Raw genomic sequence first — 72089 nt, 5'->3', positions numbered from 1 at the left:
GGTCCTCTACTCGCTGAATGAGACACAGCAGTCCCCATCGGATTCCGGTGAAATTTGTATTTTTGGTGAATATTTTAAAGAAAAAAGTGGCCCATTTTTTCAATAGCTTCCAGGTCTTTGGACCGATTGACTCGAAATCGCTCCCAAATGTGCTCCTATACTGGCTGAACGAGACACAGCAGTCCCCATCGGATTCCGGTGAAATTTGTATTTTTGGTGAATATTTTAGTGAAAAGAGACAATGTTTCATGAGACTGCCTTAAGGCTGGCATTAGGGTTAGGGTTAGGGTTAGGGTTATGGAGCTAGGGTTAGGGTTACGGTCGTCTTTTGACCGATTGACTCGAAATTCGTCACGAATGTGGTCCTCTACTCGCTGAATGAGACACAGCAGTCCCCATCGGATTCCGGTGAAATTTGTATTTTTGGTGAATATTTTAAAGAAAAAAGTGGCCCATTTTTTCAATAGCTTCCAGGTCTTTGGACCGATTGACTCGAAATCGCTCCCAAATGTGCTCCTATAGTGGCTGAACGAGACACAGCAGTCCCCATCGGATTCCGGTGAAATTTGTATTTTTGGTGAATATTTTAAAGAAAAAAGTGGCCCATTTTTTCAATAGCTTCCAGGTCTTTGGACCGATTGACTCGAGATCGCTCCCAAATGTGCTCCTATACTGGCTGAACGAGACACAGCAGTCCCCATCGGATTCCGGTGAAATTTGTATTTTTGGTGAATATTTTAGTGAAAAGAGACAATGTTTCATGAGACTGCCTTAAGGCTGGCATTAGGGTTAGGGTTAGGGTTAGGGTTATGGAGCTAGGGTTAGGGTTACGGTCGTCTTTTGACCGATTGACTCGAAATTCGTCACGAATGTGGTCCTCTACTCGCTGAATGAGACACAGCAGTCCCCATCGGATTCCGGTGAAATTTGTATTTTTGGTGAATATTTTAAAGAAAAAAGTGGCCCATTTTTTCAATAGCTTCCAGGTCTTTGGACCGATTGACTCGAAATCGCTCCCAAATGTGATCCTATACTGGCTGAACGAGACACAGCAGTCCCCATCGGATTCCGGTGAAATTTGTATTTTTGGTGAATATTTTAAAGAAAAAAGTGGCCCATTTTTTCAATAGCTTCCAGGTCTTTGGACCGATTGACTCGATATCGCTCCCAAATGTGCTCCTATACTGGCTGAACGAGACACAGCAGTCCCCATCGGATTCCGGTGAAATTTCTATTTTTGGTGAATATTTTAAAGAAAAAAGTGGCCCATTTTTTCAATAGCTTCCAGGTCTTTGGACCGATTGACTCGAAATCGCTCCCAAATGTGCTCCTATACTGGCTGAACGAGACACAGCAGTCCCCATCGGATTCCGGTGAAATTTGTATTTTTGGTGAATATTTTAAAGAAAAAAGTGGCCCATTTTTTCAATAGCTTCCAGGTCTTTGGACCGATTGACTCGAAATCGCTCCCAAATGTGTTCCTATACTGGCTGAACGAGACACAGCAGTCCCCATCGGATTCCGGTGAAATTTGTATTTTTGGTGAATATTTTAAAGAAAAAAGTGGCCCATTTTTTCAATAGCTTCCAGGTCTTTGGACCGATTGACTCGATATCGCTCCCAAATGTGCTCCTATACTGGCTGAACGAGACACAGCAGTCCCCATCGGATTCCGGTGAAATTTGTATTTTTGGTGAATTTTTTTGTGAAAAGAGACAATGTTTCATGAGACTGCCTTAAGGCTGGCATTAGGGTTAGGGTTAGGGTTAGGGTTAGGGTTATGGAGCTAGGGTTAGGGTTAGGGTTAGGGTTATGGAGCTAGGGTTAGGGTTACGGTCGTCTTTTGACCGATTGACTCGAAATTTGTCACGAATGTGGTCCTCTACTCGCTGAATGAGACACAGCAGTCCCCATCGGATTCCGGTGAAATTTGTATTTTTGGTGAATATTTTAAAGAAAAAAGTGGCCCATTTTTTCAATAGCTTCCAGGTCTTTGGACCGATTGACTCGAAATCGCTCCCAAATGTGCTCCTATACTGGCTGAACGAGACACAGCAGTCCCCATCGGATTCCGGTGAAATTTGTATTTTTGGTGAATATTTTAAAGAAAAAAGTGGCCCATTTTTTCAATAGCTTCCAGGTCTTTGGACCGATTGACTCGATATCGCTCCCAAATGTGCTCCTATACTGGCTGAACGAGACACAGCAGTCCCCATCGGATTCCGGTGAAATTTGTATTTTTGGTGAATTTTTTTGTGAAAAGAGACAATGTTTCATGAGACTGCCTTAAGGCTGGCATTAGGGTTAGGGTTAGGGTTAGGGTTAGGGTTATGGAGCTAGGGTTAGGGTTAGGGTTAGGGTTATGGAGCTAGGGTTAGGGTTACGGTCGTCTTTTGACCGATTGACTCGAAATTCGTCACGAATGTGGTCCTCTTCTCGCTGAATGAGACACAGCAGTCCCCATCGGATTCCGGTGAAATTTGTATTTTTGGTGAATATTTTAAAGAAAAAAGTGGCCCATTTTTTCAATAGCTTCCAGGTCTTTGGACCGATTGACTCGAAATCGCTCCCAAATGTGCTCCTATACTGGCTGAACGAGACACAGCAGTCCCCATCGGATTCCGGTGAAATTTGTATTTTTGGTGAATATTTTAAAGAAAAAAGTGGCCCATTTTTTCAATAGCTTCCAGGTCTTTGGACCGATTGACTCGATATCGCTCCCAAATGTGCTCCTATACTGGCTGAACGAGACACAGCAGTCCCCATCGGATTCCGGTGAAATTTGTATTTTTGGTGAATATTTTAGTGAAAAGAGACAATGTTTCATGAGACTGCCTTAAGGCTGGCATTAGGGTTAGGGTTAGGGTTAGGGTTATGGAGCTAGGGTTAGGGTTAGGGTTAGGGTTATGGAGCTAGGGTTAGGGTTACGGTCGTCTTTTGACCGATTGACTCGAAATTCGTCACGAATGTGGTCCTCTACTCGCTGAATGAGACACAGCAGTCCCCATCGGATTCCGGTGAAATTTGTATTTTTGGTGAATATTTTAGTGAAAAGAGACAATGTTTCATGAGACTGCCTTAAGGCTGGCATTAGGGTTAGGGTTAGGGTTAGGGTTATGGAGCTAGGGTTAGGGTTAGGGTTAGGGTTATGGAGCTAGGGTTAGGGTTACGGTCGTCTTTTGACCGATTGACTCGAAATTCGTCACGAATGTGGTCCTCTACTCGCTGAATGAGACACAGCAGTCCCCATCGGATTCCGGTGAAATTTGTATTTTTGGTGAATATTTTAAAGAAAAAAGTGGCCCATTTTTTCAATAGCTTCCAGGTCTTTGGACCGATTGACTCGAAATCGCTCCCAAATGTGCTCCTATACTGGCTGAACGAGACACAGCAGTCCCCATCGGATTCCGGTGAAATTTGTATTTTTGGTGAATATTTTAAAGAAAAAAGTGGCCCATTTTTTCAATAGCTTCCAGGTCTTTGGACCGATTGACTCGAAATCGCTCCCAAATGTGCTCCTATACTGGCTGAACGAGACACAGCAGTCCCCATCGGATTCCGGTGAAATTTGTATTTTTGGTGAATATTTTAGTGAAAAGAGACAATGTTTCATGAGACTGCCTTAAGGCTGGCATTAGGGTTAGGGTTAGGGTTAGGGTTATGGAGCTAGGGTTAGGGTTACGGTCGTCTTTTGACCGATTGACTCGAAATTCGTCACGAATGTGGTCCTCTACTCGCTGAATGAGACACAGCAGTCCCCATCGGATTCCGGTGAAATTTGTATTTTTGGTGAATATTTTAAAGAAAAAAGTGGCCCATTTTTTCAATAGCTTCCAGGTCTTTGGACCGATTGACTCGAAATCGCTCCCAAATGTGCTCCTATACTGGCTGAACGAGACACAGCAGTCCCCATCGGATTCCGGTGAAATTTGTATTTTTGGTGAATATTTTAAAGAAAAAAGTGGCCCATTTTTTCAATAGCTTCCAGGTCTTTGGACCGATTGACTCGATATCGCTCCCAAATGTGCTCCTATACTGGCTGAACGAGACACAGCAGTCCCCATCGGATTCCGGTGAAATTTGTATTTTTGGTGAATATTTTAGTGAAAAGAGACAATGTTTCATGAGACTGCCTTAAGGCTGGCATTAGGGTTAGGGTTAGGGTTAGGGTTATGGAGCTAGGGTTAGGGTTACGGTCGTCTTTTGACCGATTGACTCGAAATTCGTCACGAATGTGGTCCTCTACTCGCTGAATGAGACACAGCAGTCCCCATCGGATTCCGGTGAAATTTGTATTTTTGGTGAATATTTTAAAGAAAAAAGTGGCCCATTTTTTCAATAGCTTCCAGGTCTTTGGACCGATTGACTCGAAATCGCTCCCAAATGTGATCCTATACTGGCTGAACGAGACACAGCAGTCCCCATCGGATTCCGGTGAAATTTGTATTTTTGGTGAATATTTTAAAGAAAAAAGTGGCCCATTTTTTCAATAGCTTCCAGGTCTTTGGACCGATTGACTCGATATCGCTCCCAAATGTGCTCCTATACTGGCTGAACGAGACACAGCAGTCCCCATCGGATTCCGGTGAAATTTCTATTTTTGGTGAATATTTTAAAGAAAAAAGTGGCCCATTTTTTCAATAGCTTCCAGGTCTTTGGACCGATTGACTCGAAATCGCTCCCAAATGTGCTCCTATACTGGCTGAACGAGACACAGCAGTCCCCATCGGATTCCGGTGAAATTTGTATTTTTGGTGAATATTTTAAAGAAAAAAGTGGCCCATTTTTTCAATAGCTTCCAGGTCTTTGGACCGATTGACTCGAAATCGCTCCCAAATGTGTTCCTATACTGGCTGAACGAGACACAGCAGTCCCCATCGGATTCCGGTGAAATTTGTATTTTTGGTGAATATTTTAAAGAAAAAAGTGGCCCATTTTTTCAATAGCTTCCAGGTCTTTGGACCGATTGACTCGATATCGCTCCCAAATGTGCTCCTATACTGGCTGAACGAGACACAGCAGTCCCCATCGGATTCCGGTGAAATTTGTATTTTTGGTGAATTTTTTTGTGAAAAGAGACAATGTTTCATGAGACTGCCTTAAGGCTGGCATTAGGGTTAGGGTTAGGGTTAGGGTTAGGGTTATGGAGCTAGGGTTAGGGTTAGGGTTAGGGTTATGGAGCTAGGGTTAGGGTTACGGTCGTCTTTTGACCGATTGACTCGAAATTTGTCACGAATGTGGTCCTCTACTCGCTGAATGAGACACAGCAGTCCCCATCGGATTCCGGTGAAATTTGTATTTTTGGTGAATATTTTAAAGAAAAAAGTGGCCCATTTTTTCAATAGCTTCCAGGTCTTTGGACCGATTGACTCGAAATCGCTCCCAAATGTGCTCCTATACTGGCTGAACGAGACACAGCAGTCCCCATCGGATTCCGGTGAAATTTGTATTTTTGGTGAATATTTTAAAGAAAAAAGTGGCCCATTTTTTCAATAGCTTCCAGGTCTTTGGACCGATTGACTCGATATCGCTCCCAAATGTGCTCCTATACTGGCTGAACGAGACACAGCAGTCCCCATCGGATTCCGGTGAAATTTGTATTTTTGGTGAATTTTTTTGTGAAAAGAGACAATGTTTCATGAGACTGCCTTAAGGCTGGCATTAGGGTTAGGGTTAGGGTTAGGGTTAGGGTTATGGAGCTAGGGTTAGGGTTAGGGTTAGGGTTATGGAGCTAGGGTTAGGGTTACGGTCGTCTTTTGACCGATTGACTCGAAATTCGTCACGAATGTGGTCCTCTTCTCGCTGAATGAGACACAGCAGTCCCCATCGGATTCCGGTGAAATTTGTATTTTTGGTGAATATTTTAAAGAAAAAAGTGGCCCATTTTTTCAATAGCTTCCAGGTCTTTGGACCGATTGACTCGAAATCGCTCCCAAATGTGCTCCTATACTGGCTGAACGAGACACAGCAGTCCCCATCGGATTCCGGTGAAATTTGTATTTTTGGTGAATATTTTAAAGAAAAAAGTGGCCCATTTTTTCAATAGCTTCCAGGTCTTTGGACCGATTGACTCGATATCGCTCCCAAATGTGCTCCTATACTGGCTGAACGAGACACAGCAGTCCCCATCGGATTCCGGTGAAATTTGTATTTTTGGTGAATATTTTAGTGAAAAGAGACAATGTTTCATGAGACTGCCTTAAGGCTGGCATTAGGGTTAGGGTTAGGGTTAGGGTTATGGAGCTAGGGTTAGGGTTAGGGTTAGGGTTATGGAGCTAGGGTTAGGGTTACGGTCGTCTTTTGACCGATTGACTCGAAATTCGTCACGAATGTGGTCCTCTACTCGCTGAATGAGACACAGCAGTCCCCATCGGATTCCGGTGAAATTTGTATTTTTGGTGAATATTTTAGTGAAAAGAGACAATGTTTCATGAGACTGCCTTAAGGCTGGCATTAGGGTTAGGGTTAGGGTTAGGGTTATGGAGCTAGGGTTAGGGTTAGGGTTAGGGTTATGGAGCTAGGGTTAGGGTTACGGTCGTCTTTTGACCGATTGACTCGAAATTCGTCACGAATGTGGTCCTCTACTCGCTGAATGAGACACAGCAGTCCCCATCGGATTCCGGTGAAATTTGTATTTTTGGTGAATATTTTAAAGAAAAAAGTGGCCCATTTTTTCAATAGCTTCCAGGTCTTTGGACCGATTGACTCGAAATCGCTCCCAAATGTGCTCCTATACTGGCTGAACGAGACACAGCAGTCCCCATCGGATTCCGGTGAAATTTGTATTTTTGGTGAATATTTTAAAGAAAAAAGTGGCCCATTTTTTCAATAGCTTCCAGGTCTTTGGACCGATTGACTCGAAATCGCTCCCAAATGTGCTCCTATACTGGCTGAACGAGACACAGCAGTCCCCATCGGATTCCGGTGAAATTTGTATTTTTGGTGAATATTTTAGTGAAAAGAGACAATGTTTCATGAGACTGCCTTAAGGCTGGCATTAGGGTTAGGGTTAGGGTTAGGGTTATGGAGCTAGGGTTAGGGTTACGGTCGTCTTTTGACCGATTGACTCGAAATTCGTCACGAATGTGGTCCTCTACTCGCTGAATGAGACACAGCAGTCCCCATCGGATTCCGGTGAAATTTGTATTTTTGGTGAATATTTTAAAGAAAAAAGTGGCCCATTTTTTCAATAGCTTCCAGGTCTTTGGACCGATTGACTCGAAATCGCTCCCAAATGTGCTCCTATACTGGCTGAACGAGACACAGCAGTCCCCATCGGATTCCGGTGAAATTTGTATTTTTGGTGAATATTTTAAAGAAAAAAGTGGCCCATTTTTTCAATAGCTTCCAGGTCTTTGGACCGATTGACTCGATATCGCTCCCAAATGTGCTCCTATACTGGCTGAACGAGACACAGCAGTCCCCATCGGATTCCGGTGAAATTTGTATTTTTGGTGAATATTTTAGTGAAAAGAGACAATGTTTCATGAGACTGCCTTAAGGCTGGCATTAGGGTTAGGGTTAGGGTTAGGGTTATGGAGCTAGGGTTAGGGTTACGGTCGTCTTTTGACCGATTGACTCGAAATTCGTCACGAATGTGGTCCTCTATTCGCTGAATGAGACACAGCAGTCCCCATCGGATTCCGGTGAAATTTGTATTTTTGGTGAATATTTTAAAGAAAAAAGTGGCCCATTTTTTCAATAGCTTCCAGGTCTTTGGACCGATTGACTCGATATCGCTCCCAAATGTGCTCCTATACTGGCTGAACGAGACACAGCAGTCCCCATCGGATTCCGGTGAAATTTGTATTTTTGGTGAATATTTTAGTGAAAAGAGACAATGTTTCATGAGACTGCCTTAAGGCTGGCATTAGGGTTAGGGTTAGGGTTAGGGTTATGGAGCTAGGGTTAGGGTTACGGTCGTCTTTTGACCGATTGACTCGAAATTCGTCACGAATGTGGTCCTCTACTCGCTGAATGAGACACAGCAGTCCCCATCGGATTCCGGTGAAATTTGTATTTTTGGTGAATATTTTAAAGAAAAAAGTGGCCCATTTTTTCAATAGCTTCCAGGTCTTTGGACCGATTGACTCGAAATCGCTCCCAAATGTGCTCCTATACTGGCTGAACGAGACACAGCAGTCCCCATCGGATTTCGGTGAAATTTGTATTTTTGGTGAATATTTTAGTGAAAAGAGACAATGTTTCATGAGACTGCCTTAAGGCTGGCATTAGGGTTAGGGTTAGGGTTATGGAGCTAGGGTTAGGGTTACGGTCGTCTTTTGACCGATTGACTCGAAATTCGTCACGAATGTGGTCCTCTACTCGCTGAATGAGACACAGCAGTCCCCATCGGATTCCGGTGAAATTTGTATTTTTGGTGAATATTTTAAAGAAAAAAGTGGCCCATTTTTTCAATAGCTTCCAGGTCTTTGGACCGATTGACTCGAAATCGCTCCCAAATGTGCTCCTATAGTGGCTGAACGAGACACAGCAGTCCCCATCGGATTCCGGTGAAATTTGTATTTTTGGTGAATATTTTAAAGAAAAAAGTGGCCCATTTTTTCAATAGCTTCCAGGTCTTTGGACCGATTGACTCGAGATCGCTCCCAAATGTGCTCCTATACTGGCTGAACGAGACACAGCAGTCCCCATCGGATTCCGGTGAAATTTGTATTTTTGGTGAATATTTTAGTGAAAAGAGACAATGTTTCATGAGACTGCCTTAAGGCTGGCATTAGGGTTAGGGTTAGGGTTAGGGTTATGGAGCTAGGGTTAGGGTTACGGTCGTCTTTTGACCGATTGACTCGAAATTCGTCACGAATGTGGTCCTCTACTCGCTGAATGAGACACAGCAGTCCCCATCGGATTCCGGTGAAATTTGTATTTTTGGTGAATATTTTAAAGAAAAAAGTGGCCCATTTTTTCAATAGCTTCCAGGTCTTTGGACCGATTGACTCGAAATCGCTCCCAAATGTGATCCTATACTGGCTGAACGAGACACAGCAGTCCCCATCGGATTCCGGTGAAATTTGTATTTTTGGTGAATATTTTAAAGAAAAAAGTGGCCCATTTTTTCAATAGCTTCCAGGTCTTTGGACCGATTGACTCGATATCGCTCCCAAATGTGCTCCTATACTGGCTGAACGAGACACAGCAGTCCCCATCGGATTCCGGTGAAATTTCTATTTTTGGTGAATATTTTAAAGAAAAAAGTGGCCCATTTTTTCAATAGCTTCCAGGTCTTTGGACCGATTGACTCGAAATCGCTCCCAAATGTGCTCCTATACTGGCTGAACGAGACACAGCAGTCCCCATCGGATTCCGGTGAAATTTGTATTTTTGGTGAATATTTTAAAGAAAAAAGTGGCCCATTTTTTCAATAGCTTCCAGGTCTTTGGACCGATTGACTCGAAATCGCTCCCAAATGTGTTCCTATACTGGCTGAACGAGACACAGCAGTCCCCATCGGATTCCGGTGAAATTTGTATTTTTGGTGAATATTTTAAAGAAAAAAGTGGCCCATTTTTTCAATAGCTTCCAGGTCTTTGGACCGATTGACTCGATATCGCTCCCAAATGTGCTCCTATACTGGCTGAACGAGACACAGCAGTCCCCATCGGATTCCGGTGAAATTTGTATTTTTGGTGAATTTTTTTGTGAAAAGAGACAATGTTTCATGAGACTGCCTTAAGGCTGGCATTAGGGTTAGGGTTAGGGTTAGGGTTAGGGTTATGGAGCTAGGGTTAGGGTTAGGGTTAGGGTTATGGAGCTAGGGTTAGGGTTACGGTCGTCTTTTGACCGATTGACTCGAAATTTGTCACGAATGTGGTCCTCTACTCGCTGAATGAGACACAGCAGTCCCCATCGGATTCCGGTGAAATTTGTATTTTTGGTGAATATTTTAAAGAAAAAAGTGGCCCATTTTTTCAATAGCTTCCAGGTCTTTGGACCGATTGACTCGAAATCGCTCCCAAATGTGCTCCTATACTGGCTGAACGAGACACAGCAGTCCCCATCGGATTCCGGTGAAATTTGTATTTTTGGTGAATATTTTAAAGAAAAAAGTGGCCCATTTTTTCAATAGCTTCCAGGTCTTTGGACCGATTGACTCGATATCGCTCCCAAATGTGCTCCTATACTGGCTGAACGAGACACAGCAGTCCCCATCGGATTCCGGTGAAATTTGTATTTTTGGTGAATTTTTTTGTGAAAAGAGACAATGTTTCATGAGACTGCCTTAAGGCTGGCATTAGGGTTAGGGTTAGGGTTAGGGTTAGGGTTATGGAGCTAGGGTTAGGGTTAGGGTTAGGGTTATGGAGCTAGGGTTAGGGTTACGGTCGTCTTTTGACCGATTGACTCGAAATTCGTCACGAATGTGGTCCTCTACTCGCTGAATGAGACACAGCAGTCCCCATCGGATTCCGGTGAAATTTGTATTTTTGGTGAATATTTTAAAGAAAAAAGTGGCCCATTTTTTCAATAGCTTCCAGGTCTTTGGACCGATTGACTCGATATCGCTCCCAAATGTGCTCCTATACTGGCTGAACGAGACACAGCAGTCCCCATCGGATTCCGGTGAAATTTGTATTTTTGGTGAATATTTTAGTGAAAAGAGACAATGTTTCATGAGACTGCCTTAAGGCTGGCATTAGGGTTAGGGTTAGGGTTAGGGTTATGGAGCTAGGGTTAGGGTTACGGTCGTCTTTTGACCGATTGACTCGAAATTCGTCACGAATGTGGTCCTCTACTCGCTGAATGAGACACAGCAGTCCCCATCGGATTCCGGTGAAATTTGTATTTTTGGTGAATATTTTAAAGAAAAAAGTGGCCCATTTTTTCAATAGCTTCCAGGTCTTTGGACCGATTGACTCGAAATCGCTCCCAAATGTGCTCCTATACTGGCTGAACGAGACACAGCAGTCCCCATCGGATTCCGGTGAAATTTGTATTTTTGGTGAATATTTTAAAGAAAAAAGTGGCCCATTTTTTCAATAGCTTCCAGGTCTTTGGACCGATTGACTCGATATCGCTCCCAAATGTGCTCCTATACTGGCTGAACGAGACACAGCAGTCCCCATCGGATTCCGGTGAAATTTGTATTTTTGGTGAATATTTTAAAGAAAAAAGTGGCCCATTTTTTCAATAGCTTCCAGGTCTTTGGACCGATTGACTCGAAATCGCTCCCAAATGTGCTCCTATACTGGCTGAACGAGACACAGCAGTCCCCATCAGATTCCGGTGAAATTTGTATTTTTGGTGAATATTTTAAAGAAAAAAGTGGCCCATTTTTTCAATAGCTTCCAGGTCTTTGGACCGATTGACTCGAAATCGCTCCCAAATGTGCTCCTATACTGGCTGAACGAGACACAGCAGTCCCCATCGGATTCCGGTGAAATTTGTATTTTTGGTGAATATTTTAGTGAAAAGAGACAATGTTTCATGAGACTGCCTTAAGGCTGGCATTAGGGTTAGGGTTAGGGTTAGGGTTATGGAGCTAGGGTTAGGGTTACGGTCGTCTTTTGACCGATTGACTCGAAATTCGTCACGAATGTGGTCCTCTACTCGCTGAATGAGACACAGCAGTCCCCATCAGATTCCGGTGAAATTTGTATTTTTGGTGAATATTTTAAAGAAAAAAGTGGCCCATTTTTTCAATAGCTTCCAGGTCTTTGGACCGATTGACTCGAAATCGCTCCCAAATGTGCTCCTATACTGGCTGAACGAGACACAGCAGTCCCCATCGGATTCCGGTGAAATTTGTATTTTTGGTGAATATTTTAAAGAAAAAAGTGGCCCATTTTTTCAATAGCTTCCAGGTCTTTGGACCGATTGACTCGATATCGCTCCCAAATGTGCTCCTATACTGGCTGAACGAGACACAGCAGTCCCCATCGGATTCCGGTGAAATTTGTATTTTTGGTGAATATTTTAGTGAAAAGAGACAATGTTTCATGAGACTGCCTTAAGGCTGGCATTAGGGTTAGGGTTAGGGTTAGGGTTATGGAGCTAGGGTTAGGGTTACGGTCGTCTTTTGACCGATTGACTCGAAATTCGTCACGAATGTGGTCCTCTATTCGCTGAATGAGACACAGCAGTCCCCATCGGATTCCGGTGAAATTTGTATTTTTGGTGAATATTTTAAAGAAAAAAGTGGCCCATTTTTTCAATAGCTTCCAGGTCTTTGGACCGATTGACTCGATATCGCTCCCAAATGTGCTCCTATACTGGCTGAACGAGACACAGCAGTCCCCATCGGATTCCGGTGAAATTTGTATTTTTGGTGAATATTTTAGTGAAAAGAGACAATGTTTCATGAGACTGCCTTAAGGCTGGCATTAGGGTTAGGGTTAGGGTTAGGGTTATGGAGCTAGGGTTAGGGTTACGGTCGTCTTTTGACCGATTGACTCGAAATTCGTCACGAATGTGGTCCTCTACTCGCTGAATGAGACACAGCAGTCCCCATCGGATTCCGGTGAAATTTGTATTTTTGGTGAATATTTTAAAGAAAAAAGTGGCCCATTTTTTCAATAGCTTCCAGGTCTTTGGACCGATTGACTCGAAATCGCTCCCAAATGTGCTCCTATACTGGCTGAACGAGACACAGCAGTCCCCATCGGATTCCGGTGAAATTTGTATTTTTGGTGAATATTTTAAAGAAAAAAGTGGCCCATTTTTTCAATAGCTTCCAGGTCTTTGGACCGATTGACTCGATATCGCTCCCAAATGTGCTCCTATACTGGCTGAACGAGACACAGCAATCCCCATCGGATTCCGGTGAAATTTGTATTTTTGGTGAATATTTTAGTGAAAAGAGACAATGTTTCATGAGACTGCCTTAAGGCTGGCATTAGGGTTAGGGTTAGGGTTAGGGTTATGGAGCTAGGGTTAGGGTTACGGTCGTCTTTTGACCGATTGACTCGAAATTCGTCACGAATGTGGTCCTCTACTCGCTGAATGAGACACAGCAGTCCCCATCGGATTCCGGTGAAATTTGTATTTTTGGTGAATATTTTAAAGAAAAAAGTGGCCCATTTTTTCAATAGCTTCCAGGTCTTTGGACCGATTGACTCGAAATCGCTCCCAAATGTGCTCCTATACTGGCTGAACGAGACACAGCAGTCCCCATCGGATTCCGGTGAAATTTGTATTTTTGGTGAATATTTTAAAGAAAAAAGTGGCCCATTTTTTCAATAGCTTCCAGGTCTTTGGACCGATTGACTCGAAATCGCTCCCAAATGTGCTCCTATACTGGCTGAACGAGACACAGCAGTCCCCATCGGATTCCGGTGAAATTTGTATTTTTGGTGAATATTTTAGTGAAAAGAGACAATGTTTCATGAGACTGCCTTAAGGCTGGCATTAGGGTTAGGGTTAGGGTTAGGGTTATGGAGCTAGGGTTAGGGTTACGGTCGTCTTTTGACCGATTGACTCGAAATTCGTCACGAATGTGGTCCTCTACTCGCTGAATGAGACACAGCAGTCCCCATCGGATTCCGGTGAAATTTGTATTTTTGGTGAATATTTTAAAGAAAAAAGTGGTCCATTTTTTCAATAGCTTCCAGGTCTTTGGACCGATTGACTCGAAATCGCTCCCAAATGTGCTCCTATACTGGCTGAACGAGACACAGCAGTCCCCATCGGATTCCGGTGAAATTTTTATTTTTGGTGAATATTTTAAAGAAAAAAGTGGCCCATTTCTTCAATAGCTTCCAGGTCTTTGGACCGATTGACTCGAAATCGCTCCCAAATGTGCTCCTATACTGGCTGAACGAGACACAGCAGTCCCCATCGGATTCCGGTGAAATTTGTATTTTTGGTGAATATTTTAGTGAAAAGAGACAATGTTTCATGAGACTGCCTTAAGGCTGGCATTAGGGTTAGGGTTAGGGTTAGGGTTAGGGTTAGGGTTATGGAGCTAGGGTTAGGGTTAGGGTTAGGGTTATGGAGCTAGGGTTAGGGTTACGGTCGTCTTTTGACCGATTGACTCGAAATTCGTCACGAATGTGGTCCTCTACTCGCTGAATGAGACACAGCAGTCCCCATCGGATTCCGGTGAAATTTGTATTTTTGGTGAATATTTTAAAGAAAAAAGTGGTCCATTTTTTCAATAGCTTCCAGGTCTTTGGACCGATTGACTCGAAATCGCTCCCAAATGTGCTCCTATACTGGCTGAACGAGACACAGCAGTCCCCATCGGATTCCGGTGAAATTTTTATTTTTGGTGAATATTTTAAAGAAAAAAGTGGCCCATTTCTTCAATAGCTTCCAGGTCTTTGGACCGATTGACTCGAAATCGCTCCCAAATGTGCTCCTATACTGGCTGAACGAGACACAGCAGTCCCCATCGGATTCCGGTGAAATTTGTATTTTTGGTGAATATTTTAGTGAAAAGAGACAATGTTTCATGAGACTGCCTTAAGGCTGGCATTAGGGTTAGGGTTAGGGTTAGGGTTAGGGTTAGGGTTATGGAGCTAGGGTTAGGGTTAGGGTTAGGGTTATGGAGCTAGGGTTAGGGTTACGGTCGTCTTTTGACCGATTGACTCGAAATTCGTCACGAATGTGGTCCTCTACTCGCTGAATGAGACACAGCAGTCCCCATCGGATTCCGGTGAAATTTGTATTTTTGGTGAATATTTTAAAGAAAAAAGTGGCCCATTTTTTCAATAGCTTCCAGGTCTTTGGACCGATTGACTCGATATCGCTCCCAAATGTGCTCCTATACTGGCTGAACGAGACACAGCAGTCCCCATCGGATTCCGGTGAAATTTGTATTTTTGGTGAATATTTTAGTGAAAAGAGACAATGTTTCATGAGACTGCCTTAAGGCTGGCATTAGGGTTAGGGTTAGGGTTAGGGTTATGGAGCTAGGGTTAGGGTTACGGTCGTCTTTTGACCGATTGACTCGAAATTCGTCACGAATGTGGTCCTCTACTCGCTGAATGAGACACAGCAGTCCCCATCGGATTCCGGTGAAATTTGTATTTTTGGTGAATATTTTAAAGAAAAAAGTGGCCCATTTTTTCAATAGCTTCCAGGTCTTTGGACCGATTGACTCGAAATCGCTCCCAAATGTGCTCCTATACTGGCTGAACGAGACACAGCAGTCCCCATCGGATTCCGGTGAAATTTGTATTTTTGGTGAATATTTTAGTGAAAAGAGACAATGTTTCATGAGACTGCCTTAAGGCTGGCATTAGGGTTAGGGTTAGGGTTAGGGTTATGGAGCTAGGGTTAGGGTTACGGTCGTCTTTTGACCGATTGACTCGAAATTCGTCACGAATGTGGTCCTCTACTCGCTGAATGAGACACAGCAGTCCCCATCGGATTCCGGTGAAATTTGTATTTTTGGTGAATATTTTAAAGAAAAAAGTGGCCCATTTTTTCAATAGCTTCCAGGTCTTTGGACCGATTGACTCGAAATCGCTCCCAAATGTGCTCCTATACTGGCTGAACGAGACACAGCAGTCCCCATCGGATTCCGGTGAAATTTGTATTTTTGGTGAATATTTTAGTGAAAAGAGACAATGTTTCATGAGACTGCCTTAAGGCTGGCATTAGGGTTAGGGTTAGGGTTAGGGTTATGGAGCTAGGGTTAGGGTTACGGTCGTCTTTTGACCGATTGACTCGAAATTCGTCACGAATGTGGTCCTCTACTCGCTGAATGAGACACAGCAGTCCCCATCGGATTCCGGTGAAATTTGTATTTTTGGTGAATATTTTAAAGAAAAAAGTGGCCCATTTTTTCAATAGCTTCCAGGTCTTTGGACCGATTGACTCGAAATCGCTCCCAAATGTGCTCCTATACTGGCTGAACGAGACACAGCAGTCCCCATCGGATTCCGGTGAAATTTGTATTTTTGGTGAATATTTTAGTGAAAAGAGACAATGTTTCATGAGACTGCCTTAAGGCTGGCATTAGGGTTAGGGTTAGGGTTAGGGTTATGGAGCTAGGGTTAGGGTTACGGTCGTCTTTTGACCGATTGACTCGAAATTCGTCACGAATGTGGTCCTCTACTCGCTGAATGAGACACAGCAGTCCCCATCGGATTCCGGTGAAATTTGTATTTTTGGTGAATATTTTAAAGAAAAAAGTGGCCCATTTTTTCAATAGCTTCCAGGTCTTTGGACCGATTGACTCGAAATCGCTCCCAAATGTGCTCCTATACTGGCTGAACGAGACACAGCAGTCCCCATCGGATTCCGGTGAAATTTGTATTTTTGGTGAATATTTTAGTGAAAAGAGACAATGTTTCATGAGACTGCCTTAAGGCTGGCATTAGGGTTAGGGTTAGGGTTAGGGTTATGGAGCTAGGGTTAGGGTTACGGTCGTCTTTTGACCGATTGACTCGAAATTCGTCACGAATGTGGTCCTCTACTCGCTGAATGAGACACAGCAGTCCCCATCGGATTCCGGTGAAATTTGTATTTTTGGTGAATATTTTAAAGAAAAAAGTGGCCCATTTTTTCAATAGCTTCCAGGTCTTTGGACCGATTGACTCGAAATCGCTCCCAAATGTGCTCCTATACTGGCTGAACGAGACACAGCAGTCCCCATCGGATTCCGGTGAAATTTGTATTTTTGGTGAATATTTTAGTGAAAAGAGACAATGTTTCATGAGACTGCCTTAAGGCTGGCATTAGGGTTAGGGTTAGGGTTAGGGTTATGGAGCTAGGGTTAGGGTTACGGTCGTCTTTTGACCGATTGACTCGAAATTCGTCACGAATGTGGTCCTCTACTCGCTGAATGAGACACAGCAGTCCCCATCGGATTCCGGTGAAATTTGTATTTTTGGTGAATATTTTAAAGAAAAAAGTGGCCCATTTTTTCAATAGCTTCCAGGTCTTTGGACCGATTGACTCGAAATCGCTCCCAAATGTGCTCCTATACTGGCTGAACGAGACACAGCAGTCCCCATCGGATTCCGGTGAAATTTGTATTTTTGGTGAATATTTTAAAGAAAAAAGTGGCCCATTTTTTCAATAGCTTCCAGGTCTTTGGACCGATTGACTCGATATCGCTCCCAAATGTGCTCCTATACTGGCTGAACGAGACACAGCAGTCCCCATCGGATTCCGGTGAAATTTGTATTTTTGGTGAATATTTTAGTGAAAAGAGACAATGTTTCATGAGACTGCCTTAAGGCTGGCATTAGGGTTAGGGTTAGGGTTAGGGTTATGGAGCTAGGGTTAGGGTTACGGTCGTCTTTTGACCGATTGACTCGAAATTCGTCACGAATGTGGTCCTCTACTCGCTGAATGAGACACAGCAGTCCCCATCGGATTCCGGTGAAATTTGTATTTTTGGTGAATATTTTAAAGAAAAAAGTGGCCCATTTTTTCAATAGCTTCCAGGTCTTTGGACCGATTGACTCGAAATCGCTCCCAAATGTGCTCCTATACTGGCTGAACGAGACACAGCAGTCCCCATCGGATTCCGATGAAATTTGTATTTTTGGTGAATATTTTAAAGAAAAAAGTGGCCCATTTTTTCAATAGCTTCCAGGTCTTTGGACCGATTGACTCGAAATCGCTCCCAAATGTGCTCCTATACTGGCTGAACGAGACACAGCAGTCCCCATCGGATTCCGGTGAAATTTGTATTTTTGGTGAATATTTTAAAGAAAAAAGTGGCCCATTTTTTCAATAGCTTCCAGGTCTTTGGACCGATTGACTCGATATCGCTCCCAAATGTGCTCCTATACTGGCTGAACGAGACACAGCAGTCCCCATCGGATTCCGGTGAAATTTGTATTTTTGGTGAATATTTTAGTGAAAAGAGACAATGTTTCATGAGACTGCCTTAAGGCTGGCATTAGGGTTAGGGTTAGGGTTAGGGTTATGGAGCTAGGGTTAGGGTTACGGTCGTCTTTTGACCGATTGACTCGAAATTCGTCACGAATGTGGTCCTCTACTCGCTGAATGAGACACAGCAGTCCCCATCGGATTCCGGTGAAATTTGTATTTTTGGTGAATATTTTAAAGAAAAAAGTGGCCCATTTTTTCAATAGCTTCCAGGTCTTTGGACCGATTGACTCGAAATCGCTCCCAAATGTGCTCCTATACTGGCTGAACGAGACACAGCAGTCCCCATCGGATTCCGGTGAAATTTGTATTTTTGGTGAATATTTTAAAGAAAAAAGTGGCCCATTTTTTCAATAGCTTCCAGGTCTTTGGACCGATTGACTCGAAATCGCTCCCAAATGTGCTCCTATACTGGCTGAACGAGACACAGCAGTCCCCATCGGATTCCGGTGAAATTTGTATTTTTGGTGAATATTTTAGTGAAAAGAGACAATGTTTCATGAGACTGCCTTAAGGCTGGCATTAGGGTTAGGGTTAGGGTTAGGGTTATGGAGCTAGGGTTAGGGTTACGGTCGTCTTTTGACCGATTGACTCGAAATTCGTCACGAATGTGGTCCTCTACTCGCTGAATGAGACACAGCAGTCCCCATCGGATTCCGGTGAAATTTGTATTTTTGGTGAATATTTTAGTGAAAAGAGACAATGTTTCATGAGACTGCCTTAAGGCTGGCATTAGGGTTAGGGTTAGGGTTAGGGTTATGGAGCTAGGTTTAGGGTTAGGGTTAGGGTTATGGAGCTAGGGTTAGGGTTACGGTCGTCTTTTGACCGATTGACTCGAAATTCGTCACGAATGTGGTCCTCTACTCACTGAATGAGACACAGCAGTCCCCATCGGATTCCGGTGAAATTTGTATTTTTGGTGAATATTTAAAAAAAAAAAGTGGCCCATTTTTTCAATAGCTTCCAGGTCTTTGGACCGATTGACTCGAAATCGCTCCCAAATGTGCTCCTATACTGGCTGAACGAGACACAGCAGTCCCCATCGGATTCCGGTGAAATTTGTATTTTTGGTGAATATTTTAAAGAAAAAAGTGGCCCATTTTTTCAATAGCTTCCAGGTCTTTGGACCGATTGACTCGAAATCGCTCCCAAATGTGCTCCTATACTGGCTGAACGAGACACAGCAGTCCCCATCGGATTCCGGTGAAATTTGTATTTTTGGTGAATATTTTAGTGAAAAGAGACAATGTTTCATGAGACTGCCTTAAGGCTGGCATTAGGGTTAGGGTTAGGGTTAGGGTTATGGAGCTAGGGTTAGGGTTACGGTCATCTTTTGACCGATTGACTCGAAATTCGTCACGAATGTGGTCCTCTACTCGCTGAATGAGACACAGCAGTCCCCATCGGATTCCGGTGAAATTTGTATTTTTGGTGAATATTTTAAAGAAAAAAGTGGCCCATTTTTTCAATAGCTTCCAGGTCTTTGGACCGATTGACTCGAAATCGCTCCCAAATGTGCTCCTATACTGGCTGAACGAGACACAGCAGTCCCCATCGGATTCCGGTGAAATTTGTATTTTTGGTGAATATTTTAGTGAAAAGAGACAATGTTTCATGAGACTGCCTTAATGCTGGCATTAGGGTTAGGGTTAGGTTTAGGGTTATGGAGCTAGGGTTAGGGTTACGGTCGTCTTTTGACCGATTGACTCGAAATTCGTCACGAATGTGGTCCTCTACTCGCTGAATGAGACACAGCAGTCCCCATCGGATTCCGGTGAAATTTGTATTTTTGGTGAATATTTTAAAGAAAAAAGTGGCCCATTTTTTCAATAGCTTCCAGGTCTTTGGACCGATTGACTCGAAATCGCTCCCAAATGTGCTCCTATACTGGCTGAACGAGACACAGCAGTCCCCATCGGATTTCGGTGAAATTTGTATTTTTGGTGAATATTTTAGTGAAAAGAGACAATGTTTCATGAGACTGCCTTAAGGCTGGCATTAGGGTTAGGGTTAGGGTTATGGAGCTAGGGTTAGGGTTACGGTCGTCTTTTGACCGATTGACTCGAAATTCGTCACGAATGTGGTCCTCTACTCGCTGAATGAGACACAGCAGTCCCCATCGGATTCCGGTGAAATTTGTATTTTTGGTGAATATTTTAAAGAAAAAAGTGGCCCATTTTTTCAATAGCTTCCAGGTCTTTGGACCGATTGACTCGAAATCGCTCCCAAATGTGCTCCTATAGTGGCTGAACGAGACACAGCAGTCCCCATCGGATTCCGGTGAAATTTGTATTTTTGGTGAATATTTTAAAGAAAAAAGTGGCCCATTTTTTCAATAGCTTCCAGGTCTTTGGACCGATTGACTCGATATCGCTCCCAAATGTGCTCCTATACGGGCTGAACGAGACACAGCAGTCCCCATCGGATTCCGGTGAAATTTCTATTTTTGGTGAATATTTTAAAGAAAAAAGTGGCCCATTTTTTCAATAGCTTCCAGGTCTTTGGACCGATTGACTCGAAATCGCTCCCAAATGTGCTCCTATACTGGCTGAACGAGACACAGCAGTCCCCATCGGATTCCGGTGAAATTTGTATTTTTGGTGAATATTTTAAAGAAAAAAGTGGCCCATTTTTTCAATAGCTTCCAGGTCTTTGGACCGATTGACTCGAAATCGCTCCCAAATGTGCTCCTATACTGGCTGAACGAGACACAGCAGTCCCCATCGGATTCCGGTGAAATTTGTATTTTTGGTGAATATTTTAGTGAAAAGAGACAATGTTTCATGAGACTGCCTTAAGGCTGGCATTAGGGTTAGGGTTAGGGTTAGGGTTATGGAGCTAGGGTTAGGGTTACGGTCGTCTTTTGACCGATTGACTCGAAATTCGTCACGAATGTGGTCCTCTACTCGCTGAATGAGACACAGCAGTCCCCATCGGATTCCGGTGAAATTTGTATTTTTGGTGAATATTTTAGTGAAAAGAGACAATGTTTCATGAGACTGCCTTAAGGCTGGCATTAGGGTTAGGGTTAGGGTTAGGGTTATGGAGCTAGGTTTAGGGTTAGGGTTAGGGTTATGGAGCTAGGGTTAGGGTTACGGTCGTCTTTTGACCGATTGACTCGAAATTCGTCACGAATGTGGTCCTCTACTCACTGAATGAGACACAGCAGTCCCCATCGGATTCCGGTGAAATTTGTATTTTTGGTGAATATTTAAAAAAAAAAAGTGGCCCATTTTTTCAATAGCTTCCAGGTCTTTGGACCGATTGACTCGAAATCGCTCCCAAATGTGCTCCTATACTGGCTGAACGAGACACAGCAGTCCCCATCGGATTCCGGTGAAATTTGTATTTTTGGTGAATATTTTAAAGAAAAAAGTGGCCCATTTTTTCAATAGCTTCCAGGTCTTTGGACCGATTGACTCGAAATCGCTCCCAAATGTGCTCCTATACTGGCTGAACGAGACACAGCAGTCCCCATCGGATTCCGGTGAAATTTGTATTTTTGGTGAATATTTTAGTGAAAAGAGACAATGTTTCATGAGACTGCCTTAAGGCTGGCATTAGGGTTAGGGTTAGGGTTAGGGTTATGGAGCTAGGGTTAGGGTTACGGTCATCTTTTGACCGATTGACTCGAAATTCGTCACGAATGTGGTCCTCTACTCGCTGAATGAGACACAGCAGTCCCCATCGGATTCCGGTGAAATTTGTATTTTTGGTGAATATTTTAAAGAAAAAAGTGGCCCATTTTTTCAATAGCTTCCAGGTCTTTGGACCGATTGACTCGAAATCGCTCCCAAATGTGCTCCTATACTGGCTGAACGAGACACAGCAGTCCCCATCGGATTCCGGTGAAATTTGTATTTTTGGTGAATATTTTAGTGAAAAGAGACAATGTTTCATGAGACTGCCTTAATGCTGGCATTAGGGTTAGGGTTAGGTTTAGGGTTATGGAGCTAGGGTTAGGGTTACGGTCGTCTTTTGACCGATTGACTCGAAATTCGTCACGAATGTGGTCCTCTACTCGCTGAATGAGACACAGCAGTCCCCATCGGATTCCGGTGAAATTTGTATTTTTGGTGAATATTTTAAAGAAAAAAGTGGCCCATTTTTTCAATAGCTTCCAGGTCTTTGGACCGATTGACTCGAAATCGCTCCCAAATGTGCTCCTATACTGGCTGAACGAGACACAGCAGTCCCCATCGGATTTCGGTGAAATTTGTATTTTTGGTGAATATTTTAGTGAAAAGAGACAATGTTTCATGAGACTGCCTTAAGGCTGGCATTAGGGTTAGGGTTAGGGTTATGGAGCTAGGGTTAGGGTTACGGTCGTCTTTTGACCGATTGACTCGAAATTCGTCACGAATGTGGTCCTCTACTCGCTGAATGAGACACAGCAGTCCCCATCGGATTCCGGTGAAATTTGTATTTTTGGTGAATATTTTAAAGAAAAAAGTGGCCCATTTTTTCAATAGCTTCCAGGTCTTTGGACCGATTGACTCGAAATCGCTCCCAAATGTGCTCCTATAGTGGCTGAACGAGACACAGCAGTCCCCATCGGATTCCGGTGAAATTTGTATTTTTGGTGAATATTTTAAAGAAAAAAGTGGCCCATTTTTTCAATAGCTTCCAGGTCTTTGGACCGATTGACTCGATATCGCTCCCAAATGTGCTCCTATACGGGCTGAACGAGACACAGCAGTCCCCATCGGATTCCGGTGAAATTTCTATTTTTGGTGAATATTTTAAAGAAAAAAGTGGCCCATTTTTTCAATAGCTTCCAGGTCTTTGGACCGATTGACTCGAAATCGCTCCCAAATGTGCTCCTATACTGGCTGAACGAGACACAGCAGTCCCCATCGGATTCCGGTGAAATTTGTATTTTTGGTGAATATTTTAAAGAAAAAAGTGGCCCATTTTTTCAATAGCTTCCAGGTCTTTGGACCGATTGACTCGAAATCGCTCCCAAATGTGCTCCTATACTGGCTGAACGAGACACAGCAGTCCCCATCGGATTCCGGTGAAATTTGTATTTTTGGTGAATATTTTAAAGAAAAAAGTGGCCCATTTTTTCAATAGCTTCCAGGTCTTTGGACCGATTGACTCGATATCGCTCCCAAATGTGCTCCTATACTGGCTGAACGAGACACAGCAGTCCCCATCGGATTCCGGTGAAATTTGTATTTTTGGTGAATTTTTTTGTGAAAAGAGACAATGTTTCATGAGACTGCCTTAAGGCTGGCATTAGGGTTAGGGTTAGGGTTAGGGTTAGGGTTATGGAGCTAGGGTTAGGGTTAGGGTTAGGGTTATGGAGCTAGGGTTAGGGTTACGGTCGTCTTTTGACCGATTGACTCGAAATTCGTCACGAATGTGGTCCTCTACTCGCTGAATGAGACACAGCAGTCCCCATCGGATTCCGGTGAAATTTGTATTTTTGGTGAATATTTTAAAGAAAAAAGTGGTCCATTTTTTCAATAGCTTCCAGGTCTTTGGACCGATTGACTCGAAATCGCTCCCAAATGTGCTCCTATACTGGCTGAACGAGACACAGCAGTCCCCATCGGATTCCGGTGAAATTTTTATTTTTGGTGAATATTTTAAAGAAAAAAGTGGCCCATTTCTTCAATAGCTTCCAGGTCTTTGGACCGATTGACTCGAAATCGCTCCCAAATGTGCTCCTATACTGGCTGAACGAGACACAGCAGTCCCCATCGGATTCCGGTGAAATTTGTATTTTTGGTGAATATTTTAGTGAAAAGAGACAATGTTTCATGAGACTGCCTTAAGGCTGGCATTAGGGTTAGGGTTAGGGTTAGGGTTAGGGTTAGGGTTATGGAGCTAGGGTTAGGGTTAGGGTTAGGGTTATGGAGCTAGGGTTAGGGTTACGGTCGTCTTTTGACCGATTGACTCGAAATTCGTCACGAATGTGGTCCTCTACTCGCTGAATGAGACACAGCAGTCCCCATCGGATTCCGGTGAAATTTGTATTTTTGGTGAATATTTTAAAGAAAAAAGTGGTCCATTTTTTCAATAGCTTCCAGGTCTTTGGACCGATTGACTCGAAATCGCTCCCAAATGTGCTCCTATACTGGCTGAACGAGACACAGCAGTCCCCATCGGATTCCGGTGAAATTTTTATTTTTGGTGAATATTTTAAAGAAAAAAGTGGCCCATTTCTTCAATAGCTTCCAGGTCTTTGGACCGATTGACTCGAAATCGCTCCCAAATGTGCTCCTATACTGGCTGAACGAGACACAGCAGTCCCCATCGGATTCCGGTGAAATTTGTATTTTTGGTGAATATTTTAGTGAAAAGAGACAATGTTTCATGAGACTGCCTTAAGGCTGGCATTAGGGTTAGGGTTAGGGTTAGGGTTAGGGTTAGGGTTATGGAGCTAGGGTTAGGGTTAGGGTTAGGGTTATGGAGCTAGGGTTAGGGTTACGGTCGTCTTTTGACCGATTGACTCGAAATTCGTCACGAATGTGGTCCTCTACTCGCTGAATGAGACACAGCAGTCCCCATCGGATTCCGGTGAAATTTGTATTTTTGGTGAATATTTTAAAGAAAAAAGTGGCCCATTTTTTCAATAGCTTCCAGGTCTTTGGACCGATTGACTCGAAATCGCTCCCAAATGTGCTCCTATACTGGCTGAACGAGACACAGCAGTCCCCATCGGATTCCGGTGAAATTTGTATTTTTGGTGAATATTTTAGTGAAAAGAGACAATGTTTCATGAGACTGCCTTAAGGCTGGCATTAGGGTTAGGGTTAGGGTTAGGGTTATGGAGCTAGGGTTAGGGTTACGGTCGTCTTTTGACCGATTGACTCGAAATTCGTCACGAATGTGGTCCTCTACTCGCTGAATGAGACACAGCAGTCCCCATCGGATTCCGGTGAAATTTGTATTTTTGGTGAATATTTTAAAGAAAAAAGTGGCCCATTTTTTCAATAGCTTCCAGGTCTTTGGACCGATTGACTCGAAATCGCTCCCAAATGTGCTCCTATACTGGCTGAACGAGACACAGCAGTCCCCATCGGATTCCGGTGAAATTTGTATTTTTGGTGAATATTTTAGTGAAAAGAGACAATGTTTCATGAGACTGCCTTAAGGCTGGCATTAGGGTTAGGGTTAGGGTTAGGGTTATGGAGCTAGGGTTAGGGTTACGGTCGTCTTTTGACCGATTGACTCGAAATTCGTCACGAATGTGGTCCTCTACTCGCTGAATGAGACACAGCAGTCCCCATCGGATTCCGGTGAAATTTGTATTTTTGGTGAATATTTTAAAGAAAAAAGTGGCCCATTTTTTCAATAGCTTCCAGGTCTTTGGACCGATTGACTCGAAATCGCTCCCAAATGTGCTCCTATACTGGCTGAACGAGACACAGCAGTCCCCATCGGATTCCGGTGAAATTTGTATTTTTGGTGAATATTTTAGTGAAAAGAGACAATGTTTCATGAGACTGCCTTAAGGCTGGCATTAGGGTTAGGGTTAGGGTTAGGGTTATGGAGCTAGGGTTAGGGTTACGGTCGTCTTTTGACCGATTGACTCGAAATTCGTCACGAATGTGGTCCTCTACTCGCTGAATGAGACACAGCAGTCCCCATCGGATTCCGGTGAAATTTGTATTTTTGGTGAATATTTTAAAGAAAAAAGTGGCCCATTTTTTCAATAGCTTCCAGGTCTTTGGACCGATTGACTCGAAATCGCTCCCAAATGTGCTCCTATACTGGCTGAACGAGACACAGCAGTCCCCATCGGATTCCGGTGAAATTTGTATTTTTGGTGAATATTTTAGTGAAAAGAGACAATGTTTCATGAGACTGCCTTAAGGCTGGCATTAGGGTTAGGGTTAGGGTTAGGGTTATGGAGCTAGGGTTAGGGTTACGGTCGTCTTTTGACCGATTGACTCGAAATTCGTCACGAATGTGGTCCTCTACTCGCTGAATGAGACACAGCAGTCCCCATCGGATTCCGGTGAAATTTGTATTTTTGGTGAATATTTTAAAGAAAAAAGTGGCCCATTTTTTCAATAGCTTCCAGGTCTTTGGACCGATTGACTCGAAATCGCTCCCAAATGTGCTCCTATACTGGCTGAACGAGACACAGCAGTCCCCATCGGATTCCGGTGAAATTTGTATTTTTGGTGAATATTTTAGTGAAAAGAGACAATGTTTCATGAGACTGCCTTAAGGCTGGCATTAGGGTTAGGGTTAGGGTTAGGGTTATGGAGCTAGGGTTAGGGTTACGGTCGTCTTTTGACCGATTGACTCGAAATTCGTCACGAATGTGGTCCTCTACTCGCTGAATGAGACACAGCAGTCCCCATCGGATTCCGGTGAAATTTGTATTTTTGGTGAATATTTTAAAGAAAAAAGTGGCCCATTTTTTCAATAGCTTCCAGGTCTTTGGACCGATTGACTCGAAATCGCTCCCAAATGTGCTCCTATACTGGCTGAACGAGACACAGCAGTCCCCATCGGATTCCGGTGAAATTTGTATTTTTGGTGAATATTTTAAAGAAAAAAGTGGCCCATTTTTTCAATAGCTTCCAGGTCTTTGGACCGATTGACTCGATATCGCTCCCAAATGTGCTCCTATACTGGCTGAACGAGACACAGCAGTCCCCATCGGATTCCGGTGAAATTTGTATTTTTGGTGAATATTTTAGTGAAAAGAGACAATGTTTCATGAGACTGCCTTAAGGCTGGCATTAGGGTTAGGGTTAGGGTTAGGGTTATGGAGCTAGGGTTAGGGTTACGGTCGTCTTTTGACCGATTGACTCGAAATTCGTCACGAATGTGGTCCTCTACTCGCTGAATGAGACACAGCAGTCCCCATCGGATTCCGGTGAAATTTGTATTTTTGGTGAATATTTTAAAGAAAAAAGTGGCCCATTTTTTCAATAGCTTCCAGGTCTTTGGACCGATTGACTCGAAATCGCTCCCAAATGTGCTCCTATACTGGCTGAACGAGACACAGCAGTCCCCATCGGATTCCGATGAAATTTGTATTTTTGGTGAATATTTTAAAGAAAAAAGTGGCCCATTTTTTCAATAGCTTCCAGGTCTTTGGACCGATTGACTCGAAATCGCTCCCAAATGTGCTCCTATACTGGCTGAACGAGACACAGCAGTCCCCATCGGATTCCGGTGAAATTTGTATTTTTGGTGAATATTTTAAAGAAAAAAGTGGCCCATTTTTTCAATAGCTTCCAGGTCTTTGGACCGATTGACTCGATATCGCTCCCAAATGTGCTCCTATACTGGCTGAACGAGACACAGCAGTCCCCATCGGATTCCGGTGAAATTTGTATTTTTGGTGAATATTTTAGTGAAAAGAGACAATGTTTCATGAGACTGCCTTAAGGCTGGCATTAGGGTTAGGGTTAGGGTTAGGGTTATGGAGCTAGGGTTAGGGTTACGGTCGTCTTTTGACCGATTGACTCGAAATTCGTCACGAATGTGGTCCTCTACTCGCTGAATGAGACACAGCAGTCCCCATCGGATTCCGGTGAAATTTGTATTTTTGGTGAATATTTTAAAGAAAAAAGTGGCCCATTTTTTCAATAGCTTCCAGGTCTTTGGACCGATTGACTCGAAATCGCTCCCAAATGTGCTCCTATACTGGCTGAACGAGACACAGCAGTCCCCATCGGATTCCGGTGAAATTTGTATTTTTGGTGAATATTTTAAAGAAAAAAGTGGCCCATTTTTTCAATAGCTTCCAGGTCTTTGGACCGATTGACTCGAAATCGCTCCCAAATGTGCTCCTATACTGGCTGAACGAGACACAGCAGTCCCCATCGGATTCCGGTGAAATTTGTATTTTTGGTGAATATTTTAGTGAAAAGAGACAATGTTTCATGAGACTGCCTTAAGGCTGGCATTAGGGTTAGGGTTAGGGTTAGGGTTATGGAGCTAGGGTTAGGGTTACGGTCGTCTTTTGACCGATTGACTCGAAATTCGTCACGAATGTGGTCCTCTACTCGCTGAATGAGACACAGCAGTCCCCATCGGATTCCGGTGAAATTTGTATTTTTGGTGAATATTTTAGTGAAAAGAGACAATGTTTCATGAGACTGCCTTAAGGCTGGCATTAGGGTTAGGGTTAGGGTTAGGGTTATGGAGCTAGGTTTAGGGTTAGGGTTAGGGTTATGGAGCTAGGGTTAGGGTTACGGTCGTCTTTTGACCGATTGACTCGAAATTCGTCACGAATGTGGTCCTCTACTCGCTGAATGAGACACAGCAGTCCCCATCGGATTCCGGTGAAATTTGTATTTTTGGTGAATATTTAAAAAAAAAAAGTGGCCCATTTTTTCAATAGCTTCCAGGTCTTTGGACCGATTGACTCGAAATCGCTCCCAAATGTGCTCCTATACTGGCTGAACGAGACACAGCAGTCCCCATCGGATTCCGGTGAAATTTGTATTTTTGGTGAATATTTTAAAGAAAAAAGTGGCCCATTTTTTCAATAGCTTCCAGGTCTTTGGACCGATTGACTCGAAATCGCTCCCAAATGTGCTCCTATACTGGCTGAACGAGACACAGCAGTCCCCATCGGATTCCGGTGAAATTTGTATTTTTGGTGAATATTTTAGTGAAAAGAGACAATGTTTCATGAGACTGCCTTAAGGCTGGCATTAGGGTTAGGGTTAGGGTTAGGGTTATGGAGCTAGGGTTAGGGTTACGGTCGTCTTTTGACCGATTGACTCGAAATTCGTCACGAATGTGGTCCTCTACTCGCTGAATGAGACACAGCAGTCCCCATCGGATTCCGGTGAAATTTGTATTTTTGGTGAATATTTTAAAGAAAAAAGTGGCCCATTTTTTCAATAGCTTCCAGGTCTTTGGACCGATTGACTCGAAATCGCTCCCAAATGTGCTCCTATACTGGCTGAACGAGACACAGCAGTCCCCATCGGATTCCGGTGAAATTTGTATTTTTGGTGAATATTTTAGTGAAAAGAGACAATGTTTCATGAGACTGCCTTAATGCTGGCATTAGGGTTAGGGTTAGGTTTAGGGTTATGGAGCTAGGGTTAGGGTTACGGTCGTCTTTTGACCGATTGACTCGAAATTCGTCACGAATGTGGTCCTCTACTCGCTGAATGAGACACAGCAGTCCCCATCGGATTCCGGTGAAATTTGTATTTTTGGTGAATATTTTAAAGAAAAAAGTGGCCCATTTTTTCAATAGCTTCCAGGTCTTTGGACCGATTGACTCGAAATCGCTCCCAAATGTGCTCCTATACTGGCTGAACGAGACACAGCAGTCCCCATCGGATTTCGGTGAAATTTGTATTTTTGGTGAATATTTTAGTGAAAAGAGACAATGTTTCATGAGACTGCCTTAAGGCTGGCATTAGGGTTAGGGTTAGGGTTATGGAGCTAGGGTTAGGGTTACGGTCGTCTTTTGACCGATTGACTCGAAATTCGTCACGAATGTGGTCCTCTACTCGCTGAATGAGACACAGCAGTCCCCATCGGATTCCGGTGAAATTTGTATTTTTGGTGAATATTTTAAAGAAAAAAGTGGCCCATTTTTTCAATAGCTTCCAGGTCTTTGGACCGATTGACTCGAAATCGCTCCCAAATGTGCTCCTATAGTGGCTGAACGAGACACAGCAGTCCCCATCGGATTCCGGTGAAATTTGTATTTTTGGTGAATATTTTAAAGAAAAAAGTGGCCCATTTTTTCAATAGCTTCCAGGTCTTTGGACCGATTGACTCGATATCGCTCCCAAATGTGCTCCTATACGGGCTGAACGAGACACAGCAGTCCCCATCGGATTCCGGTGAAATTTCTATTTTTGGTGAATATTTTAAAGAAAAAAGTGGCCCATTTTTTCAATAGCTTCCAGGTCTTTGGACCGATTGACTCGAAATCGCTCCCAAATGTGCTCCTATACTGGCTGAACGAGACACAGCAGTCCCCATCGGATTCCGGTGAAATTTGTATTTTTGGTGAATATTTTAAAGAAAAAAGTGGCCCATTTTTTCAATAGCTTCCAGGTCTTTGGACCGATTGACTCGAAATCGCTCCCAAATGTGCTCCTATACTGGCTGAACGAGACACAGCAGTCCCCATCGGATTCCGGTGAAATTTGTATTTTTGGTGAATATTTTAAAGAAAAAAGTGGCCCATTTTTTCAATAGCTTCCAGGTCTTTGGACCGATTGACTCGATATCGCTCCCAAATGTGCTCCTATACTGGCTGAACGAGACACAGCAGTCCCCATCGGATTCCGGTGAAATTTGTATTTTTGGTGAATTTTTTTGTGAAAAGAGACAATGTTTCATGAGACTGCCTTAAGGCTGGCATTAGGGTTAGGGTTAGGGTTAGGGTTAGGGTTATGGAGCTAGGGTTAGGGTTAGGGTTAGGGTTATGGAGCTAGGGTTAGGGTTACGGTCGTCTTTTGACCGATTGACTCGAAATTCGTCACGAATGTGGTCCTCTACTCGCTGAATGAGACACAGCAGTCCCCATCGGATTCCGGTGAAATTTGTATTTTTGGTGAATATTTTAAAGAAAAAAGTGGCCCATTTTTTCAATAGCTTCCAGGTCTTTGGACCGATTGACTCGAAATCGCTCCCAAATGTGCTCCTATACTGGCTGAACGAGACACAGCAGTCCCCATCGGATTCCGGTGAAATTTGTATTTTTGGTGAATATTTTAAAGAAAAAAGTGGCCCATTTTTTCAATAGCTTCCAGGTCTTTGGACCGATTGACTCGATATCGCTCCCAAATGTGCTCCTATACTGGCTGAACGAGACACAGCAGTCCCCATCGGATTCCGGTGAAATTTGTATTTTTGGTGAATATTTTAGTGAAAAGAGACAATGTTTCATGAGACTGCCTTAAGGCTGGCATTAGGGTTAGGGTTAGGGTTAGGGTTATGGAGCTAGGGTTAGGGTTACGGTCGTCTTTTGACCGATTGACTCGAAATTCGTCACGAATGTGGTCCTCTACTCGCTGAATGAGACACAGGAGTCCCCATCGGATTCCGGTGAAATTTGTATTTTTGGTGAATATTTTAAAGAAAAAAGTGGCCCATTTTTTCAATAGCTTCCAGGTCTTTGGACCGATTGACTCGAAATCGCTCCCAAATGTGCTCCTATACTGGCTGAACGAGACACAGCAGTCCCCATCGGATTCCGGTGAAATTTGTATTTTTGGTGAATATTTTAAAGAAAAAAGTGGCCCATTTTTTCAATAGCTTCCAGGTCTTTGGACCGATTGACTCGAAATCGCTCCCAAATGTGCTCCTATACTGGCTGAACGAGACACAGCAGTCCCCATCGGATTCCGGTGAAATTTGTATTTTTGGTGAATATTTTAAAGAAAAAAGTGGCCCATTTTTTCAATAGCTTCCAGGTCTTTGGACCGATTGACTCGATATCGCTCCCAAATGTGCTCCTATACTGGCTGAACGAGACACAGCAGTCCCCATCGGATTCCGGTGAAATTTGTATTTTTGGTGAATTTTTTTGTGAAAAGAGACAATGTTTCATGAGACTGCCTTAAGGCTGGCATTAGGGTTAGGGTTAGGGTTAGGGTTAGGGTTATGGAGCTAGGGTTAGGGTTAGGGTTAGGGTTATGGAGCTAGGGTTAGGGTTACGGTCGTCTTTTGACCGATTGACTCGAAATTCGTCACGAATGTGGTCCTCTACTCGCTGAATGAGACACAGCAGTCCCCATCGGATTCCGGTGAAATTTGTATTTTTGGTGAATATTTTAAAGAAAAAAGTGGCCCATTTTTTCAATAGCTTCCAGGTCTTTGGACCGATTGACTCGAAATCGCTCCCAAATGTGCTCCTATACTGGCTGAACGAGACACAGCAGTCCCCATCGGATTCCGGTGAAATTTGTATTTTTGGTGAATATTTTAAAGAAAAAAGTGGCCCATTTTTTCAATAGCTTCCAGGTCTTTGGACCGATTGACTCGATATCGCTCCCAAATGTGCTCCTATACTGGCTGAACGAGACACAGCAGTCCCCATCGGATTCCGGTGAAATTTGTATTTTTGGTGAATATTTTAGTGAAAAGAGACAATGTTTCATGAGACTGCCTTAAGGCTGGCATTAGGGTTAGGGTTAGGGTTAGGGTTATGGAGCTAGGGTTAGGGTTACGGTCGTCTTTTGACCGATTGACTCGAAATTCGTCACGAATGTGGTCCTCTACTCGCTGAATGAGACACAGGAGTCCCCATCGGATTCCGGTGAAATTTGTATTTTTGGTGAATATTTTAAAGAAAAAAGTGGCCCATTTTTTCAATAGCTTCCAGGTCTTTGGACCGATTGACTCGAAATCGCTCCCAAATGTGCTCCTATACTGGCTGAACGAGACACAGCAGTCCCCATCGGATTCCGGTGAAATTTGTATTTTTGGTGAATATTTTAAAGAAAAAAGTGGCCCATTTTTTCAATAGCTTCCAGGTCTTTGGACCGATTGACTCGAAATCGCTCCCAAATGTGCTCCTATACTGGCTGAACGAGACACAGCAGTCCCCATCGGATTCCGGTGAAATTTGTATTTTTGGTGAATATTTTAGTGAAAAGAGACAATGTTTCATGAGACTGCCTTAAGGCTGGCATTAGGGTTAGGGTTAGGGTTAGGGTTATGGAGCTAGGGTTAGGGTTACGGTCGTCTTTTGACCGATTGACTCGAAATTCGTCACGAATGTGGTCCTCTACTCGCTGAATGAGACACAGCAGTCCCCATCGGATTCCGGTGAAATTTGTATTTTTGGTGAATATTTTAAAGAAAAAAGTGGCCCATTTTTTCAATAGCTTCCAGGTCTTTGGACCGATTGACTCGAAATCGCTCCCAAATGTGCTCCTATACTGGCTGAACGAGACACAGCAGTCCCCATCGGATTCCGGTGAAATTTGTATTTTTGGTGAATATTTTAAAGAAAAAAGTGGCCCATTTTTTCAATAGCTTCCAGGTCTTTGGACCGATTGACTCGATATCGCTCCCAAATGTGCTCCTATACTGGCTGAACGAGACACAGCAGTCCCCATCGGATTCCGGTGAAATTTGTATTTTTGGTGAATATTTTAGTGAAAAGAGACAATGTTTCATGAGACTGCCTTAAGGCTGGCATTAGGGTTAGGGTTAGGGTTAGGGTTATGGAGCTAGGGTTAGGGTTACGGTCGTCTTTTGACCGATTGACTCGAAATTCGTCACGAATGTGGTCCTCTACTCGCTGAATGAGACACAGCAGTCCCCATCGGATTCCGGTGAAATTTGTATTTTTGGTGAATATTTTAAAGAAAAAAGTGGCCCATTTTTTCAATAGCTTCCAGGTCTTTGGACCGATTGACTCGAAATCGCTCCCAAATGTGCTCCTATACTGGCTGAACGAGACACAGCAGTCCCCATCGGATTCCGGTGAAATTTGTATTTTTGGTGAATATTTTAAAGAAAAAAGTGGCCCATTTTTTCAATAGCTTCCAGGTCTTTGGACCGATTGACTCGAAATCGCTCCCAAATGTGCTCCTATACTGGCTGAACGAGACACAGCAGTCCCCATCGGATTCCGGTGAAATTTGTATTTTTGGTGAATATTTTAGTGAAAAGAGACAATGTTTCATGAGACTGCCTTAAGGCTGGCATTAGGGTTAGGGTTAGGGTTAGGGTTATGGAGCTAGGGTTAGGGTTACGGTCGTCTTTTGACCGATTGACTCGAAATTCGTCACGAATGTGGTCCTCTACTCGCTGAATGAGACACAGCAGTCCCCATCGGATTCCGGTGAAATTTGTATTTTTGGTGAATATTTTAAAGAAAAAAGTGGTCCATTTTTTCAATAGCTTCCAGGTCTTTGGACCGATTGACTCGAAATCGCTCCCAAATGTGCTCCTATACTGGCTGAACGAGACACAGCAGTCCCCATCGGATTCCGGTGAAATTTGTATTTTTGGTGAATATTTTAAAGAAAAAAGTGGCCCATTTTTTCAATAGCTTCCAGGTCTTTGGACCGATTGACTCGATATCGCTCCCAAATGTGCTCCTATACTGGCTGAACGAGACACAGCAGTCCCCATCGGATTCCGGTGAAATTTGTATTTTTGGTGAATATTTTAGTGAAAAGAGACAATGTTTCATGAGACTGCCTTAAGGCTGGCATTAGGGTTAGGGTTAGGGTTAGGATTATGAAGCTAGGGTTAGGGTTACGGTCGTCTTTTGACCGATTGACTCGAAATTCGTCACGAATGTGGTCCTCTACTCGCTGAATGAGACACAGCAGTCCCCATCGGATTCCGGGGAAATTTGTATTTTTGGTGAATATTTTAAAGAAAAAAGTGGCCCATTTTTTCAATAGCTTCCAGGTCTTTGGACCGATTGACTCGATATCGCTCCCAAATGTGCTCCTATACTGGCTGAACGAGACACAGCAGTCCCCATCGGATTCCGGTGAAATTTGTATTTTTGGTGAATATTTTAGTGAAAAGAGACAATGTTTCATGAGACTGCCTTAAGGCTGGCATTAGGGTTAGGGTTAGGGTTAGGGTTATGGAGCTAGGGTTAGGGTTACGGTCGTCTTTTGACCGATTGACTCGAAATTCGTCACGAATGTGGTCCTCTACTCGCTGAATGAGACACAGCAGTCCCCATCGGATTCCGGTGAAATTTGTATTTTTGGTGAATATTTTAAAGAAAAAAGTGGCCCATTTTTTCAATAGCTTCCAGGTCTTTGGACCGATTGACTCGAAATCGCTCCCAAATGTGCTCCTATACTGGCTGAACGAGACACAGCAGTCCCCATCGGATTCCGGTGAAATTTGTTCTTTTGGTGAATATTTTAAAGAAAAAAGTGGCCCATTTTTTCAATAGCTTCCAGGTCTTTGGACCGATTGACTCGATATCGCTCCCAAATGTGCTCCTATACTGGCTGAACGAGACACAGCAATCCCCATCGGATTCCGGTGAAATTTGTATTTTTGGTGAATATTTTAGTGAAAAGAGACAATGTTTCATGAGACTGCCTTAAGGCTGGCATTAGGGTTAGGGTTAGGGTTAGGGTTATGGAGCTAGGGTTAGGGTTACGGTCGTCTTTTGACCGATTGACTCGAAATTCGTCACGAATGTGGTCCTCTACTCGCTGAATGAGACACAGCAGTCCCCATCGGATTCCGGTGAAATTTGTATTTTTGGTGAATATTTTAAAGAAAAAAGTGGCCCATTTTTTCAATAGCTTCCAGGTCTTTGGACCGATTGACTCGAAATCGCTCCCAAATGTGCTCCTATACTGGCTGAACGAGACACAGCAGTCCCCATCGGATTCCGGTGAAATTTGTATTTTTGGTGAATATTTTAAAGAAAAAAGTGGCCCATTTTTTCAATAGCTTCCAGGTCTTTGGACCGATTGACTCGAAATCGCTCCCAAATGTGCTCCTATACTGGCTGAACGAGACACAGCAGTCCCCATCGGATTCCGGTGAAATTTGTATTTTTGGTGAATATTTTAGTGAAAAGAGACAATGTTTCATGAGACTGCCTTAAGGCTGGCATTAGGGTTAGGGTTAGGGTTAGGGTTATGGAGCTAGGGTTAGGGTTACGGTCGTCTTTTGACCGATTGACTCGAAATTCGTCACGAATGTGGTCCTCTACTCGCTGAATGAGACACAGCAGTCCCCATCGGATTCCGGTGAAATTTGTATTTTTGGTGAATATTTTAAAGAAAAAAGTGGTCCATTTTTTCAATAGCTTCCAGGTCTTTGGACCGATTGACTCGAAATCGCTCCCAAATGTGCTCCTATACTGGCTGAACGAGACACAGCAGTCCCCATCGGATTCCGGTGAATTTTTTATTTTTGGTGAATATTTTAAAGAAAAAAGTGGCCCATTTCTTCAATAGCTTCCAGGTCTTTGGACCGATTGACTCGAAATCGCTCCCAAATGTGCTCCTATACTGGCTGAACGAGACACAGCAGTCCCCATCGGATTCCGGTGAAATTTGTATTTTTGGTGAATATTTTAGTGAAAAGAGACAATGTTTCATGAGACAGCCTTAAGGCTGGCATTAGGGTTAGGGTTAGGGTTAGGGTTAGGGTTAGGGTTATGGAGCTAGGGTTAGGGTTAGGGTTAGGGTTATGGAGCTAGGGTTAGGGTTACGGTCGTCTTTTGACCGATTGACTCGAAATTCGTCACGAATGTGGTCCTCTACTCGCTGAATGAGACACAGCAGTCCCCATCGGATTCCGGTGAAATTTGTATTTTTGGTGAATATTTTAAAGAAAAAAGTTGCCCATTTTTTCAATAGCTTCCAGGTCTTTGGACCGATTGACTCGATATCGCTCCCAAATGTGCTCCTATACTGGCTGAACGAGACACAGCAGTCCCCATCGGATTCCGGTGAAATTTGTATTTTTGGTGAATATTTTAGTGAAAAGAGACAATGTTTCATGAGACTGCCTTAAGGCTGGCATTAGGGTTAGGGTTAGGGTTAGGGTTATGGAGCTAGGGTTAGGGTTACGGTCGTCTTTTGACCGATTGACTCGAAATTCGTCACGAATGTGGTCCTCTACTCGCTGAATGAGACACAGCAGTCCCCATCGGATTCCGGTGAAATTTGTATTTTTGGTGAATATTTTAAAGAAAAAAGTGGCCCATTTTTTCAATAGCTTCCAGGTCTTTGGACCGATTGACTCGAAATCGCTCCCAAATGTGCTCCTATACTGGCTGAACGAGACACAGCAGTCCCCATCGGATTCCGGTGAAATTTGTATTTTTGGTGAATATTTTAGTGAAAAGAGACAATGTTTCATGAGACTGCCTTAAGGCTGGCATTAGGGTTAGGGTTAGGGTTAGGGTTATGGAGCTAGGGTTAGGGTTACGGTCGTCTTTTGACCGATTGACTCGAAATTCGTCACGAATGTGGTCCTCTACTCGCTGAATGAGACACAGCAGTCCCCATCGGATTCCGGTGAAATTTGTATTTTTGGTGAATATTTTAAAGAAAAAAGTGGCCCATTTTTTCAATAGCTTCCAGGTCTTTGGACCGATTGACTCGAAATCGCTCCCAAATGTGCTCCTATACTGGCTGAACGAGACACAGCAGTCCCCATCGGATTCCGGTGAAATTTGTATTTTTGGTGAATATTTTAAAGAAAAAAGTGGCCCATTTTTTCAATAGCTTCCAGGTCTTTGGACCGATTGACTCGAAATCGCTCCCAAATGTGCTCCTATACTGGCTGAACGAGACACAGCAGTCCCCATCGGATTCCGGTGAAATTTGTATTTTTGGTGAATATTTTAGTGAAAAGAGACAATGTTTCATGAGACTGCCTTAAGGCTGGCATTAGGGTTAGGGTTAGGGTTAGGGTTATGGAGCTAGGGTTAGGGTTACGGTCGTCTTTTGACCGATTGACTCGAAATTCGTCACGAATGTGGTCCTCTACTCGCTGAATGAGACACAGCAGTCCCCATCGGATTCCGGTGAAATTTGTATTTTTGGTGAATATTTTAAAGAAAAAAGTGGTCCATTTTTTCAATAGCTTCCAGGTCTTTGGACCGATTGACTCGAAATCGCTCCCAAATGTGCTCCTATACTGGCTGAACGAGACACAGCAGTCCCCATCGGATTCCGGTGAAATTTTTATTTTTGGTGAATATTTTAAAGAAAAAAGTGGCCCATTTCTTCAATAGCTTCCAGGTCTTTGGACCGATTGACTCGAAATCGCTCCCAAATGTGCTCCTATACTGGCTGAACGAGACACAGCAGTCCCCATCGGATTCCGGTGAAATTTGTATTTTTGGTGAATATTTTAGTGAAAAGAGACAATGTTTCATGAGACAGCCTTAAGGCTGGCATTAGGGTTAGGGTTAGGGTTAGGGTTAGGGTTATGGAGCTAGGGTTAGGGTTAGGGTTAGGGTTATGGAGCTAGGGTTAGGGTTACGGTCGTCTTTTGACCGATTGACTCGAAATTCGTCACGAATGTGGTCCTCTACTCGCTGAATGAGACACAGCAGTCCCCATCGGATTCCGGTGAAATTTGTATTTTTGGTGAATATTTTAAAGAAAAAAGTTGCCCATTTTTTCAATAGCTTCCAGGTCTTTGGACCGATTGACTCGATATCGCTCCCAAATGTGCTCCTATACTGGCTGAACGAGACACAGCAGTCCCCATCGGATTCCGGTGAAATTTGTATTTTTGGTGAATATTTTAGTGAAAAGAGACAATGTTTCATGAGACTGCCTTAAGGCTGGCATTAGGGTTAGGGTTAGGGTTAGGGTTATGGAGCTAGGGTTAGGGTTACGGTCGTCTTTTGACCGATTGACTCGAAATTCGTCACGAATGTGGTCCTCTACTCGCTGAATGAGACACAGCAGTCCCCATCGGATTCCGGTGAAATTTGTATTTTTGGTGAATATTTTAAAGAAAAAAGTGGCCCATTTTTTCAATAGCTTCCAGGTCTTTGGACCGATTGACTCGAAATCGCTCCCAAATGTGCTCCTATACTGGCTGAACGAGACACAGCAGTCCCCATCGGATTCCGGTGAAATTTGTATTTTTGGTGAATATTTTAGTGAAAAGAGACAATGTTTCATGAGACTGCCTTAAGGCTGGCATTAGGGTTAGGGTTAGGGTTAGGGTTATGGAGCTAGGGTTAGGGTTACGGTCGTCTTTTGACCGATTGACTCGAAATTCGTCACGAATGTGGTCCTCTACTCGCTGAATGAGACACAGCAGTCCCCATCGGATTCCGGTGAAATTTGTATTTTTGGTGAATATTTTAAAGAAAAAAGTGGCCCATTTTTTCAATAGCTTCCAGGTCTTTGGACCGATTGACTCGAAATCGCTCCCAAATGTGCTCCTATACTGGCTGAACGAGACACAGCAGTCCCCATCGGATTCCGGTGAAATTTGTATTTTTGGTGAATATTTTAAAGAAAAAAGTGGCCCATTTTTTCAATAGCTTCCAGGTCTTTGGACCGATTGACTCGATATCGCTCCCAAATGTGCTCCTATACTGGCTGAACGAGACACAGCAGTCACCATCGGATTCCGGTGAAATTTGTATTTTTGGTGAATATTTTAGTGAAAAGAGACAATGTTTCATGAGACTGCCTTAAGGCTGGCATTAGGGTTAGGGTTAGGGTTAGGGTTATGGAGCTAGGGTTAGGGTTACGGTCGTCTTTTGACCGATTGACTCGAAATTCGTCACGAATGTGGTCCTCTACTCGCTGAATGAGACACAGCAGTCCCCATCGGATTCCGGTGAAATTTGTATTTTTGGTGAATATTTTAAAGAAAAAAGTGGCCCATTTTTTCAATAGCTTCCAGGTCTTTGGACCGATTGACTCGAAATCGCTCCCAAATGTGCTCCTATACTGGCTGAACGAGACACAGCAGTCCCCATCGGATTCCGGTGAAATTTGTATTTTTGGTGAATATTTTAAAGAAAAAAGTGGCCCATTTTTTCAATAGCTTCCAGGTCTTTGGACCGATTGACTCGAAATCGCTCCCAAATGTGCTCCTATACTGGCTGAACGAGACACAGCAGTCCCCATCGGATTCCGGTGAAATTTGTATTTTTGGTGAATATTTTAGTGAAAAGAGACAATGTTTCATGAGACTGCCTTAAGGCTGGCATTAGGGTTAGGGTTAGGGTTAGGGTTATGGAGCTAGGGTTAGGGTTACGGTCGTCTTTTGACCGATTGACTCGAAATTCGTCACGAATGTGGTCCTCTACTCGCTGAATGAGACACAGCAGTCCCCATCGGATTCCGGTGAAATTTGTATTTTTGGTGAATATTTTAAAGAAAAAAGTGGCCCATTTTTTCAATAGCTTCCAGGTCTTTGGACCGATTGACTCGAAATCGCTCCCAAATGTGCTCCTATACTGGCTGAACGAGACACAGCAGTCCCCATCGGATTCCGGTGAAATTTGTATTTTTGGTGAATATTTTAAAGAAAAAAGTGGCCCATTTTTTCAATAGCTTCCAGGTCTTTGGACCGATTGACTCGAAATCGCTCCCAAATGTGCTCCTATACTGGCTGAACGAGACACAGCAGTCCCCATCGGATTCCGGTGAAATTTGTATTTTTGGTGAATATTTTAAAGAAAAAAGTGGCCCATTTTTTCAATAGCTTCCAGGTCTTTGGACCGATTGACTCGAAATCGCTCCCAAATGTGCTCCTATACTGGCTGAACGAGACACAGCAGTCCCCATCGGATTCCGGTGAAATTTGTATTTTTGGTGAATATTTTAGTGAAAAGAGACAATGTTTCATGAGACTGCCTTAAGGCTGGCATTAGGGTTAGGGTTAGGGTTAGGGTTAGGGTTATGGAGCTAGGGTTAGGGTTAGGGTTAGGGTTATGGAGCTAGGGTTAGGGTTACGGTCGTCTTTTGACCGATTGACTCGAAATTCGTCACGAATGTGGTCCTCTACTCGCTGAATGAGACACAGCAGTCCCCATCGGATTCCGGTGAAATTTGTATTTTTGGTGAATATTTTAAAGAAAAAAGTGGCCCATTTTTTCAATAGCTTCCAGGTCTTTGGACCGATTGACTCGAAATCGCTCCCAAATGTGCTCCTATACTGGCTGAACGAGACACAGCAGTCCCCATCGGATTCCGGTGAAATTTGTATTTTTGGTGAATATTTTAGTGAAAAGAGACAATGTTTCATGAGACTGCCTTAAGGCTGGCATTAGGGTTAGGGTTAGGGTTAGGGTTATGGAGCTAGGGTTAGGGTTACGGTCGTCTTTTGACCGATTGACTCGAAATTCGTCACGAATGTGGTCCTCTACTCGCTGAATGAGACACAGCAGTCCCCATCGGATTCCGGTGAAATTTGTATTTTCGGTGAATATTTTAAAGAAAAAAGTGGCCCATTTTTTCAATAGCTTCCAGGTCTTTGGACCGATTGACTCGAAATCGCTCCCAAATGTGCTCCTATACTGGCTGAACGAGACACAGCAGTCCCCATCGGATTCCGGTGAAATTTGTATTTTTGGTGAATATTTTAAAGAAAAAAGTGGCCCATTTTTTCAATAGCTTCCAGGTCTTTGGACCGATTGACTCGAAATCGCTCCCAAATGTGCTCCTATACTGGCTGAACGAGACACAGCAGTCCCCATCGGATTTCGGTGAAATTTGTATTTTTGGTGAATATTTTAGTGAAAAGAGACAATGTTTCATGAGACTGCCTTAAGGCTGGCATTAGGGTTAGGGTTAGGGTTAGGGTTATGGAGCTAGGGTTAGGGTTACGGTCGTCTTTTGACCGATTGACTCGAAATTCGTCACGAATGTGGTCCTCTACTCGCTGAATGAGACACAGCAGTCCCCATCGGATTCCGGTGAAATTTGTATTTTTGGTGAATATTTTAGTGAAAAGAGACAATGTTTCATGAGACTGCCTTAAGGCTGGCATTAGGGTTAGGGTCAGGGTTAGGGTTATGGAGCTAGGGTTAGGGTTAGGGTTAGGGTTATGGAGCTAGGGTTAGGGTTACGGTCGTCTTTTGACCGATTGACTCGAAATTCGTCACGAATGTGGTCCTCTACTCGCTGAATGAGACACAGCAGTCCCCATCGGATTCCGGTGAAATTTGTATTTTTGGTGAATATTTTTTAAAAAAAAGTGGCCCATTTTTTCAATAGCTTCCAGGTCTTTTGACCGATTGACTCGAAATCGCTCCCAAATGTGCTCCTATACTGGCTGAACGAGACACAGCAGTCCCCATCGGATTCCGGTGAAATTTGTATTTTTGGTGAATATTTTAAAGAAAAAAGTGGCCCATTTTTTCAATAGCTTCCAGGTCTTTGGACCGATTGACTCGAAATCGCTCCCAAATGTGCTCCTATACTGGCTGAACGAGACACAGCAGTCCCCATCGGATTCCGGTGAAATTTGTATTTTTGGTGAATATTTTAGTGAAAAGAGACAATGTTTCATGAGACTGCCTTAAGGCTGGCATTAGGGTTAGGGTTAGGGTTAGGGTTAGGGTTATGGAGCTAGGGTTAGGGTTAGGGTTAGGGTTATGGAGCTAGGGTTAGGGTTACGGTCGTCTTTTGACCGATTGACTCGAAATTCGTCACGAATGTGGTCCTCTACTCACTGAATGAGACACAGCAGTCCCCGTCGGATTCCGGTGAAATTTGTATTTTTGGTGAATATTTTAAAGAAAAAAGTGGCCCATTTTTTCAATAGCTTCCAGGTCTTTGGACCGATTGACTCGAAATCGCTCCCAAATGTGCTCCTATACTGGCTGAACGAGACACAGCAGTCCCCATCGGATTCCGGTGAAATTTGTATTTTTGGTGAATATTTTAGTGAAAAGAGACAATGTTTCATGAGACTGCCTTAAGGCTGGCATTAGGGTTAGGGTTAGGGTTAGGGTTATGGAGCTAGGGTTAGGGTTACGGTCGTCTTTTGACCGATTGACTCGAAATTCGTCACGAATGTGGTCCTCTACTCGCTGAATGAGACACAGCAGTCCCCATCGGATTCCGGTGAAATTTGTATTTTTGGTGAATATTTTAAAGAAAAAAGTGGCCCATTTTTTCAATAGCTTCCAGGTCTTTGGACCGATTGACTCGAAATCGCTCCCAAATGTGCTCCTATACTGGCTGAACGAGACACAGCAGTCCCCATCGGATTCCGGTGAAATTTGTTCTTTTGGTGAATATTTTAAAGAAAAAAGTGGCCCATTTTTTCAATAGCTTCCAGGTCTTTGGACCGATTGACTCGATATCGCTCCCAAATGTGCTCCTATACTGGCTGAACGAGACACAGCAATCCCCATCGGATTCCGGTGAAATTTGTATTTTTGGTGAATATTTTAGTGAAAAGAGACAATGTTTCATGAGACTGCCTTAAGGCTGGCATTAGGGTTAGGGTTAGGGTTAGGGTTATGGAGCTAGGGTTAGGGTTACAGTCGTCTTTTGACCGATTGACTCGAAATTCGTCACGAATGTGGTCCTCTACTCGCTGAATGAGACACAGCAGTCCCCATCGGATTCCGGTGAAATTTGTATTTTTGGTGAATATTTTAAAGAAAAAAGTGGCCCATTTTTTCAATAGCTTCCAGGTCTTTGGACCGATTGACTCGAAATCGCTCCCAAATGTGCTCCTATACTGGCTGAACGAGACACAGCAGTCCCCATCGGATTCCGGTGAAATTTGTATTTTTGGTGAATATTTTAAAGAAAAAAGTGGCCCATTTTTTCAATAGCTTCCAGGTCTTTGGACCGATTGACTCGAAATCGCTCCCAAATGTGCTCCTATACTGGCTGAACGAGACACAGCAGTCCCCATCGGATTCCGGTGAAATTTGTATTTTTGGTGAATATTTTAGTGAAAAGAGACAATGTTTCATGAGACTGCCTTAAGGCTGGCATTAGGGTTAGGGTTAGGGTTAGGGTTATGGAGCTAGGGTTAGGGTTACGGTCGTCTTTTGACCGATTGACTCGAAATTCGTCACGAATGTGGTCCTCTACTCGCTGAATGAGACACAGCAGTCCCCATCGGATTCCGGTGAAATTTGTATTTTTGGTGAATATTTTAAAGAAAAAAGTGGTCCATTTTTTCAATAGCTTCCAGGTCTTTGGACCGATTGACTCGAAATCGCTCCCAAATGTGCTCCTATACTGGCTGAACGAGACACAGCAGTCCCCATCGGATTCCGGTGAAATTTTTATTTTTGGTGAATATTTTAAAGAAAAAAGTGGCCCATTTCTTCAATAGCTTCCAGGTCTTTGGACCGATTGACTCGAAATCGCTCCCAAATGTGCTCCTATACTGGCTGAACGAGACACAGCAGTCCCCATCGGATTCCGGTGAAATTTGTATTTTTGGTGAATATTTTAGTGAAAAGAGACAATGTTTCATGAGACAGCCTTAAGGCTGGCATTAGGGTTAGGGTTAGGGTTAGGGTTAGGGTTAGGGTTATGGAGCTAGGGTTAGGGTTAGGGTTAGGGTTATGGAGCTAGGGTTAGGGTTACGGTCGTCTTTTGACCGATTGACTCGAAATTCGTCACGAATGTGGTCCTCTACTCGCTGAATGAGACACAGCAGTCCCCATCGGATTCCGGTGAAATTTGTATTTTTGGTGAATATTTTAAAGAAAAAAGTTGCCCATTTTTTCAATAGCTTCCAGGTCTTTGGACCGATTGACTCGATATCGCTCCCAAATGTGCTCCTATACTGGCTGAACGAGACACAGCAGTCCCCATCGGATTCCGGTGAAATTTGTATTTTTGGTGAATATTTTAGTGAAAAGAGACAATGTTTCATGAGACTGCCTTAAGGCTGGCATTAGGGTTAGGGTTAGGGTTAGGGTTATGGAGCTAGGGTTAGGGTTACGGTCGTCTTTTGACCGATTGACTCGAAATTCGTCACGAATGTGGTCCTCTACTCGCTGAATGAGACACAGCAGTCCCCATCGGATTCCGGTGAAATTTGTATTTTTGGTGAATATTTTAAAGAAAAAAGTGGCCCATTTTTTCAATAGCTTCCAGGTCTTTGGACCGATTGACTCGAAATCGCTCCCAAATGTGCTCCTATACTGGCTGAACGAGACACAGCAGTCCCCATCGGATTCCGGTGAAATTTGTATTTTTGGTGAATATTTTAAAGAAAAAAGTGGCCCATTTTTTCAATAGCTTCCAGGTCTTTGGACCGATTGACTCGATATCGCTCCCAAATGTGCTCCTATACTGGCTGAACGAGACACAGCAGTCACCATCGGATTCCGGTGAAATTTGTATTTTTGGTGAATATTTTAGTGAAAAGAGACAATGTTTCATGAGACTGCCTTAAGGCTGGCATTAGGGTTAGGGTTAGGGTTAGGGTTATGGAGCTAGGGTTAGGGTTACGGTCGTCTTTTGACCGATTGACTCGAAATTCGTCACGAATGTGGTCCTCTACTCGCTGAATGAGACACAGCAGTCCCCATCGGATTCCGGTGAAATTTGTATTTTTGGTGAATATTTTAAAGAAAAAAGTGGCCCATTTTTTCAATAGCTTCCAGGTCTTTGGACCGATTGACTCGAAATCGCTCCCAAATGTGCTCCTATACTGGCTGAACGAGACACAGCAGTCCCCATCGGATTCCGGTGAAATTTGTATTTTTGGTGAATATTTTAAAGAAAAAAGTGGCCCATTTTTTCAATAGCTTCCAGGTCTTTGGACCGATTGACTCGAAATCGCTCCCAAATGTGCTCCTATACTGGCTGAACGAGACACAGCAGTCCCCATCGGATTCCGGTGAAATTTGTATTTTTGGTGAATATTTTAGTGAAAAGAGACAATGTTTCATGAGACTGCCTTAAGGCTGGCATTAGGGTTAGGGTTAGGGTTAGGGTTATGGAGCTAGGGTTAGGGTTACGGTCGTCTTTTGACCGATTGACTCGAAATTCGTCACGAATGTGGTCCTCTACTCGCTGAATGAGACACAGCAGTCCCCATCGGATTCCGGTGAAATTTGTATTTTTGGTGAATATTTTAAAGAAAAAAGTGGCCCATTTTTTCAATAGCTTCCAGGTCTTTGGACCGATTGACTCGAAATCGCTCCCAAATGTGCTCCTATACTGGCTGAACGAGACACAGCAGTCCCCATCGGATTCCGGTGAAATTTGTATTTTTGGTGAATATTTTAAAGAAAAAAGTGGCCCATTTTTTCAATAGCTTCCAGGTCTTTGGACCGATTGACTCGAAATCGCTCCCAAATGTGCTCCTATACTGGCTGAACGAGACACAGCAGTCCCCATCGGATTCCGGTGAAATTTGTATTTTTGGTGAATATTTTAAAGAAAAAAGTGGCCCATTTTTTCAATAGCTTCCAGGTCTTTGGACCGATTGACTCGAAATCGCTCCCAAATGTGCTCCTATACTGGCTGAACGAGACACAGCAGTCCCCATCGGATTCCGGTGAAATTTGTATTTTTGGTGAATATTTTAGTGAAAAGAGACAATGTTTCATGAGACTGCCTTAAGGCTGGCATTAGGGTTAGGGTTAGGGTTAGGGTTAGGGTTATGGAGCTAGGGTTAGGGTTAGGGTTAGGGTTATGGAGCTAGGGTTAGGGTTACGGTCGTCTTTTGACCGATTGACTCGAAATTCGTCACGAATGTGGTCCTCTACTCGCTGAATGAGACACAGCAGTCCCCATCGGATTCCGGTGAAATTTGTATTTTTGGTGAATATTTTAAAGAAAAAAGTGGCCCATTTTTTCAATAGCTTCCAGGTCTTTGGACCGATTGACTCGAAATCGCTCCCAAATGTGCTCCTATACTGGCTGAACGAGACACAGCAGTCCCCATCGGATTCTGGTGAAATTTGTATTTTTGGTGAATATTTTAGTGAAAAGAGACAATGTTTCATGAGACTGCCTTAAGGCTGGCATTAGGGTTAGGGTTAGGGTTAGGGTTATGGAGCTAGGGTTAGGGTTACGGTCGTCTTTTGACCGATTGACTCGAAATTCGTCACGAATGTGGTCCTCTACTCGCTGAATGAGACACAGCAGTCCCCATCGGATTCCGGTGAAATTTGTATTTTCGGTGAATATTTTAAAGAAAAAAGTGGCCCATTTTTTCAATAGCTTCCAGGTCTTTGGACCGATTGACTCGAAATCGCTCCCAAATGTGCTCCTATACTGGCTGAACGAGACACAGCAGTCCCCATCGGATTCCGGTGAAATTTGTATTTTTGGTGAATATTTTAAAGAAAAAAGTGGCCCATTTTTTCAATAGCTTCCAGGTCTTTGGACCGATTGACTCGAAATCGCTCCCAAATGTGCTCCTATACTGGCTGAACAAGATACAGCAGTCCCCATCGGATTCCGGTGAAATTTGTATTTTTGGTGAATATTTTAGTGAAAAGAGACAATGTTTCATGAGACTGCCTTAAGGCTGGCATTAGGGTTAGGGTTAGGGTTAGGGTTATGGAGCTAGGGTTAGGGTTACGGTCGTCTTTTGACCGATTGACTCGAAATTCGTCACGAATGTGGTCCTCTACTCGCTGAATGAGACACAGCAGTCCCCATCGGATTCCGGTGAAATTTGTATTTTTGGTGAATATTTTAAAGAAAAAAGTGGCCCATTTTTTCAATAGCTTCCAGGTCTTTGGACCGATTGACTCGAAATCGCTCCCAAATGTGCTCCTATACTGGCTGAACGAGACACAGCAGTCCCCATCGGATTCCGGTGAAATTTGTATTTTTGGTGAATATTTTAAAGAAAAAAGTGGCCCATTTTTTCAATAGCTTCCAGGTCTTTGGACCGATTGACTCGAAATCGCTCCCAAATGTGCTCCTATACTGGCTGAACGAGACACAGCAGTCCCCATCGGATTCCGGTGAAATTTGTATTTTTGGTGAATATTTTAAAGAAAAAAGTGGCCCATTTTTTCAATAGCTTCCAGGTCTTTGGACCGATTGACTCGAAATCGCTCCCAAATGTGCTCCTATACTGGCTGAACGAGACACAGCAGTCCCCATCGGATTCCGGTGAAATTTGTATTTTTGGTGAATATTTTAGTGAAAAGAGACAATGTTTCATGAGACTGCCTTAAGGCTGGCATTAGGGTTAGGGTTAGGGTTAGGGTTAGGGTTATGGAGCTAGGGTTAGGGTTAGGGTTAGGGTTATGGAGCTAGGGTTAGGGTTACGGTCGTCTTTTGACCGATTGACTCGAAATTCGTCACGAATGTGGTCCTCTACTCGCTGAATGAGACACAGCAGTCCCCATCGGATTCCGGTGAAATTTGTATTTTTGGTGAATATTTTAAAGAAAAAAGTGGCCCATTTTTTCAATAGCTTCCAGGTCTTTGGACCGATTGACTCGAAATCGCTCCCAAATGTGCTCCTATACTGGCTGAACGAGACACAGCAGTCCCCATCGGATTCCGGTGAAATTTGTATTTTTGGTGAATATTTTAGTGAAAAGAGACAATGTTTCATGAAACTGCCTTAAGGCTGGCATTAGGGTTAGGGTTAGGGTTAGGGTTATGGAGCTAGGGTTAGGGTTACGGTCGTCTTTTGACCGATTGACTCGAAATTCGTCACGAATGTGGTCCTCTACTCGCTGAATGAGACACAGCAGTCCCCATCGGATTCCGGTGAAATTTGTATTTTTGGTGAATATTTTAAAGAAAAAAGTGGCCCATTTTTTCAATAGCTTCCAGGTCTTTGGACCGATTGACTCGAAATCGCTCCCAAATGTGCTCCTATACTGGCTGAACGAGACACAGCAGTCCCCATCGGATTCCGGTGAAATTTGTATTTTTGGTGAATATTTTAAAGAAAAAAGTGGCCCATTTTTTCAATAGCTTCCAGGTCTTTGGACCGATTGACTCGAAATCGCTCCCAAATGTGCTCCTATACTGGCTGAACAAGACACAGCAGTCCCCATCGGATTCCGGTGAAATTTGTATTTTTGGTGAATATTTTAGTGAAAAGAGACAATGTTTCATGAGACTGCCTTAAGGCTGGCATTAGGGTTAGGGTTAGGGTTAGGATTATGAAGCTAGGGTTAGGGTTACGGTCGTCTTTTGACCGATTGACTCGAAATTCGTCACGAATGTGGTCCTCTACTCGCTGAATGAGACACAGCAGTCCCCATCGGATTCCGGGGAAATTTGTATTTTTGGTGAATATTTTAAAGAAAAAAGTGGCCCATTTTTTCAATAGCTTCCAGGTCTTTGGACCGATTGACTCGAAATCGCTCCCAAATGTGCTCCTATACTGGCTGAACGAGACACAGCAGTCCCCATCGGATTCCGGTGAAATTTGTATTTTTGGTGAATATTTTAAAGAAAAAAGTGGCCCATTTTTTCAATAGCTTCCAGGTCTTTGGACCGATTGACTCGAAATCGCTCCCAAATGTGCTCCTATACTGGCTGAACAAGACACAGCAGTCCCCATCGGATTCCGGTGAAATTTGTATTTTTGGTGAATATTTTAGTGAAAAGAGACAATGTTTCATGAGACTGCCTTAAGGCTGGCATTAGGGTTAGGGTTAGGGTTAGGGTTATGGAGCTAGGGTTAGGGTTACGGTCGTCTTTTGACCGATTGACTCGAAATTCGTCACGAATGTGGTCCTCTACTCGCTGAATGAGACACAGCAGTCCCCATCGGATTCCGGTGAAATTTGTATTTTTGGTGAATATTTTAAAGAAAAAAGTGGCCCATTTTTTCAATAGCTTCCAGGTCTTTGGACCGATTGACTCGAAATCGCTCCCAAATGTGCTCCTATACTGGCTGAACGAGACACAGCAGTCCCCATCGGATTCCGGTGAAATTTGTATTTTTGGTGAATATTTTAAAGAAAAAAGTGGCCCATTTTTTCAATAGCTTCCAGGTCTTTGGACCGATTGACTCGAAATCGCTCCCAAATGTGCTCCTATACTGGCTGAACGAGACACAGCAGTCCCCATCGGATTCCGGTGAAATTTGTATTTTTGGTGAATATTTTAAAGAAAAAAGTGGCCCATTTTTTCAATAGCTTCCAGGTCTTTGGACCGATTGACTCGAAATCGCTCCCAAATGTGCTCCTATACTGGCTGAACGAGACACAGCAGTCCCCATCGGATTCCGGTGAAATTTGTATTTTTGGTGAATATTTTAGTGAAAAGAGACAATGTTTCATGAGACTGCCTTAAGGCTGGCATTAGGGTTAGGGTTAGGGTTAGGGTTAGGGTTATGGAGCTAGGGTTAGGGTTAGGGTTAGGGTTATGGAGCTAGGGTTAGGGTTACGGTCGTCTTTTGACCGATTGACTCGAAATTCGTCACGAATGTGGTCCTCTACTCGCTGAATGAGACACAGCAGTCCCCATCGGATTCCGGTGAAATTTGTATTTTTGGTGAATATTTTAAAGAAAAAAGTGGCCCATTTTTTCAATAGCTTCCAGGTCTTTGGACCGATTGACTCGAAATCGCTCCCAAATGTGCTCCTATACTGGCTGAACGAGACACAGCAGTCCCCATCGGATTCCGGTGAAATTTGTATTTTTGGTGAATATTTTAGTGAAAAGAGACAATGTTTCATGAGACTGCCTTAAGGCTGGCATTAGGGTTAGGGTTAGGGTTAGGGTTATGGAGCTAGGGTTAGGGTTACGGTCGTCTTTTGACCGATTGACTCGAAATTCGTCACGAATGTGGTCCTCTACTCGCTGAATGAGACACAGCAGTCCCCATCGGATTCCGGTGAAATTTGTATTTTCGGTGAATATTTTAAAGAAAAAAGTGGCCCATTTTTTCAATAGCTTCCAGGTCTTTGGACCGATTGACTCGAAATCGCTCCCAAATGTGCTCCTATACTGGCTGAACGAGACACAGCAGTCCCCATCGGATTCCGGTGAAATTTGTATTTTTGGTGAATATTTTAAAGAAAAAAGTGGCCCATTTTTTCAATAGCTTCCAGGTCTTTGGACCGATTGACTCGAAATCGCTCCCAAATGTGCTCCTATACTGGCTGAACAAGACACAGCAGTCCCCATCGGATTCCGGTGAAATTTGTATTTTTGGTGAATATTTTAGTGAAAAGAGACAATGTTTCATGAGACTGCCTTAAGGCTGGCATTAGGGTTAGGGTTAGGGTTAGGGTTATGGAGCTAGGGTTAGGGTTACGGTCGTCTTTTGACCGATTGACTCGAAATTCGTCACGAATGTGGTCCTCTACTCGCTGAATGAGACACAGCAGTCCCCATCGGATTCCGGTGAAATTTGTATTTTTGGTGAATATTTTAGTGAAAAGAGACAATGTTTCATGAGACTGCCTTAAGGCTGGCATTAGGGTTAGGGTTAGGGTTAGGGTTAGGGTTATGGAGCTAGGGTTAGGGTTAGGGTTAGGGTTATGGAGCTAGGGTTAGGGTTACGGTCGTCTTTTGACCGATTGACTCGAAATTCGTCACGAATGTGGTCCTCTACTCGCTGAATGAGACACAGCAGTCCCCATCGGATTCCGGTGAAATTTGTATTTTTGGTGAATATTTTAAAGAAAAAAGTGGCCCATTTTTTCAATAGCTTCCAGGTCTTTGGACCGATTGACTCGAAATCGCTCCCAAATGTGCTCCTATACTGGCTGAACGAGACACAGCAGTCCCCATCGGATTCCGGTGAAATTTGTATTTTTGGTGAATATTTTAGTGAAAAGAGACAATGTTTCATGAGACTGCCTTAAGGCTGGCATTAGGGTTAGGGTTAGGGTTAGGGTTATGGAGCTAGGGTTAGGGTTAGGGTTAGGGTTATGGAGCTAGGGTTAGGGTTACGGTCGTCTTTTGACCGATTGACTCGAAATTCGTCACGAATGTGGTCCTCTACTCGCTGAATGAGACACAGCAGTCCCCATCGGATTCCGGTGAAATTTGTATTTTTGGTGAATATTTTAAAGAAAAAAGTGGCCCATTTTTTCAATAGCTTCCAGGTCTTTGGACCGATTGACTCGAAATCGCTCCCAAATGTGCTCCTATACTGGCTGAACGAGACACAGCAGTCCCCATCGGATTCTGGTGAAATTTGTATTTTTGGTGAATATTTTAGTGAAAAGAGACAATGTTTCATGAGACTGCCTTAAGGCTGGCATTAGGGTTAGGGTTAGGGTTAGGGTTATGGAGCTAGGGTTAGGGTTACGGTCGTCTTTTGACCGATTGACTCGAAATTCGTCACGAATGTGGTCCTCTACTCGCTGAATGAGACACAGCAGTCCCCATCGGATTCCGGTGAAATTTGTATTTTCGGTGAATATTTTAAAGAAAAAAGTGGCCCATTTTTTCAATAGCTTCCAGGTCTTTGGACCGATTGACTCGAAATCGCTCCCAAATGTGCTCCTATACTGGCTGAACGAGACACAGCAGTCCCCATCGGATTCCGGTGAAATTTGTATTTTTGGTGAATATTTTAAAGAAAAAAGTGGCCCATTTTTTCAATAGCTTCCAGGTCTTTGGACCGATTGACTCGAAATCGCTCCCAAATGTGCTCCTATACTGGCTGAACAAGATACAGCAGTCCCCATCGGATTCCGGTGAAATTTGTATTTTTGGTGAATATTTTAGTGAAAAGAGACAATGTTTCATGAGACTGCCTTAAGGCTGGCATTAGGGTTAGGGTTAGGGTTAGGGTTATGGAGCTAGGGTTAGGGTTACGGTCGTCTTTTGACCGATTGACTCGAAATTCGTCACGAATGTGGTCCTCTACTCGCTGAATGAGACACAGCAGTCCCCATCGGATTCCGGTGAAATTTGTATTTTTGGTGAATATTTTAAAGAAAAAAGTGGCCCATTTTTTCAATAGCTTCCAGGTCTTTGGACCGATTGACTCGAAATCGCTCCCAAATGTGCTCCTATACTGGCTGAACGAGACACAGCAGTCCCCATCGGATTCCGGTGAAATTTGTATTTTTGGTGAATATTTTAAAGAAAAAAGTGGCCCATTTTTTCAATAGCTTCCAGGTCTTTGGACCGATTGACTCGAAATCGCTCCCAAATGTGCTCCTATACTGGCTGAACGAGACACAGCAGTCCCCATCGGATTCCGGTGAAATTTGTATTTTTGGTGAATATTTTAAAGAAAAAAGTGGCCCATTTTTTCAATAGCTTCCAGGTCTTTGGACCGATTGACTCGAAATCGCTCCCAAATGTGCTCCTATACTGGCTGAACGAGACACAGCAGTCCCCATCGGATTCCGGTGAAATTTGTATTTTTGGTGAATATTTTAGTGAAAAGAGACAATGTTTCATGAGACTGCCTTAAGGCTGGCATTAGGGTTAGGGTTAGGGTTAGGGTTAGGGTTATGGAGCTAGGGTTAGGGTTAGGGTTAGGGTTATGGAGCTAGGGTTAGGGTTACGGTCGTCTTTTGACCGATTGACTCGAAATTCGTCACGAATGTGGTCCTCTACTCGCTGAATGAGACACAGCAGTCCCCATCGGATTCCGGTGAAATTTGTATTTTTGGTGAATATTTTAAAGAAAAAAGTGGCCCATTTTTTCAATAGCTTCCAGGTCTTTGGACCGATTGACTCGAAATCGCTCCCAAATGTGCTCCTATACTGGCTGAACGAGACACAGCAGTCCCCATCGGATTCCGGTGAAATTTGTATTTTTGGTGAATATTTTAGTGAAAAGAGACAATGTTTCATGAAACTGCCTTAAGGCTGGCATTAGGGTTAGGGTTAGGGTTAGGGTTATGGAGCTAGGGTTAGGGTTACGGTCGTCTTTTGACCGATTGACTCGAAATTCGTCACGAATGTGGTCCTCTACTCGCTGAATGAGACACAGCAGTCCCCATCGGATTCCGGTGAAATTTGTATTTTTGGTGAATATTTTAAAGAAAAAAGTGGCCCATTTTTTCAATAGCTTCCAGGTCTTTGGACCGATTGACTCGAAATCGCTCCCAAATGTGCTCCTATACTGGCTGAACGAGACACAGCAGTCCCCATCGGATTCCGGTGAAATTTGTATTTTTGGTGAATATTTTAAAGAAAAAAGTGGCCCATTTTTTCAATAGCTTCCAGGTCTTTGGACCGATTGACTCGAAATCGCTCCCAAATGTGCTCCTATACTGGCTGAACAAGACACAGCAGTCCCCATCGGATTCCGGTGAAATTTGTATTTTTGGTGAATATTTTAGTGAAAAGAGACAATGTTTCATGAGACTGCCTTAAGGCTGGCATTAGGGTTAGGGTTAGGGTTAGGATTATGAAGCTAGGGTTAGGGTTACGGTCGTCTTTTGACCGATTGACTCGAAATTCGTCACGAATGTGGTCCTCTACTCGCTGAATGAGACACAGCAGTCCCCATCGGATTCCGGGGAAATTTGTATTTTTGGTGAATATTTTAAAGAAAAAAGTGGCCCATTTTTTCAATAGCTTCCAGGTCTTTGGACCGATTGACTCGAAATCGCTCCCAAATGTGCTCCTATACTGGCTGAACGAGACACAGCAGTCCCCATCGGATTCCGGTGAAATTTGTATTTTTGGTGAATATTTTAAAGAAAAAAGTGGCCCATTTTTTCAATAGCTTCCAGGTCTTTGGACCGATTGACTCGAAATCGCTCCCAAATGTGCTCCTATACTGGCTGAACAAGACACAGCAGTCCCCATCGGATTCCGGTGAAATTTGTATTTTTGGTGAATATTTTAGTGAAAAGAGACAATGTTTCATGAGACTGCCTTAAGGCTGGCATTAGGGTTAGGGTTAGGGTTAGGGTTATGGAGCTAGGGTTAGGGTTACGGTCGTCTTTTGACCGATTGACTCGAAATTCGTCACGAATGTGGTCCTCTACTCGCTGAATGAGACACAGCAGTCCCCATCGGATTCCGGTGAAATTTGTATTTTTGGTGAATATTTTAAAGAAAAAAGTGGCCCATTTTTTCAATAGCTTCCAGGTCTTTGGACCGATTGACTCGAAATCGCTCCCAAATGTGCTCCTATACTGGCTGAACGAGACACAGCAGTCCCCATCGGATTCCGGTGAAATTTGTATTTTTGGTGAATATTTTAAAGAAAAAAGTGGCCCATTTTTTCAATAGCTTCCAGGTCTTTGGACCGATTGACTCGAAATCGCTCCCAAATGTGCTCCTATACTGGCTGAACGAGACACAGCAGTCCCCATCGGATTCCGGTGAAATTTGTATTTTTGGTGAATATTTTAAAGAAAAAAGTGGCCCATTTTTTCAATAGCTTCCAGGTCTTTGGACCGATTGACTCGAAATCGCTCCCAAATGTGCTCCTATACTGGCTGAACGAGACACAGCAGTCCCCATCGGATTCCGGTGAAATTTGTATTTTTGGTGAATATTTTAGTGAAAAGAGACAATGTTTCATGAGACTGCCTTAAGGCTGGCATTAGGGTTAGGGTTAGGGTTAGGGTTAGGGTTATGGAGCTAGGGTTAGGGTTAGGGTTAGGGTTATGGAGCTAGGGTTAGGGTTACGGTCGTCTTTTGACCGATTGACTCGAAATTCGTCACGAATGTGGTCCTCTACTCGCTGAATGAGACACAGCAGTCCCCATCGGATTCCGGTGAAATTTGTATTTTTGGTGAATATTTTAAAGAAAAAAGTGGCCCATTTTTTCAATAGCTTCCAGGTCTTTGGACCGATTGACTCGAAATCGCTCCCAAATGTGCTCCTATACTGGCTGAACGAGACACAGCAGTCCCCATCGGATTCCGGTGAAATTTGTATTTTTGGTGAATATTTTAGTGAAAAGAGACAATGTTTCATGAGACTGCCTTAAGGCTGGCATTAGGGTTAGGGTTAGGGTTAGGGTTATGGAGCTAGGGTTAGGGTTACGGTCGTCTTTTGACCGATTGACTCGAAATTCGTCACGAATGTGGTCCTCTACTCGCTGAATGAGACACAGCAGTCCCCATCGGATTCCGGTGAAATTTGTATTTTCGGTGAATATTTTAAAGAAAAAAGTGGCCCATTTTTTCAATAGCTTCCAGGTCTTTGGACCGATTGACTCGAAATCGCTCCCAAATGTGCTCCTATACTGGCTGAACGAGACACAGCAGTCCCCATCGGATTCCGGTGAAATTTGTATTTTTGGTGAATATTTTAAAGAAAAAAGTGGCCCATTTTTTCAATAGCTTCCAGGTCTTTGGACCGATTGACTCGAAATCGCTCCCAAATGTGCTCCTATACTGGCTGAACAAGACACAGCAGTCCCCATCGGATTCCGGTGAAATTTGTATTTTTGGTGAATATTTTAGTGAAAAGAGACAATGTTTCATGAGACTGCCTTAAGGCTGGCATTAGGGTTAGGGTTAGGGTTAGGGTTATGGAGCTAGGGTTAGGGTTACGGTCGTCTTTTGACCGATTGACTCGAAATTCGTCACGAATGTGGTCCTCTACTCGCTGAATGAGACACAGCAGTCCCCATCGGATTCCGGTGAAATTTGTATTTTTGGTGAATATTTTAGTGAAAAGAGACAATGTTTCATGAGACTGCCTTAAGGCTGGCATTAGGGTTAGGGTCAGGGTTAGGGTTATGGAGCTAGGGTTAGGGTTAGGGTTAGGGTTATGGAGCTAGGGTTAGGGTTACGGTCGTGTTTTGACCGATTGACTCGAAATTCGTCACGAATGTGGTCCTCTACTCGCTGAATGAGACACAGCAGTCCCCATCGGATTCCGGTGAAATTTGTATTTTTGGTGAATATTTTTAAAAAAAAAGTGGCCCATTTTTTCAATAGCTTCCAGGTCTTTTGACCGATTGACTCGAAATCGCTCCCAAATGTGCTCCTATACTGGCTGAACGAGACACAGCAGTCCCCATCGGATTCCGGTGAAATTTGTATTTTTGGTGAATATTTTAAAGAAAAAAGTGGCCCATTTTTTCAATAGCTTCCAGGTCTTTGGACCGATTGACTCGAAATCGCTCCCAAATGTGCTCCTATACTGGCTGAACGAGACACAGCAGTCCCCATCGGATTCCGGTGAAATTTGTATTTTTGGTGAATATTTTAGTGAAAAGAGACAATGTTTCATGAGACTGCCTTAAGGCTGGCATTAGGGTTAGGGTTAGGGTTAGGGTTAGGGTTATGGAGCTAGGGTTAGGGTTAGGGTTAGGGTTATGGAGCTAGGGTTAGGGTTACGGTCGTCTTTTGACCGATTGACTCGAAATTCGTCACGAATGTGGTCCTCTACTCGCTGAATGAGACACAGCAGTCCCCATCGGATTCCGGTGAAATTTGTATTTTTGGTGAATATTTTAAAGAAAAAAGTGGCCCATTTTTTCAATAGCTTCCAGGTCTTTGGACCGATTGACTCGAAATCGCTCCCAAATGTGCTCCTATACTGGCTGAACGAGACACAGCAGTCCCCATCGGATTCCGGTGAAATTTGTATTTTTGGTGAATATTTTAGTGAAAAGAGACAATGTTTCATGAGACTGCCTTAAGGCTGGCATTAGGGTTAGGGTTAGGGTTAGGGTTATGGAGCTAGGGTTAGGGTTACGGTCGTCTTTTGACCGATTGACTCGAAATTCGTCACGAATGTGGTCCTCTACTCGCTGAATGAGACACAGCAGTCCCCATCGGATTCCGGTGAAATTTGTATTTTTGGTGAATATTTTAAAGAAAAAAGTGGCCCATTTTTTCAATAGCTTCCAGGTCTTTGGACCGATTGACTCGAAATCGCTCCCAAATGTGCTCCTATACTGGCTGAACGAGACACAGCAGTCCCCATCGGATTCCGGTGAAATTTGTATTTTTGGTGAATATTTTAAAGAAAAAAGTGGCCCATTTTTTCAATAGCTTCCAGGTCTTTGGACCGATTGACTCGAAATCGCTCCCAAATGTGCTCCTATACTGGCTGAACAAGACACAGCAGTCCCCATCGGATTCCGGTGAAATTTGTATTTTTGGTGAATATTTTAGTGAAAAGAGACAATGTTTCATGAGACTGCCTTAAGGCTGGCATTAGGGTTAGGGTTAGGGTTAGGGTTATGGAGCTAGGGTTAGGGTTACGGTCGTCTTTTGACCGATTGACTCGAAATTCGTCACGAATGTGGTCCTCTACTCGCTGAATGAGACACAGCAGTCCCCATCGGATTCCGGTGAAATTTGTATTTTTGGTGAATATTTTAGTGAAAAGAGACAATGTTTCATGAGACTGCCTTAAGGCTGGCATTAGGGTTAGGGTCAGGGTTAGGGTTATGGAGCTAGGGTTAGGGTTAGGGTTAGGGTTATGGAGCTAGGGTTAGGGTTACGGTCGTCTTTTGACCGATTGACTCGAAATTCGTCACGAATGTGGTCCTCTACTCGCTGAATGAGACACAGCAGTCCCCATCGGATTCCGGTGAAATTTGTATTTTTGGTGAATATTTTTTAAAAAAAAGTGGCCCATTTTTTCAATAGCTTCCAGGTCTTTTGACCGATTGACTCGAAATCGCTCCCAAATGTGCTCCTATACTGGCTGAACGAGACACAGCAGTCCCCATCAGATTCCGGTGAAATTTGTATTTTTGGTGAATATTTTAAAGAAAAAAGTGGCCCATTTTTTCAATAGCTTCCAGGTCTTTGGACCGATTGACTCGAAATCGCTCCCAAATGTGCTCCTATACTGGCTGAACGAGACACAGCAGTCCCCATCGGATTCCGGTGAAATTTGTATTTTTGGTGAATATTTTAGTGAAAAGAGACAATGTTTCATGAGACTGCCTTAAGGCTGGCATTAGGGTTAGGGTTAGGGTTAGGGTTAGGGTTATGGAGCTAGGGTTAGGGTTAGGGTTAGGGTTATGGAGCTAGGGTTAGGGTTACGGTCGTCTTTTGACCGATTGACTCGAAATTCGTCACGAATGTGGTCCTCTACTCGCTGAATGAGACACAGCAGTCCCCATCGGATTCCGGTGAAATTTGTATTTTTGGTGAATATTTTAAAGAAAAAAGTGGCCCATTTTTTCAATAGCTTCCAGGTCTTTGGACCGATTGACTCGAAATCGCTCCCAAATGTGCTCCTATACTGGCTGAACGAGACACAGCAGTCCCCATCGGATTCCGGTGAAATTTGTATTTTTGGTGAATATTTTAGTGAAAAGAGACAATGTTTCATGAGACTGCCTTAAGGCTGGCATTAGGGTTAGGGTTAGGGTTAGGGTTATGGAGCTAGGGTTAGGGTTACGGTCGTCTTTTGACCGATTGACTCGAAATTCGTCACGAATGTGGTCCTCTACTCGCTGAATGAGACACAGCAGTCCCCATCGGATTCCGGTGAAATTTGTATTTTTGGTGAATATTTTAAAGAAAAAAGTGGCCCATTTTTTCAATAGCTTCCAGGTCTTTGGACCGATTGACTCGAAATCGCTCCCAAATGTGCTCCTATACTGGCTGAACGAGACACAGCAGTCCCCATCGGATTCCGGTGAAATTTGTATTTTTGGTGAATATTTTAAAGAAAAAAGTGGCCCATTTTTTCAATAGCTTCCAGGTCTTTGGACCGATTGACTCGAAATCGCTCCCAAATGTGCTCCTATACTGGCTGAACAAGACACAGCAGTCCCCATCGGATTCCGGTGAAATTTGTATTTTTGGTGAATATTTTAAAGAAAAAAGTGGCCCATTTTTTCAATAGCTTCCAGGTCTTTGGACCGATTGACTCGAAATCGCTCCCAAATGTGCTCCTATACTGGCTGAACGAGACACAGCAGTCCCCATCGGATTCCGGTGAAATTTGTATTTTTGGTGAATATTTTAAAGAAAAAAGTGGCCCATTTTTTCAATAGCTTCCAGGTCTTTGGACCGATTGACTCGAAATCGCTCCCAAATGTGCTCCTATACTGGCTGAACGAGACACAGCAGTCCCCATCGGATTCCGGTGAAATTTGTATTTTTGGTGAATATTTTAGTGAAAAGAGACAATGTTTCATGAGACTGCCTTAAGGCTGGCATTAGGGTTAGGGTTAGGGTTAGGGTTATGGAGCTAGGGTTAGGGTTACGGTCGTCTTTTGACCGATTGACTCGAAATTCGTCACGAATGTGGTCCTCTACTCGCTGAATGAGACACAGCAGTCCCCATCGGATTCCGGTGAAATTTGTATTTTTGGTGAATATTTTAAAGAAAAAAGTGGCCCATTTTTTCAATAGCTTCCAGGTCTTTGGACCGATTGACTCGAAATCGCTCCCAAATGTGCTCCTATACTGGCTGAACGAGACACAGCAGTCCCCATCGGATTCCGGTGAAATTTGTATTTTTGGTGAATATTTTAGTGAAAAGAGACAATGTTTCATGAGACTGCCTTAAGGCTGGCATTACGGTTAGGGTTAGGGTTAGGGTTATGGAGCTAGGGTTAGGGTTACGGTCGTCTTTTGACCGATTGACTCGAAATTCGTCACGAATGTGGTCCTCTACTCGCTGAATGAGACACAGCAGTCCCCATCGGATTCCGGTGAAATTTGTATTTTTGGTGAATATTTTAAAGAAAAAAGTGGCCCATTTTTTCAATAGCTTCCAGGTCTTTGGACCGATTGACTCGAAATCGCTCCCAAATGTGCTCCTATACTGGCTGAACGAGACACAGCAGTCCCCATCGGATTCCGGTGAAATTTGTATTTTTGGTGAATATTTTAAAGAAAAAAGTGGCCCATTTTTTCAATAGCTTCCAGGTCTTTGGACCGATTGACTCGAAATCGCTCCCAAATGTGCTCCTATACTGGCTGAACAAGACACAGCAGTCCCCATCGGATTCCGGTGAAATTTGTATTTTTGGTGAATATTTTAGTGAAAAGAGACAATGTTTCATGAGACTGCCTTAAGGCTGGCATTAGGGTTAGGGTTAGGGTTAGGGTTATGGAGCTAGGGTTAGGGTTACGGTCGTCTTTTGACCGATTGACTCGAAATTCGTCACGAATGTGGTCCTCTACTCGCTGAATGAGACACAGCAGTCCCCATCGGATTCCGGTGAAATTTGTATTTTTGGTGAATATTTTAGTGAAAAGAGACAATGTTTCATGAGACTGCCTTAAGGCTGGCATTAGGGTTAGGGTTAGGGTTAGGGTTATGGAGCTAGGGTTAGGGTTAGGGTTAGGGTTATGGAGCTAGGGTTAGGGTTACAGTCGTCTTTTGACCGATTGACTCGAAATTCGTCACGAATGTGGTCCTCTACTCGCTGAATGAGACACAGCAGTCCCCATCGGATTCCGGTGAAATTTGTATTTTTGGTGAATATTTTAAAGAAAAAAGTGGCCCATTTTTTCAATAGCTTCCAGGTCTTTGGACCGATTGACTCGAAATCGCTCCCAAATGTGCTCCTATACTGGCTGAACGAGACACAGCAGTCCCCATCGGATTCCGGTGAAATTTGTATTTTTGGTGAATATTTTAAAGAAAAAAGTGGCCCATTTTTTCAATAGCTTCCAGGTCTTTGGACCGATTGACTCGAAATCGCTCCCAAATGTGCTCCTATACTGGCTGAACGAGACACAGCAGTCCCCATCGGATTCCGGTGAAATTTGTATTTTTGGTGAATATTTTAGTGAAAAGAGACAATGTTTCATGAGACTGCCTTAAGGCTGGCATTAGGGTTAGGGTTAGGGTTAGGGTTATGGAGCTAGGGTTAGGGTTAGGGTTAGGGTTATGGAGCTAGGGTTAGGGTTACGGTCGTCTTTTGACCGATTGACTCGAAATTCGTCACGAATGTGGTCCTCTACTCGCTGAATGAGACACAGCAGTCCCCATCGGATTCCGGTGAAATTTGTATTTTTGGTGAATATTTTAAAGAAAAAAGTGGCCCATTTTTTCAATAGCTTCCAGGTCTTTGGACCGATTGACTCGAAATCGCTCCCAAATGTGCTCCTATACTGGCTGAACGAGACACAGCAGTCCCCATCGGATTCCGGTGAAATTTGTATTTTTGGTGAATATTTTAAAGAAAAAAGTGGCCCATTTTTTCAATAGCTTCCAGGTCTTTGGACCGATTGACTCGAAATCGCTCCCAAATGTGCTCCTATACTGGCTGAACGAGACACAGCAGTCCCCATCGGATTCCGGTGAAATTTGTATTTTTGGTGAATATTTTAGTGAAAAGAGACAATGTTTCATGAGACTGCCTTAAGGCTGGCATTAGGGTTAGGGTTAGGGTTAGGGTTATGGAGCTAGGGTTAGGGTTAGGGTTAGGGTTATGGAGCTAGGGTTAGGGTTACGGTCGTCTTTTGACCGATTGACTCGAAATTCGTCACGAATGTGGTCCTCTACTCGCTGAATGAGACACAGCAGTCCCCATCGGATTCCGGTGAAATTTGTATTTTTGGTGAATATTTTAAAGAAAAAAGTGGCCCATTTTTTCAATAGCTTCCAGGTCTTTGGACCGATTGACTCGAAATCGCTCCCAAATGTGCTCCTATACTGGCTGAACGAGACACAGCAGTCCCCATCGGATTCCGGTGAAATTTGTATTTTTGGTGAATATTTTAGTGAAAAGAGACAATGTTTCATGAGACTGCCTTAAGGCTGGCATTAGGGTTAGGGTTAGGGTTAGGGTTATGGAGCTAGGGTTAGGGTTAGGGTTAGGGTTATGGAGCTAGGGTTAGGGTTACGGTCGTCTTTTGACCGATTGACTCGAAATTCGTCACGAATGTGGTCCTCTACTCGCTGAATGAGACACAGCAGTCCCCATCGGATTCCGGTGAAATTTGTATTTTTGGTGAATATTTTAAAGAAAAAAGTGGCCCATTTTTTCAATAGCTTCCAGGTCTTTGGACCGATTGACTCGAAATCGCTCCCAAATGTGCTCCTATACTGGCTGAACGAGACACAGCAGTCCCCATCGGATTCCGGTGAAATTTGTATTTTTGGTGAATATTTTAAAGAAAAAAGTGGCCCATTTTTTCAATAGCTTCCAGGTCTTTGGACCGATTGACTCGAAATCGCTCCCAAATGTGCTCCTATACTGGCTGAACGAGACACAGCAGTCCCCATCGGATTCCGGTGAAATTTGTATTTTTGGTGAATATTTTAAAGAAAAAAGTGGCCCATTTTTTCAATAGCTTCCAGGTCTTTGGACCGATTGACTCGATATCGCTCCCAAATGTGCTCCTATACTGGCTGAACGAGACACAGCAGTCCCCATCGGATTCCGGTGAAATTTGTATTTTTGGTGAATATTTTAGTGAAAAGAGACAATGTTTCATGAGACTGCCTTAAGGCTGGCATTAGGGTTAGGGTTAGGGTTAGGGTTAGGGTTATGGAGCTAGGGTTAGGGTTAGGGTTAGGGTTATGGAGCTAGGGTTAGGGTTACGGTCGTCTTTTGACCGATTGACTCGAAATTCGTCACGAATGTGGTCCTCTACTCGCTGAATGAGACACAGCAGTCCCCATCGGATTCCGGTGAAATTTGTATTTTTGGTGAATATTTTAAAGAAAAAAGTGGCCCATTTTTTCAATAGCTTCCAGGTCTTTGGACCGATTGACTCGAAATCGCTCCCAAATGTGCTCCTATACTGGCTGAACGAGACACAGCAGTCCCCATCGGATTCCGGTGAAATTTGTATTTTTGGTGAATATTTTAGTGAAAAGAGACAATGTTTCATGAGACTGCCTTAAGGCTGGCATTAGGGTTAGGGTTAGGGTTAGGGTTATGGAGCTAGGGTTAGGGTTACGGTCGTCTTTTGACCGATTGACTCGAAATTCGTCACGAATGTGGTCCTCTACTCGCTGAACGAGACACAGCAGTCCCCATCGCATTCCGGTGAAATTTGTATTTTTGGTGAATATTTTAGTGAAAAGAGACAATGTTTCATGAGACTGCCTTAAGGCTGGCATTAGGGTTAGGGTTAGGGTTAGGGTTATGGAGCTAGGGTTAGGGTTAGGGTTAGGGTTATGGAGCTAGGGTTAGGGTTACAGTCGTCTTTTGACCGATTGACTCGAAATTCGTCACGAATGTGGTCCTCTACTCGCTGAATGAGACACAGCAGTCCCCATCGGATTCCGGTGAAATTTGTATTTTTGGTGAATATTTTAAAGAAAAAAGTGGCCCATTTTTTCAATAGCTTCCAGGTCTTTGGACCGATTGACTCGAAATCGCTCCCAAATGTGCTCCTATACTGGCTGAACAAGACACAGCAGTCCCCATCGGATTCCGGTGAAATTTGTATTTTTGGTGAATATTTTAGTGAAAAGAGACAATGTTTCATGAGACTGCCTTAAGGCTGGCATTAGGGTTAGGGTTAGGGTTAGGGTTATGGAGCTAGGGTTAGGGTTACGGTCGTCTTTTGACCGATTGACTCGAAATTCGTCACGAATGTGGTCCTCTACTCGCTGAATGAGACACAGCAGTCCCCATCGGATTCCGGTGAAATTTGTATTTTTGGTGAATATTTTAAAGAAAAAAGTGGCCCATTTTTTCAATAGCTTCCAGGTCTTTGGACCGATTGACTCGAAATCGCTCCCAAATGTGCTCCTATACTGGCTGAACAAGACACAGCAGTCCCCATCGGATTCCGGTGAAATTTGTATTTTTGGTGAATATTTTAGTGAAAAGAGACAATGTTTCATGAGACTGCCTTAAGGCTGGCATTAGGGTTAGGGTTAGGGTTAGGGTTATGGAGCTAGGGTTAGGGTTACGGTCGTCTTTTGACCGATTGACTCGAAATTCGTCACGAATGTGGTCCTCTACTCGCTGAATGAGACACAGCAGTCCCCATCGGATTCCGGTGAAATTTGTATTTTTGGTGAATATTTTAGTGAAAAGAGACAATGTTTCATGAGACTGCCTTAAGGCTGGCATTAGGGTTAGGGTTAGGGTTAGGGTTATGGAGCTAGGGTTAGGGTTAGGGTTAGGGTTATGGAGCTAGGGTTAGGGTTACAGTCGTCTTTTGACCGATTGACTCGAAATTCGTCACGAATGTGGTCCTCTACTCGCTGAATGAGACACAGCAGTCCCCATCGGATTCCGGTGAAATTTGTATTTTTGGTGAATATTTTAAAGAAAAAAGTGGCCCATTTTTTCAATAGCTTCCAGGTCTTTGGACCGATTGACTCGAAATCGCTCCCAAATGTGCTCCTATACTGGCTGAACGAGACACAGCAGTCCCCATCGGATTCCGGTGAAATTTGTATTTTTGGTGAATATTTTAGTGAAAAGAGACAATGTTTCATGAGACTGCCTTAAGGCTGGCATTAGGGTTAGGGTTAGGGTTAGGGTTATGGAGCTAGGGTTAGGGTTAGGGTTAGGGTTATGGAGCTAGGGTTAGGGTTACGGTCGTCTTTTGACCGATTGACTCGAAATTCGTCACGAATGTGGTCCTCTACTCGCTGAATGAGACACAGCAGTCCCCATCGGATTCCGGTGAAATTTGTATTTTTGGTGAATATTTTAAAGAAAAAAGTGGCCCATTTTTTCAATAGCTTCCAGGTCTTTGGACCGATTGACTCGAAATCGCTCCCAAATGTGCTCCTATACTGGCTGAACGAGACACAGCAGTCCCCATCGGATTCCGGTGAAATTTGTATTTTTGGTGAATATTTTAGTGCAAAGAGACAATGTTTCATGAGACTGCCTTAAGGCTGGCATTAGGGTTAGGGTTAGGGTTAGGGTTATGGAGCTAGGGTTAGGGTTAGGGTTAGGGTTATGGAGCTAGGGTTAGGGTTACGGTCGTCTTTTGACCGATTGACTCGAAATTCGTCACGAATGTGGTCCTCTACTCGCTGAATGAGACACAGCAGTCCCCATCGGATTCCGGTGAAATTTGTATTTTTGGTGAATATTTTAAAGAAAAAAGTGGCCCATTTTTTCAATAGCTTCCAGGTCTTTGGACCGATTGACTCGAAATCGCTCCCAAATGTGCTCCTATACTGGCTGAACGAGACACAGCAGTCCCCATCGGATTCCGGTGAAATTTGTATTTTTGGTGAATATTTTAGTGAAAAGAGACAATGTTTCATGAGACTGCCTTAAGGCTGGCATTAGGGTTAGGGTTAGGGTTAGGGTTATGGAGCTAGGGTTAGGGTTAGGGTTAGGGTTATGGAGCTAGGGTTAGGGTTACGGTCGTCTTTTGACCGATTGACTCGAAATTCGTCACGAATGTGGTCCTCTACTCGCTGAATGAGACACAGCAGTCCCCATCGGATTCCGGTGAAATTTGTATTTTTGGTGAATATTTTAAAGAAAAAAGTGGCCCATTTTTTCAATAGCTTCCAGGTCTTTGGACCGATTGACTCGAAATCGCTCCCAAATGTGCTCCTATACTGGCTGAACGAGACACAGCAGTCCCCATCGGATTCCGGTGAAATTTGTATTTTTGGTGAATATTTTAAAGAAAAAAGTGGCCCATTTTTTCAATAGCTTCCAGGTCTTTGGACCGATTGACTCGAAATCGCTCCCAAATGTGCTCCTATACTGGCTGAACGAGACACAGCAGTCCCCATCGGATTCCGGTGAAATTTGTATTTTTGGTGAATATTTTAAAGAAAAAAGTGGCCCATTTTTTCAATAGCTTCCAGGTCTTTGGACCGATTGACTCGATATCGCTCCCAAATGTGCTCCTATACTGGCTGAACGAGACACAGCAGTCCCCATCGGATTCCGGTGAAATTTGTATTTTTGGTGAATATTTTAGTGAAAAGAGACAATGTTTCATGAGACTGCCTTAAGGCTGGCATTAGGGTTAGGGTTAGGGTTAGGGTTAGGGTTATGGAGCTAGGGTTAGGGTTAGGGTTAGGGTTATGGAGCTAGGGTTAGGGTTACGGTCGTCTTTTGACCGATTGACTCGAAATTCGTCACGAATGTGGTCCTCTACTCGCTGAATGAGACACAGCAGTCCCCATCGGATTCCGGTGAAATTTGTATTTTTGGTGAATATTTTAAAGAAAAAAGTGGCCCATTTTTTCAATAGCTTCCAGGTCTTTGGACCGATTGACTCGAAATCGCTCCCAAATGTGCTCCTATACTGGCTGAACGAGACACAGCAGTCCCCATCGGATTCCGGTGAAATTTGTATTTTTGGTGAATATTTTAGTGAAAAGAGACAATGTTTCATGAGACTGCCTTAAGGCTGGCATTAGGGTTAGGGTTAGGGTTAGGGTTATGGAGCTAGGGTTAGGGTTACGGTCGTCTTTTGACCGATTGACTCGAAATTCGTCACGAATGTGGTCCTCTACTCGCTGAACGAGACACAGCAGTCCCCATCGCATTCCGGTGAAATTTGTATTTTTGGTGAATATTTTAGTGAAAAGAGACAATGTTTCATGAGACTGCCTTAAGGCTGGCATTAGGGTTAGGGTTAGGGTTAGGGTTATGGAGCTAGGGTTAGGGTTAGGGTTAGGGTTATGGAGCTAGGGTTAGGGTTACAGTCGTCTTTTGACCGATTGACTCGAAATTCGTCACGAATGTGGTCCTCTACTCGCTGAATGAGACACAGCAGTCCCCATCGGATTCCGGTGAAATTTGTATTTTTGGTGAATATTTTAAAGAAAAAAGTGGCCCATTTTTTCAATAGCTTCCAGGTCTTTGGACCGATTGACTCGAAATCGCTCCCAAATGTGCTCCTATACTGGCTGAACAAGACACAGCAGTCCCCATCGGATTCCGGTGAAATTTGTATTTTTGGTGAATATTTTAGTGAAAAGAGACAATGTTTCATGAGACTGCATTAAGGCTGGCATTAGGGTTAGGGTTAGGGTTAGGGTTATGGAGCTAGGGTTAGGGTTACGGTCGTCTTTTGACCGATTGACTCGAAATTCGTCACGAATGTGGTCCTCTACTCGCTGAATGAGACACAGCAGTCCCCATCGGATTCCGGTGAAATTTGTATTTTTGGTGAATATTTTAAAGAAAAAAGTGGCCCATTTTTTCAATAGCTTCCAGGTCTTTGGACCGATTGACTCGAAATCGCTCCCAAATGTGCTCCTATACTGGCTGAACAAGACACAGCAGTCCCCATCGGATTCCGGTGAAATTTGTATTTTTGGTGAATATTTTAGTGAAAAGAGACAATGTTTCATGAGACTGCCTTAAGGCTGGCATTAGGGTTAGGGTTAGGGTTAGGGTTATGGAGCTAGGGTTAGGGTTACGGTCGTCTTTTGACCGATTGACTCGAAATTCGTCACGAATGTGGTCCTCTACTCGCTGAATGAGACACAGCAGTCCCCATCGGATTCCGGTGAAATTTGTATTTTTGGTGAATATTTTAAAGAAAAAAGTGGCCCATTTTTTCAATAGCTTCCAGGTCTTTGGACCGATTGACTCGAAATCGCTCCCAAATGTGCTCCTATACTGGCTGAACGAGACACAGCAGTCCCCATCGGATTCCGGTGAAATTTGTATTTTTGGTGAATATTTTAAAGAAAAAAGTGGCCCATTTTTTCAATAGCTTCCAGGTCTTTGGACCGATTGACTCGAAATCGCTCCCAAATGTGCTCCTATACTGGCTGAACGAGACACAGCAGTCCCCATCGGATTCCGGTGAAATTTGTATTTTTGGTGAATATTTTAGTGAAAAGAGACAATGTTTCATGAGACTGCCTTAAGGCTGGCATTAGGGTTAGGGTTAGGGTTAGGGTTAGGGTTATGGAGCTAGGGTTAGGGTTAGGGTTAGGGTTATGGAGCTAGGGTTAGGGTTACGGTCGTCTTTTGACCGATTGACTCGAAATTCGTCACGAATGTGGTCCTCTACTCGCTGAATGAGACACAGCAGTCCCCATCGGATTCCGGTGAAATTTGTATTTTTGGTGAATATTTTAAAGAAAAAAGTGGCCCATTTTTTCAATAGCTTCCAGGTCTTTGGACCGATTGACTCGAAATCGCTCCCAAATGTGCTCCTATACTGGCTGAACGAGACACAGCAGTCCCCATCGGATTCCGGTGAAATTTGTATTTTTGGTGAATATTTTAGTGAAAAGAGACAATGTTTCATGAGACTGCCTTAAGGCTGGCATTAGGGTTAGGGTTAGGGTTAGGGTTATGGAGCTAGGGTTAGGGTTAGGGTTAGGGTTATGGAGCTAGGGTTAGGGTTACGGTTGTCTTTTGACCGATTGACTCGAAATTCGTCACGAATGTGGTCCTCTACTCGCTGAATGAGACACAGCAGTCCCCATCGGATTCCGGTGAAATTTGTATTTTTGGTGAATATTTTAAAGAAAAAAGTGGCCCATTTTTTCAATAGCTTCCAGGTCTTTGGACCGATTGACTCGAAATCGCTCCCAAATGTGCTCCTATACTGGCTGAACGAGACACAGCAGTCCCCATCGGATTCCGGTGAAATTTGTATTTTTGGTGAATATTTTAAAGAAAAAAGTGGCCCATTTTTTCAATAGCTTCCAGGTCTTTGGACCGATTGACTCGAAATCGCTCCCAAATGTGCTCCTATACTGGCTGAACGAGACACAGCAGTCCCCATCGGATTCCGGTGAAATTTGTATTTTTGGTGAATATTTTAGTGAAAAGAGACAATGTTTCATGAGACTGCCTTAAGGCTGGCATTAGGGTTAGGGTTAGGGTTAGGGTTAGGGTTATGGAGCTAGGGTTAGGGTTAGGGTTAGGGTTATGGAGCTAGGGTTAGGGTTACGGTCGTCTTTTGACCGATTGACTCGAAATTCGTCACGAATGTGGTCCTCTACTCGCTGAATGAGACACAGCAGTCCCCATCGGATTCCGGTGAAATTTGTATTTTTGGTGAATATTTTAAAGAAAAAAGTGGCCCATTTTTTCAATAGCTTCCAGGTCTTTGGACCGATTGACTCGAAATCGCTCCCAAATGTGCTCCTATACTGGCTGAACGAGACACAGCAGTCCCCATCGGATTCCGGTGAAATTTGTATTTTTGGTGAATATTTTAGTGAAAAGAGACAATGTTTCATGAGACTGCCTTAAGGCTGGCATTAGGGTTAGGGTTAGGGTTAGGGTTATGGAGCTAGGGTTAGGGTTACGGTCGTCTTTTGACCGATTGACTCGAAATTCGTCACGAATGTGGTCCTCTACTCGCTGAATGAGACACAGCAGTCCCCATCGGATTCCGGTGAAATTTGTATTTTCGGTGAATATTTTAAAGAAAAAAGTGGCCCATTTTTTCAATAGCTTCCAGGTCTTTGGACCGATTGACTCGAAATCGCTCCCAAATGTGCTCCTATAGTGGCTGAACGAGACACAGCAGTCCCCATCGGATTCCGGTGAAATTTGTATTTTTGGTGAATATTTTAAAGAAAAAAGTGGCCCATTTTTTCAATAGCTTCCAGGTCTTTGGACCGATTGACTCGAAATCGCTCCCAAATGTGCTCCTATACTGGCTGAACAAGACACAGCAGTCCCCATCGGATTCCGGTGAAATTTGTATTTTTGGTGAATATTTTAGTGAAAAGAGACAATGTTTCATGAGACTGCCTTAAGGCTGGCATTAGGGTTAGGGTTAGGGTAAGGGTTATGGAGCTAGGGTTAGGGTTACGGTCGTCTTTTGACCGATTGACTCGAAATTCGTCACGAATGTGGTCCTCTACTCGCTGAATGAGACACAGCAGTCCCCATCGGATTCCGGTGAAATTTGTATTTTTGGTGAATATTTTAGTGAAAAGAGACAATGTTTCATGAGACTGCCTTAAGGCTGGCATTAGGGTTAGGGTCAGGGTTAGGGTTATGGAGCTAGGGTTAGGGTTAGGGTTAGGGTTATGGAGCTAGGGTTAGGGTTACGGTCGTCTTTTGACCGATTGACTCGAAATTCGTCACGAATGTGGTCCTCTACTCGCTGAATGAGACACAGCAGTCCCCATCGGATTCCGGTGAAATTTGTATTTTTGGTGAATATTTTAAAAAAAAAAGTGGCCCATTTTTTCAATAGCTTCCAGGTCTTTGGACCGATTGACTCGAAATCGCTCCCAAATGTGCTCCTATACTGGCTGAACGAGACACAGCAGTCCCCATCGGATTCCGGTGAAATTTGTATTTTTGGTGAATATTTTAAAGAAAAAAGTGGCCCATTTTTTCAATAGCTTCCAGGTCTTTGGACCGATTGACTCGAAATCGCTCCCAAATGTGCTCCTATACTGGCTGAACGAGACACAGCAGTCCCCATCGGATTCCGGTGAAATTTGTATTTTTGGTGAATATTTTAGTGAAAAGAGACAATGTTTCATGAGACTGCCTTAAGGCTGGCATTAGGGTTAGGGTTAGGGTTAGGGTTAGGGTTATGGAGCTAGGGTTAGGGTTAGGGTTAGGGTTATGGAGCTAGGGTTAGGGTTACGGTCGTCTTTTGACCGATTGACTCGAAATTCGTCACGAATGTGGTCCTCTACTCGCTGAATGAGACACAGCAGTTCCCATCGGATTCCGGTGAAATTTGTATTTTTGGTGAATATTTTAAAGAAAAAAGTGGCCCATTTTTTCAATAGCTTCCAGGTCTTTGGACCGATTGACTCGAAATCGCTCCCAAATGTGCTCCTATACTGGCTGAACGAGACACAGCAGTCCCCATCGGATTCCGGTGAAATTTGTATTTTTGGTGAATATTTTAGTGAAAAGAGACAATGTTTCATGAGACTGCCTTAAGGCTGGCATTAGGGTTAGGGTTAGGGTTAGGGTTATGGAGCTAGGGTTAGGGTTACGGTCGTCTTTTGACCGATTGACTCGAAATTCGTCACGAATGTGGTCCTCTACTCGCTGAATGAGACACAGCAGTCCCCATCGGATTCCGGTGAAATTTGTATTTTTGGTGAATATTTTAAAGAAAAAAGTGGCCCATTTTTTCAATAGCTTCCAGGTCTTTGGACCGATTGACTCGAAATCGCTCCCAAATGTGCTCCTATACTGGCTGAACGAGACACAGCAGACCCATCGGATTCCGGTGAAATTTGTATTTTTGGTGAATATTTTAAAGAAAAAAGTGGCCCATTTTTTCAATAGCTTCCAGGTCTTTGGACCGATTGACTCGAAATCGCTCCCAAATGTGCTCCTATACTGGCTGAACAAGACACAGCAGTCCCCATCGGATTCCGGTGAAATTTGTATTTTTGGTGAATATTTTAGTGAAAAGAGACAATGTTTCATGAGACTGCCTTAAGGCTGGCATTAGGGTTAGGGTTAGGGTTAGGGTTATGGAGCTAGGGTTAGGGTTACGGTCGTCTTTTGACCGATTGACTCGAAATTCGTCACGAATGTGGTCCTCTACTCGCTGAATGAGACACAGCAGTCCCCATCGGATTCCGGTGAAATTTGTATTTTTGGTGAATATTTTAGTGAAAAGAGACAATGTTTCATGAGACTGCCTTAAGGCTGGCATTAGGGTTAGGGTTAGGGTTAGGGTTATGGAGCTAGGGTTAGGGTTAGGGTTAGGGTTATGGAGCTAGGGTTAGGGTTACGGTCGTCTTTTGACCGATTGACTCGAAATTCGTCACGAATGTGGTCCTCTACTCGCTGAATGAGACACAGCAGTCCCCATCGGATTCCGGTGAAATTTGTATTTTTGGTGAATATTTTAAAGAAAAAAGTGGCCCATTTTTTCAATAGCTTCCAGGTCTTTGGACCGATTGACTCGAAATCGCTCCCAAATGTGCTCCTATACCGGCTGAACGAGACACAGCAGTCCCCATCGGATTCCGGTGAAATTTGTATTTTTGGTGAATATTTTAAAGAAAAAAGTGGCCCATTTTTTCAATAGCTTCCAGGTCTTTGGACCGATTGACTCGAAATCGCTCCCAAATGTGCTCCTATACTGGCTGAACGAGACACAGCAGTCCCCATCGGATTCCGGTGAAATTTGTATTTTTGGTGAATATTTTAGTGAAAAGAGACAATGTTTCATGAGACTGCCTTAAGGCTGGCATTAGGGTTAGGGTTAGGGTTAGGGTTATGGAGCTAGGGTTAGGGTTAGGGTTAGGGTTATGGAGCTAGGGTTAGGGTTACAGTCGTCTTTTGACCGATT

Source organism: Pagrus major, chromosome 6, assembly GCF_040436345.1.
Source record: "Pagrus major chromosome 6, Pma_NU_1.0".
NCBI lineage: Eukaryota > Metazoa > Chordata > Actinopteri > Spariformes > Sparidae > Pagrus > Pagrus major.
Note: the sequence above shows the minus strand (reverse complement) of the source record.